The sequence below is a fragment of the Nicotiana tabacum genome, chromosome 4 (genome assembly GCF_000715075.1).
Source record: "Nicotiana tabacum cultivar K326 chromosome 4, ASM71507v2, whole genome shotgun sequence".
NCBI lineage: Eukaryota > Viridiplantae > Streptophyta > Magnoliopsida > Solanales > Solanaceae > Nicotiana > Nicotiana tabacum.
The window spans coordinates 2,846,001-2,918,089 of NC_134083.1; the positions used below are offsets into that span (position 1 = coordinate 2,846,001).

The 72,089-nt window shown below is 39.8% G+C and overlaps 2 protein-coding genes across 15 annotated transcripts in view; one reads left to right on the forward strand and one right to left on the reverse strand.

The window, feature by feature from the left end:
• LOC107788804 (uncharacterized) overlaps nucleotides 1–1,617 on the forward strand; it is a 13,326-nt gene extending 11,709 nt beyond the window's left edge. For 11 of the 14 annotated variants that reach the window (XM_075251230.1, XM_075251232.1, XM_016610521.2 and 8 more), the window contains 4 exons: nucleotides 1–16; nucleotides 315–389; nucleotides 649–756; nucleotides 1,168–1,617. The exon at nucleotides 1–16 is cut by the window's left edge and continues 155 nt beyond it. In XM_075251230.1, the coding sequence (XP_075107331.1) occupies nucleotides 1–16; nucleotides 315–389; nucleotides 649–756; nucleotides 1,168–1,485 (517 nt within the window). In that variant the 3' untranslated portion in view covers nucleotides 1,486–1,617. The remainder of the gene's footprint in view (nucleotides 17–314; nucleotides 390–648; nucleotides 757–1,167) is intronic. The other 3 variants (XM_075251231.1, XM_016610522.2, XM_075251236.1) reach the window with 1 other exon arrangement.
• A 34,116-nt stretch (nucleotides 1,618–35,733) lies between these two features.
• On the reverse strand, nucleotides 35,734–36,548 carry LOC142180395 (uncharacterized). Its single transcript, XM_075252612.1, has 2 exons — nucleotides 36,473–36,548; nucleotides 35,734–36,425 (listed from the first exon to the last, which is right to left on the reverse strand). The coding sequence occupies exons 1-2, from the start codon at nucleotides 36,546–36,548 to the stop codon at nucleotides 35,734–35,736; spliced, it is 768 nt and encodes a 255-aa protein (XP_075108713.1).
• Between the last annotated feature and the right edge of the window lie 35,541 nt (nucleotides 36,549–72,089).

A 72,089-nucleotide genomic window follows, 5' to 3' on the forward strand; every position in this document is an offset into this window, starting at 1 on the left:
TTTTCCTTTGGAAAGAGTAAGGTCTTCCATCTTGAATTCCTTACTGAAATGCTAATTTGATTTACCTTTGAAGAGGAGGAAGTCATAAGAAAAAGTACTTTGTGTATGTGGTAGTCTAGCTTTTCCTGGATTTCGTTTTTGCATGACTTTTCCCTATGTCAACAGGTTCATTCTATAAACCATCTACCTTTCTTATTCCCTGTATATAATCGAACAGATATCACATTTGTACTTTTTCTTGTGTCCGCATGCTTACATGAACCTTGCTGGAAGTGTAGAAAGATATTTAAACTTATGCTTGTTTCCTTACAAAGGTTTTCGCAAGGAGACAAATTGAAATGCTAACTGCCAATGCCTGGTTTTCCGGAAGCAAGCAACTGGAGGAGAAGGTCTGTCTAATGAATCTTGAGTTCTTATAGTGCTGCATAAATAAGTTCCGATAAATGATGACATGTTCATTGCAAGTCCTTGCAACATTTAAGAATTTAATAATCGTGCTTTGGACATATAGCCCAATCCTTAACAGCTCCTGTGTATTATTTTATGGTGCTTTTGATCCTAATGCTGCAACATCTTTGCGTGAAAATCATTATTACTTTTTCTTGATAGTATTATGCTCACTTAAACTATATATATTTCTGCTCCTAGGTTGTGAAATTGAGCTTGCAAACAGGGGTGCCTTCAGAATATTCCAACTTGATTTTGGTTGAAAATAAAAAGGAGAGGCAGACCTCTAAATTAGAGGTAACAGATGAGGTATGCTTTGGTTTGATTGGTTTGTCAGTGTCTAGTTTGACCAAAAGCTCTTTATGATTTAAAAATGATCTGATTAGTATATCATTTTGATCAGTATGAGGTAATTATAACTGGACATATACTTCTGTACATGCAAACTAGCTTTCTTGTGTTTTCTGTATGTCCATGATTATCAAAATCTTGTAAACTGCAATAATGCATTAAGCTTACGTAAGGAATCTGTTAATGAAAATTAAGCCTCTGGCTTTAATTGACGAGACCAGAATTTTGTGGTAGTGATTAGATTTAAGTAAACATCTATAATATAATACTCCTAGTTTGCTCGAGGAGAATACACACATCCGACCCCTCTTCCCCCAATTCTTTAGCCTTCAAATGCTGATTTGTTCCTGAACTTTTCATGATATGCAGAAGACCTCCGACTTGAATGTCAAGAAAGTCATATACCTTCGAGCACTAGGTTTTGGTTTCGGCAACTTGAAGGCCACAGTAGACAATCTTCCTGTGGAAGCAGCAGAACCCAAGTTGCATGAAACTTCAGAAATGGTATTTGCAGCTGCTTCAAACTTTTGCGGCAAACTATGTGACTGTTGCTGTTGCATGTGTTTCATACAGTTCTGTTCTCGGGTTAATGATCGATGTGCTGTTACTTTAGCACAGCTTTGTACAGCACTTGCTTGTTTTGAGTGTTTTAGTTTTTGTTGTGAAGTCTGTGGAGAATGCGGCTAATGGCAGCAACTACATAACCAGAGCTGTATCAGATATGTAGTTTGACCGTCATTTCTTATATTATGTATAGTTGTACTAAGACAATTGAAGAAATAAAATATAGAGGCTGACAATGTAAATTTACAGCTTCAAGTTGCGAGTCGGACTGCTGCAAGAGTGGTCACTTAACTAGTCGTTTTTTGTCTTATATTGACGTATAATCTTTGCCCTTTTTTTGGTATAATCTTTAAAATGAATGAGAGCGTTGGAGCAATGTAAAATCAGTTCTAAAACTACATTACTTTCCCTTTGAGGTGCTAAGAATGCTTCGTGCGTGGCCTTGTCTTTTTTTATAATCTTTTTCAATGGACGAGTAGATTATATGTTAGGATTAAATTATGAGGTTGGTGATGTTGTTGAATAGCGAAATAATGTTCTTCCAGCCCAAAATACATTTTAAATGTGTTGCACTCTTTTTATATACAATCACGTACGGTCCATTATACATTACAAAACGTTATATAAATTTTAGAACTATTGTTCGACTAAGTTTTTTCGTCCATCCATCATACCATTGAAGGCAGTACTGGAGGCAAATTTTTTACCAAAGAGAATAAAAAGTAAAACTAGCGGAGGCAAAATTGTTACCAAAGAGAATAAAAAATAAAAATAAAATAAACATGTAGAAAAGTCAATAAAATTTATCATCTAATGTATATATAAAGAATTAAAATTTAACTTTATAAAAATAATATATTTTTCGGGGAAGAGTGTTTGAATTTTCGAACCCCCTTTCCTCCGCCCATGTTGAGTGGTCCACTTCGATAGGTAGAGAGGATGGCATATCATGCTAGTTGTCTACTCGTCTCTAGAAGTTTCTGATAGAAATTGCTCTAACCAATTGATCGAATGGTGTAGATCCACTAAACGTCCTCACTAATGTGCAATTAACTCATTTTGTAAGGCTAAATCATAGGCTTTTTAATCACAACCCGCAAATGTTTATGTTTGACCAAAAAATATAACTTTCGGTTAAACTATTAAATTTACTTGGTACAGGGCTAAATCTAACTAAGGATAATAACTCTAGATATTAACACAAAAGCGTATAGCAGATGAGACAGATTTTGTGTATGGTTGGTGACAATAAATGTAAAAATACTCTTAAAGCAAGAACATTAAGGTGATATAACTAACAATAAGTGTCAATAAATGACATTTAAGTAAATAAAGAGAATGATTCACCAAATAATGGATGGGTGGGGCGAATATTTTGCATGACAATGATGAATGACAGATAGATCCAAGATTCCCATGAACAATCCTCGAATCTGACGGAAAGGTCGGGAATAATATGAACAAGAATATTTGTGAAAAGGTAATCTTGGTGTCTTTTTTAGAGAGAAAGTCTTCAACTCAAAAGTGTTCTTATCAGAATGAATATTACATGCCCCTATCATTGTCTATTCTTTTTATATATATGGGGCATTTTTCCTAGGAAACTCTAGTGGTACAAATGCAGGGAATATCCACTAGAATATTCCCTTGTAGTACCATATCTTGACTAATTAGCCGTTGCAAGTCTCTTCATCAATAGTCGATCTCGACTTCGACCCTTGTTGACATCTTGACTGCAATTTCCGTCGATATCTTGACCACGGCTCATGTCGGCACCTCGACCATTGACCTCGCTGCATCTTGGGCGAGCTCGATCGATAACTTTCTTTAATGCCATATCACACTAAATATTCTGAAGACGGATTTTGGCCTATACAGTTAGTCCCTCCGCTTATTAAGGTCGAGCCGGGACGACCTTGATGAGCGGACTCTGTACGTCATAGTTGACAAAATGGGGTGAGCAAGTTGGGTAGCGGCGCTTTAGGCGGGGTGGTAACATGACTTTTCGTGGGATGTAAACTTTGGGGATGCATTGTTTTAGAATGACGTCACGACATCATGCGTCAATATGACGCGTTTTCCCGACGCCTTGCGTTGTTTCTTGCGCCACTGATGTTTTGATACATGCGCTGGGTAATGATGGCCTGATTTATCGGTCTCGGTGCTTGAACACTTATAAATAGGGATCTGAGGCCATTCGTGCTTGTTTTGCATCCCCCTAATATCGAATCCCCTGTATTTCTTTCCTTCATACTCCATACTGAACCCTAGTCTCCTTTTTGCTTCGTCGTTGTGTGTCCAATCTCCTGATTCCAGCGATCTTCGTTGCTTCCAACTCCTGTGCTTAAAACATCCTCTTTCAAGAATATGGTTAACGCACCCTCTAGCTCTGGTACGACGGCTAACCCTACTCCCTTGGCGGTACGTATGCCTCCTCACGGCGACGATGTTTCTGTTGCCCTTGAGGATGATAGATTTTCTACGGTGGAGTAAATAATTCCTCATAGCGAAAATACTACATCTGACTTTTCAAAGTTACGTGAAGATGACCCTGAGGCCTCGGCATCGATGATGAACGAGGTCGATCTCGCTGAATTTAAGGCAAAGTTTGAAATTTCGACTCACATAGATTTGGTTCCGGCGGGACGCGACGTGGTACAAATACACCGCCCAGAATACTGCACGTTCTACGCGTATCCATTCTATGTATGCTATTCCTTTCCTCTTCTTCCATTGTCGGAGGAATTTTGCCGCTACTACGGCGTATGCCCGACCCAACTCTCCCCTTATATCTACAAACTTATCCGCATGTTGACGAAATATGCAGAATTGGCTGGCCATGTCACCTGATGCACCTCTTCGTCCCTAGTTTCTATAGAGTGATAATGATGCGTCTTCGTCACCGAGGAAGCAAAAGTTTTGTAGTGAAGATGGACGACAAAGCAAATCGTCAATTCTGGCTCAGCTACTTCTTCGTCAAAACCGAGGACGTGGTGGCCAACGTGCTCGTAAGTAACTCTTGCCAAGCGTTTGTTTTACCCATTTTTAGTTGTAGTCTAACGTTACGTCTTTTCCTCGCGCAACCGAGACTTTGCCCCTCCTTTGGTTGCGGACTTTCATGACTGGGTCAGCTAGGTCTTACCTCTCACAGTAGGGATGAATGGCCGGCTTTTATTAAGAAATTCGGGCCCGTGTCTTCAATAACATGTGAGCTCGTCTATCTGTATTCATCCATACGTAGTTTATCTTTTGTCCATACCGTTTTGACCTCATGGTTGCCTGCTCGTTATGATTTTGTGCAGGAAGTGACATTTTTCAAACTTTTCTATTGCAGCCCGAGGACCTTCGAGAAAGCGGAAGGCTCCTGCTCTAGCGTTCCGCAAAAGGAAGGCAACTTCTACTCCTTTTGCCATTGTGAGGTCTGCTCGGTCATCGACTGAGCCTGCCACGAGACTCTCAACTTCTCCTCTGCATCATCTAATAGATGAGGACGATGAAGATGAGTCATTAACAAATGGTGATAATTTGCTCCCTCGTAAGAGGCGATCTGTAGATGTCGGAGAAGGAGCTGTCAATGCAGGGAGCTCAGTGATGGAGGATTTTGTCATCTGAGAAATGATGACCATAGATCTTGGAAATGAGCCGAGTTACCTCCCATGATTCTGCCGTCATCGGGGACCGATAAGGGTACGTCTCTCCCTGAGGCCGTGGTTGATTTTGAGGGGCCGTCGGTGAGAGTCCCTGACGCCTTACGACAGGATGAGTGATAAGTGGGGATTTTGACTACTTATTTGCGCCTTTTGACTTTCGTTTTAGTTCAAAAATACTTAAAGGTATTCCCGAAAACTAATGAAATATACTTACTTGTAGGAGTATTGGAAAATGAGCCAAAGTGATGAAATTCAACTCAAGAAGGAGTGATTTGGAACAAGGACAAAAATCAAGCAAAAGGCTAAAGTGCGGACCGCAGAATTTTGTCTGCGGCCGCATAACAAGAAGAAAATTTGATAGTGCTGTAATGCAAAGTGCGGACCGCACAATAATTGTGCGGCCGCAGAAGCCAAGGTTCAGAGAGTTGGGAATTCAAGACAATCAAGATCTGCGGACCGCACTATAATTGTGCGGCCGTAGAAATCAAATGTGCGGCCACACCCAGAATTGTGCGGTCCGCAGAACTCAAGATGCGCGGCCGCACCCAGAATTGTAGAACTCAAGAAGTGCGGCCCAGTTCAGAATTGTGCGGCCGCAAAAACCACTCCTGTCAAGAGCTGCAGCAAAGTACGAACTGCACACAGAATTGTACGGCCGCAGAACCTCCTAAAGGGCAATTTTGTCCGAAAATTTCAGCTTTGTATAAATAGACTACTTTCACGAAATTAGGTTAAGTTGGGAATATGTGAAAGTTGGTAGCCGTTTTTCTTTACTGTTTTAGCAAACTTTATCATAGCTTGTCAATTTTACATTGGAATTTCATTTATTTATGAGTTTAATCATCTTTTCTTCTTTATTTTCTTCATCACCCACTATAAGTAGCTAAATTTCTAGATAGGGTTTTGATCCAACCCTAGTGTGGGTACCTAATGGGTGTTTGCTTTAGGGCTTGTTTATGGTTGGGTGTGTAATATTTAGCCTAGTTCTTATTATAATTGTAGAATTAATGGTTGCAAACATTGATTTAAGCCTATTTGACTTAGTCTCTACTTGAGAAAGAGAGACTTAGTCTAGGAAAACTTGGCCAACAAGAAATTGGGATGAACTCAAGAAATTGATAGACCCAATTAAAGGGTTGAATCTAGAAATAGTAAAACCTGACTTGAGCATCTATCAACTGTTTTGTGCATTACCCATTTGGACTTGAAAAAGCCAAATCGGGCAAAATCACTCTATTATCGAGAGGTATTGAGTGGGTAATTGTGTGTTGATTTCTATAATACATCCCGACCAACAAAACCTGCTCTAAATCCCACACCCCATTAGGCAAGAACCTAGGTAGAAGTCACAGCCTTAGATCTTTTACATACTTGAAAAAAGACAACACCAAAAATATTATTCTTTAGCTTTACATTTGCAATCTGTAGCATAACTTAGAAGTAGAATCAAAACACAGTTTGTGGAAGTGCATCTTAGACAATTTACGTGTTTAGTCCAAATATATACCTAATTCCATCTACGCTCCCTGTGGATTCGATCCCGACTCCTACTTGGGGTATTATTATTGCAATCGACCGCTTCATAACCCCAAATTGAGGTGTGATTTGGGAGAGATCAATGAGCCATAGGCCTCGCTACCAGCCGAGGATCCTTCTTCCCATGTTTACACAAAGGGGAAAAGCGTGGCCGAAGAAGGTTACGAGACGGGCTCCGATATGGATGCTGAGGAGGTGAGAACGATGAGGAAAGGGCTCACCCGACTTGAGGTGAGATTGGAGGGGACCACACGGACCATTGCGATCCCCTTGGATCGGTATTTGCTGGTGGATACCGAGGATGTAGTTCCTTCTCTTGGTCCCCTTTGTTCCGATGTGGAGGGTAAAACCCTTAAGAAGCTAAAGGATGCTACCTTGTCAAGAAGTATGATCGGCCTCGCTCTTAGTGTAAGCCCTTTTGATATTTTCTTCATTCTTTTTTCTTGTTGAGCTCAGTTTCGTTCTTATTCCTTATTTTCTATCTTTCTTTCAGACCGTGATTTTGGAGATCGAGAGCGCCCGACGGGAGAAGAGGCATAAGGCCATTTTTTAGAAGATGGGGCGGAAGTATCGCGAATATCGTGATAAACACCGCGAGCTTTGCAGGCGGTTTGGTGGGAGCAATAATTTTCGGGCTCTCCGATATGAACTAAAGGATAAGGATGACGAGTTGGTGAGGGTCATCAGAAAATGCAGTGAACTCGAGGGGGTGTTAAGGGACAGAGAAGAAGAACTCGAGGTGAGCAAGGGGTTGAGGCTCAATGCGCCGATCTTCAAGCCCAAGTGATTTCGTTGCGTGCCGAGCTCGAGGAGTGTCAACTCAAAGTGGACACTCTGAGTAGCAAGGTTGCTGATAAGGCGGCAGGCTTAGAGAAGGCGAAGTTAGCTCAGTTGTCGGCTTTGAGAAAGGCGAAGGCTTTCACAATCACGATCCGCATTCTTCGTTTTGAGCGGGAGATTGCTTTAGAGACGGCTAGGCTCAGGGATGAGCAGCTTGATGAGCGGATAGGGGAGCTGAAGAAAGAGGCCTAGAGCCTCGGTGATCGATTTGCAGCTCTCGAGGCCGAGAAGGCACAGTTGTTGGCTCAGCTGGTCTCGTCTCGCATTTCTGCCTTTCCTGATATTTTGCGGGATTTGTACGAGGAATGGATTCACGAAGAGTCTCAGCTGGATATATTCACGAATCTGATGGGGGCAGGAGCTGTTTTAAAAGCCAACTTCGAAGATGCACGTGCTAAGGCACGTAAAGCTCGGTTTGCTTGTGGCTATGACCCCGCTACACTGGAAGCTGACAACAACGAGGAGGGTACGATCGTGGATCGGATCAAATAAGATGCCTGGTATGAGGATGAATATCCCGCTAGCGATGGCGAGGAGATGGGTGGAGACGGTCTGGGCAATCAAGCGGGTGGCGCTGCTGGGCAAGACGGTGATTAGTTGTTCTTTTTTGTTTTAGCCGCAGACGTGTGTACTTTTTGTAGGTGTGCAACCTTTGTAAAAAAATATATTCCAAGTATGAAGTGTTAGTTTTGTTATTCGTACCTGATTCCTATTCTTTGTTCGGATTTGTGTGCTTTTATGATTTTGTTGCCTGATTACCTTTGTCGTAACAAATTTGTTTGAGTGGGCCGAACGACGTTGAAAGTGGCCTCTATTTAGTTAAGGCCGTGGGCCAAATAGGTGTTAATTTAAATGAGGTCGACTCTAACCTTTAATTAATTGAGACTGTGGGCCGAATATGTGTTAATTTGAATGAGGTCAAATGTAACCCTTAATTAATTGAGACTGTGGGCCGAATAGGTGTTAATTCAAACGAGATCGAATGTAACATTAATTAATTAAGGTCGTGGGCCGAGTAGGTGTTAATTCGAATAAGGTCAAAATGTGACCTTTAATTAATCGAGGCCATGGGCCGAATAGGTGTTAATTCAAACGAGGTCGAATATAATCTTTAATTAATTGAGGTCGTGGGCTGAGTAGGTGTTAATTCGAACGAGGTCGAAGGCCGTGGGCTGAATAGGTGTTAATTCGAACGAGGTCGAATGTAACCTTTAATTAATTGAGGCCATGGGCCGAGTAGGAGCTAATTCGAACGAGGTCGAATTTAACCTTTAATTAATTGAGGCCATGGGCCTAGTAGGTACTAATTCAAACGAGGTCGAATGTAAATTTTACTTGGGGAGAGCATAAATAAACTTCATGTACTTGTACTTTATTCATATTCTTGGAGAGACTTACATATTTTCCTAGCGCTGTCTGGTAGTTTAGTCCCAGTCCCAGTCTATCTAGTCCCTTCATTGGTCGAGCTGGAAAGAGAGTGAGGGGTCGAGCAATGAACTGGTCATCTAGTGTCTTAGTTAGTGCGCACTTCAATCCTGAAGTATCCTTGTCATCGCCTCATTAAAAACCTCATAAAGGAAACCCAATTGGGACAAAACTCGAGTGAGGGAAAAAGAGTTCAGCTCTAGGGACCTCATTCTTAAAAAAGTTAAAGTACTTGAGGTGTGTAATGTTCCAGTTGTTTGGTAGTCGCTTTCCTTCCATTGTATCTAGTGTGAATGACCCTTTGCATGCTGTTGCTGTGCTTTTGTAGGGGCCGTCCCAGTTTGTTCCTAGTTTGCCTTCCTGTGAGTCTTTACTTGCTGGTGTTTTAGCTTTAAGCACGTAGTCCCCGACTTTAAGTGGCATGATCTTTGCCCTCTTGTTATAGTAGCGTTCTGCTTGTTTCTTTTGGGCGACCATTCTTATGTAGGCCATATCTCTTCGTTCCCCAACTTCGTCGAGTTTCTACCTTCTATTGTCATCGTTCTGGGGTCCGCTTTCGAGGAAGTATCTTAGACTAGGCTCCTCGACCTCTACTGGTATTACTGCATCAATCTCATAGACTAACGAGTATGGCGTTTCACCTGTGCTCATTTTTGGCGTTGTTCGCTAGGCTTAGAGTACTTCTGGTAATATCTCTGACCACAGTCCCTTGGCGTCTTCGAGCTTCTTCTTCATGATGTTCAGTATTGACTTGTTCGAGGCCTCCGCTTGCCCGTTACCAGTGGGGTGGTAAGGCGTTGATAGTATTCTTTAGATGTGCCATTTTTCAAAAAAGTCGGCGACCTTCTTTCCTGCAAATTTAGGTCCGTTGTCGCAGCTGATTTCTTTGGGGAGAACGAAACGGCATATGATGTTCTTACATATGAAGGCGATTATTTCATGTTCGCGTATTTGGGCTAATTCTCCTGCTTCCACCCATTTAGAGAAATAATCAGTTAAAACCAAGAGAAATCGTACGTTACCTCGTCCAGCTGGGAGGGGGCCCACGATATCCATTTCCTATTTGATAAATGGCCAAGGAGAAGTTACTGAGTGTAGGTGTTCGCCTGCTTAGTGAATCATTGGGGCGTACTTCTGGCATTGCTCACATTGTTTCACGAAATTTGAAGCCTCTTTTTTCATAGTGAGCCAATAGTATCCTTCTCGTATGAGGCACCTGACCAAAGCTCGAGTGCTGGAGTGAGATTCACAGTGGACTTCGTACACTTCTTCAAGGACGCGCCACATCTGATTTGGGCCCAAGCATTTTGCCAGGGGGCCTCATATGTCCTTTTGTACAGATCGTTATGAATGATGTTGTACCTGGCCGCTTGCATTCGCAGCTTCTTGGCCTCTTTTTTTTTTATCATTGGTGAGTATGCCGTCCTGCAAATATGTAAAAATATGGTTGCGCCAGTCCAAATTTAGGTTTATTGTTCTTACCTCGATTTGGTCTATCGAAGAGTTGAGGAGGTGGACCACATTTTGGTCTCTGGTTGTGATGTTTTTGGTGGTTGCTGCTAATTTGGCGAGGCCATCAGCCTCGATATTCCGTGCTCGGAGAATCTGGTCGAGCTGACATTCATCGAACTCGGGTAGTAGTTTGTAGATTTTGGTCCGGTATTTTTGTAACCTTTCCTCTTTGATTTGGAAAGTCCATGTGACTTGGTTGACCATAAGCTGAGAATCGCAACGCAACTTTAGCCGCTTCACCCCGTATTTGAGTGCTAGTCTTAGTCCTGCAATTGCGGCCTCATACTCGGCCTCGTTTTAGTCATGTCCGGGCACCTTATGGACTGGAGAATCACTTTGCCTATTGGGACTTCGAGTATGAGTCCCAGCCCGGACCCCGACGCATTAGATGCATCATCGGTGTATAAGACCCAGATGTCGTGTATTTGGGAATAAGTGTGGACGACTTTATTTTTGACTTCGGGAAGTATGTGCGCACTGAAGTCGGCGAGGACCTGAGACTTTATCGCCATTTGCGGTCGATATATAATATCGTGCTTGCTTAGTTCGATGGCACATTTGGCCAATCTGCCTGAAAGTTCGGGTTTGTGTAAAATGCTTCTTAAGGGGAAAGTCTTGACGACCGATATGGGGTGGCATTAGAAATACGGTTTAAGCTTCCGTGAAGCTACGACTAAGGCCAGAGCCAACTTTTCAAGATGGGGGTACCTTGTCTTGGTGTCGACTGGTGTCCTACTAATGTAATAGATGGGAGATTGCGTACCTTTATTTTCTTGGACTAAGACTGCGCTCACAGCTACTTCGGACACGACAAGATAGACGAGGAGAGGATGTCCTGGTATCAGTTTTGAGAGCAACAATGGCGAGGATAGGTACACCTTTAACTCCTTCAGTGCTTGGACACACTCAGGGGTCCATTGGAGGCCATTCTCTTTTTTGAGTACGCCGAAGAACTTGTGGCACCTATCGGAGGATCGCGAGATGAACCTTGACAGAGCAACGATACGACCGGTTAGCTTCTGGACTTGCTTTTTAGTGGTCAAGTGCTCTGGTATACCCTCGATGGCCTTGATTTGGTCGGGATTGACCTCGATACCCCGTTGTGACACTGGAAAACCCAAGAATTTCCCTGAGGCCACGCCGAATGCACATTTCTCGGGGGTATAGTTTCATGCTGTTTTGCCTAAGTATGCCGAATGCTTCTCTTAAGTGGTCGATGTGATTTTCTTTCCTTTTGGACTTGACCAACATGTCGTCGATACATACCTCTATTGTTGTTCCGAGTTGTTCTTTGAATATCTTCATTACCAACCTTTGGTAACTTGCCCCCGCATTTTTCAGTCCGAAAGGCATGACCCTGTAGGAGTACGTCCCCTAGTGGGTTATGAAGGTGGTCTTTTCCCAGTCCTCTTCTGCCATAAGTATCTGGTTGCACCCGAGTAGGCGTCCTAGAAACTTAGCAACTCATGCCCGGCTGTCGCGTCGATGATCTGGTTGATGTGGGTTAATGGGAACGAATCTTTAGGGCAAGCTTTGTTCAGGTCAGTGAAGTCTACACACATCCACCACATATCGTTCTTCATTTTCACCATGACCACGCTGGCGATCAATTGGGGGGTACTTCGACTCCCTGATGGAACCATTTTCCAATAATTTTTCCACTTCTTCGTGCACTGCGTCATTGATGGCGGAGTTGAACTTACGTCAAACTTGCCTCACCATGGTAGAGTGGATCGACGTTTAATTTATGTGTGGCGATCTCCTTTGGGATACCTAGCATATCTGCATGGCTAAAATCAAACAAGTCCGAGTTAGCGATTAAAAATTCACGAAACTTACCCGATTTTTGAAGTTTACAGTCAATGTAAGCTTTCTTGATGTGGTCGTTCCCGTTTAATTGGATGGGGTCGAGGTCCTCTATGGTCGATCCTGTGGCCTTGACCAGGTCGAGGTCTTTGATGACGTCTCTGCTGTCATCACGTATCGACCTTGACCCTGTTGATTGTTATGCCTCTTTCTCTTTCTCTCTCATTTGTTGGGTGGCCCTGCAGTCCAGGGCGATGCAGTAGCACACTTGGGATGTGCATTGTTTCCCGCATATGCTGAATATGCCCCATGGAGTTGGGAATTTGATTACCTGGTACAAGCTGGAGGGTATGGCTTTCATGGTGTGTATCCACGATCTCCCTATTATGGCGTTGTATGTCATGTCCTAGTCCATGATGTGGAATGAGGTCTCCAGAGTGAATCCACCCGCCAGGACGGGGAGTGTGATCTCGATAGATATTCGTTGAACTGCATTGTTAAAGCTTGTTAGTGTGATACATCATGGTACTATCTTGTCCTCGAGTTTCATTTGTGTGAGTACTCGAGGATGGGTAATACATGCACCGCTCCCATCATCTTCCATAATTCGTCTCACGTCGGTATCTAAATTTTTTAAAGTAATAACAAGAACGTTATGGTGAGGGAATGCCAAACCGTTGGTATCTGACTTATCAAAGATGATACTTTCTTCGAGTTTATTATACCGTTCGTGGGTGAATGACCGTTTGAACTTGTGGGTTGCGGTGAACTTCACACTGTTGATGGAAGAGTCGTATCCACCGCCGATGATCATGTGGATGGTACGGGCTGGCGAGGGCAGCTTTGGCGGCCGTTGATGTTTGTGTCCCCTGGAAAAGTTGGTCTTTCCCCGATCGCTTAGCAATTCTTTGAGGTGTCCCTGTCGCAATATGTTTATGACCTCCTATCTTAGGGCGATGCAATCTTTGGTTTTGTGTCCTCGCTCTTGATGGAACTCGTAGAGGGCATCTGATTTTCTAGTATTCGGATCCAACCTCATCTTTTGTGGCCACTTAACCTTTGGTCCGACCTTCTCCAAGGCGTAGACGATCTCTGTAGGTGACATGCAAAAGTTGTGAGCGGATAGTAAATAGGGCATATCTCTTTCATTCCGGTGAGCCACTGTTCTTGATTGGGGTAGGCCTTCTTCATGGGGAGGTGAGGATACAACGACAATTCTGATATATGGGAGATGCTGTTCCCGGTTTGGCCGTGAGGCCACTGGATCTCTTTTGATATCATTTCTCCAATCTTTTCTGGATTTTTCTTGTACTGAGGTCAGTCGATGAGTTGGTCCATTGAGGTCGTCTTCGTTTGCTCGAACTTCAGCACATTATGCATTATGTATTTCATCCCAAGTTGTTGGGGGGTACTTTATAAGCCAACTTAATAATTTTCTTGTCACTCTTGAACCATTTCTGTTCAGCCCGTTTTGAAAAGCGGCCACCGCCATTTCTTCTGACACATTGGGCAAAGTCATTCTCACTCGGTTGAAACGGGCGAGGAAGTCCCTCAGTCCTTATCTCGGGGACTGTTTGATAGCAAAAATATCATTCACTTTTGCCTCGGCTTTCTTGGCCCCGGGATGGACCATCACGAACTTATCGGCCATTTTCTCGAAGGTTTCGATAGAATGAGCTGGCAGTTGTGAGTACTAGGGTAATTCCCCTCCGTGAGGGTTTCCCCGAATTTTTTCAGCATAATGGAGGATACTTGTTCTTTGGCGAGGTCATTGCCTTTCACAGCGGTGACGTAGTGGGTCACATAATCCTTGGGGTCGGTCGTGCCATCGTATATCTTCAGGTAAGGCGGCATTTTGAAAGTCTATGGTATGGCATGTGGGGCAGCACTACCATTGTACAGCTTTTCGATGAACCGACTGACATCTCTCTTCGGCAATAACTTTGGAGCGCCCGGTATTTTATCGACCCTTTCTTGGTGCTCTATCATTTGATCCCGAAGTGCCTTGTTCTCATTTTTCATTTCCTCTATCCTTTTAAAAATGGTTGTGAGAGCGTCATCGCCTGCATTGTTAACAATATTGTGAGTGATACCTGTCATTGCAGGTGGGGGGAGGATGATCATGTTGCTTGTTTATTGGTGGTGCAGCACATGTTCTCGCATTTGCTGCGGCCGCATCCTGAACGAGTTTATAGAGGGCGCTGGTCAGTGTATCAGTCAGCCAGGCCTCAAGGAGTTTCTTTATCGTTGGCGGCATCTCCCCTCCCACAGATGTGGAGGCTATCTAAGGGAATTTGTGATGCTGCAGTGGGGAGGGGGTGATCCACCTCACCTAGGGGAGGCATTGGGCGTTGTGTCCTCGTCCACTACTTCAGAGCTTTCGTGGATAATGTCCATGAGGTTGGTTGGGAGGTCACTCATTATTCTCATTCTTTATTCTTTGTTACCTTCCATGTTAGATATGTGCATGCAGAGAGAAAGAAGGTTCTTCTTTTCGTTTTCTCTTCTTTTTTTTTACGTCAACAACCAGTGCCGGTAGTAGATCTAGAAGAAACTAAGTGATTTAGTTAGAAAATTCCCACAGACGGCACCAAATTGTTTGATCAAAAAATATAATCTCCAATTAAACTATTAAATTTACTTGGTACAAGGCTAAATCTAACTAAGAATAATAACTCTAGATATTAGCACAAAAGTGTATAGCAGATGGGACAGATTCTGTGTATGGTTGGTGATGATAAATGTAAAAATACTCTTAAAGCAAGAACATTAAGGGATATAACTAACAATAAGTGTCAATAATCCTCGGATATGATGGAAAGGTCGGGAATAATATGAACAAGAATATTGGTGAAAAGGTAATCTTGGTGTCTTTTTCAGAGAGAAAGTCTTCTTCTCAAAAATGTTCTTATTAGAATGAATATTACTTGCCCCAATCATTGTCTCTTCTTTCTATATTTATGGGGCATTTTTCATAGGAAACTCTAGTAGTACAAATGCAAGGAATATCCACCAGAATATTTCCTTGTAGTACCCTATCTTGCCGTTGCAAGTCTCTTTATCAATAGTCAATCTCGCCCTCAACCCTTGTTAATATCTTGACTGCAATTTCCGTCGATATCTTGACCAGGGCTCATGTCGGCACCTCGGCCATTGACCTCGTTATATCTTGGGCAAGCTCGACCGATAACTTTCTTTAATGCCATATCACACTAAATATTCTGAAGACAGATTTTGGCCTATACAGTTTAGTCAACCTTAGTATGCATAATAGTGAATTACACCTACGGGAAAGAGGAAGACATAAGAAATCTGGCATTACGGGACAATAGCAAACATGATTTTTATCAAGTGAATTAAAAAAATAAAAAAATATAAAAAACTAAGCAGATGCAATTTAATATACATAAAAAATTTATTTATGTTATATCACGTTAAGGGATTAATATTTATGTAATTTTTAAGGTAAGGAGTTTCGGATAAACTCCTTCCTGTTTGGTACACGTGCTAGTCCGACATGATTTGATGTGCTTACCCTGTGCTGATGCGTGGACATGGCCAGTTTAATTTTCATAATGGAAAAGGGCTATTCTTGTCCCTATCTATTGTGTATTAGTTATTTATACCCCAGTTATACTATTCAACCTTTTGTGTCCCTTCCATTAGGGTTATTGATAAATCTACCCTCTTATTAACGGACCCAGTCGAAATGGACATGTGGCATAATCTTAAGACACCCGACCATTTTTCTTCTTCTTTTTTTAAATTATCGTTTGGTTACCTATCTTTGCACCCGATTTGAACCCAAGCGCGACCCGATCCATAACCCTTTAATTGGTTCATTTAAATATTACACCCAAATCAAAGAGACTCGTTTCTTTATCTTTAGTGCTATCAGATGCATGTTGTTATCTCTTTATAATTGTATATATACGTATAGAGCAGTATATCGGTATCCTGAATTTTTCCATCAAATCCATTTATCGTTCCATTGAATTAAATATATCTGATAGAAGACGAGGACATGATAAATAAAAGCCAGCTAAGTGAGTAGGCCATACTTTCCTATTATGCAAAAACTAGCGTACAATAAATTTCTAGTTGGTTGCTTCTTGTTTTGCTCCATCTCTTATTGCAAGATCCTTTAATTTTCTCACATTTATTCCCTAAATCTGTCATTTAATTTCAATAATGTCACAAGATAGTTGTTCGTCTCAAGAAGTTAGTTCGAGGAGGAGGTGTTTATGCGGTATGACTGCCCACTACTTTACGGCTTACACTCCTTGCAACACTGGTCGGAGATTCTATAAATGTCCTAAATCTGATGTGAGTTAATTTATATAATTATCGTGTTGTGATTGTTCGATTCTTTTCTAGCTTGAAATCATTTGAGTTATTTTTCTAGAAAACTTCATATGGTTATTTCGAATGGGTTGATGGAGTATTATCTGACAGAGCTGTGACTGTTATTTGCAAGTTGAAGTCGCAATTGGATGCAGTTAAGCTTGAAAGTATAAAATTAAAAGAAAAAGTAGAAGCAATGAAGGCCATAATTGAAGTTGGAGAGACCAAAACAAGCATGTTGAAGCCAATGTTGGATGCAACTTATCTCGAAAGGGACTTATTGAAAAATAAAGTTGAAGAAATGGAGGCTACAAATCAACTGGAAAGGACCAATTCCAATAAAATAAATTTAGTTATTTTGAAATCATGAGTCCTATTTGCTACCTTAATTGCAGCTTGTTTGATAAGTTAAATGATATCTAGTGTTGGGCTATTTTGTATTATGAAGTTAAGTTAGGTTGTATAATGAACATGACTTTTAGAGCAATGTATTGTATGTAATTTTGTTGGGTGAAAGGTGAAGTTAAATCTCCTTGCACCACCTATCTTCACTGTTAAAATAGTCTGTTTTGAATAGGAAATTTTCTGTTTTGAACCAGAAATTTGAGAACAAATCAAACGATTTTCTGGTGAACCTATTACAGTAGCTAAATCATGTATTGCTATTACATTTGTTTGAAGATTCTCATCTATTAAAATATTCAAATTTGAGTATCCAACTAGATCAAAACCATCCAAATCTGGGTTTGTTCAACAATAGCTAAGATTCACATAAACTGGTTAATACATATAACATGATATTAAAACGACATAATAAACGGATTAAATAACTATTACTATTAATTTAAAATATTAACTGTTAAGGTACAATTAAATTGACATATGAATGCCATATTATAACCCCAAAAGAAGTTACCACCTAAGTCATACTATGGCATCCAACTGTCATCACCAACCTAACAATAAAAGATTAGTAGTAAATGTATTGGCATAAGCCATAAATTACATCACCAACCAAATTATTTTGACAAAACACTAAGTCCCAAACCATTACTCCAACATAATACTCTTCTTTCCCTTTCTTGCCTGTAGTTTTTCAATTTTGTTTTGAGCTTGAATCTCTAGTTGGTTGCTAGTTACAACCTATTTTCCCTTCCACGTGAGTCCTCTTGGTGAGTAGGGAAGATTTGAAGGCTCACTCATACCAGTTGAACCACCTCTTAAGGTGATAACTCTTTGTCACAAATGGAAGACTTGATTCTTGTGTCACATGAAGCCTTGTCCTTGTCTTTGAAATAACTTTTGGCCTTATATCATGATCTTCTTCATCTGCAAATTCTGGAGGTCAAGGTCTCCTACTAGTAACATCTCGGAGATTTGAAATGCTATAAAAAAAATAGTCGGGGTAGGAATGAACACAAGAGGACTGCTGGAGGCTTGACTATTTTGAGATTGTTGGGGACTTGATAATGGTATTTCTTCATCAATGTCTTCATAATCTATAGTACTTTTCCTTTTCATTTTCTGCTTTCCTTTAGATTGAATATTAGATGACTGCCATAAATAAATAATAAATTGTTAGATAATAGAAAGTCTACTGTTAAAGACTAATAAGAGTAACAATCACCTTTGTAAATCCTCTTGCATTATGATTTGGTTCTCCACAGTTATTGCAGTTCATAGTTCTCCCTTTCCTTGAAGCAGACCATTCATCATGGCCTGTGATGGGTCTATTTTCTAGAATTGCTCACCCCTAACATGCTGCAACTTATGTGAATAAGTCTTTAGAGCAACCTCTTTGCTATACCACTAATGCATTTGCTCCAGAGGGTCATTCCTCTTGTATATCACTACTCTAATTCTGTGAGGACATGGTATTCCTGAGAGTTGCCATTGCCTGCAACTGCATTGCTTCACTTTCATTTTGACAGTATGTTTATATACTCTTTCTCTAATCTTATAACCAGCATCTCCATTAAAGTGAACCAGATATGTGTGAGCAATATTCAAATAATCATCATACAATTTCATGCTTTGTGGACTGAAGTCATGAGTCCATGACTTCACTTGATCTTCAGGTACTCTCAACAAGGTCATAACCTTAACTATAATGTCTTCCAGCATCTTGATTATTGGTTTATACATTGCATCCAAGATCCATGCATTGAATGACTCTGTGAAGTTATTGTCCACTGCCATGTTCTTGCACATAGTATCAAAATAAGCTCTAAACCATGACTGGGCAGTATAATGTAGCAAATCTCTCACAACATCTTCATCCATATCCCCCATATTCTTTAATTGGTCTTGAAAATCCTCCTCACAAGTAGGGATGTTCGTCGGTCGGTACGGTACGGTATTTAGATATTTCGGTTCGGTATTTTCGGTATTCGGTATCATAAAATACTATACCAATACCGTACCTAATTAAATTTGGTATGGTTTGGTTTTTTGCCGTTCGATTTCGGTTTATTCGGTACGGTAACTTCGGTTTATTTGGTTCTAAAGCAGCTTCTGAACGTTATATTTAGGGGAGAATAACACCTTAACAAGCCATTAAGATTATAATTAGCCAGCAAAATCAATCTTATGAATGCAACAACACTACACATCATATATGAGACTTCTATAAACAAGAGCACAAGATTAGAATAATGTTTACAAACTTCATCAACATGTAAGTATGTCTGGTCTAAAGCTCTAACTTATATCTCCATAATATGCCAGACACTAGTAAGCTTCTCAAATGTGGCCAAAATAAGTTTTTCACAAGTGTTGTTTACAGAAATCATCCGGGTAACATCCATTAACCACATAGATAAAAATAGGTGGTGCACATGCTTTAACTAAAGAACATGAAACTAGAAACATTCTCCTTAAGCTCTTTGGTAACTGCGGGCTGCAAGGATGACAGGATATTTAAAATTAATCCAATATATATTTCGGTACGGTATTGGTATTTCAGTATTTTTTTAAAAAATACCAAATACCATACCTAATACCAAATTTTTTTAAAATGTAAATTAAATACCATACCAAATACCAAAAATTTCGGTTTCGGTATGGTAATTCGGTATTTACCAAATTATGCACAGCCCTACGTACAAGTGCTCCATGCCCACCATCATAGAAGCTTCTTCAACTTTCCAGATCTCCATCTCTTACACCAGTTATCCTCAATGCGTCTAATACAATATCTATAGTTAGCTTCAGAAAGTGTTGTTCTCATAGCCTCAATCAGACCCTTCAAGCCATGAGCAAACAGAAAAGAAAAAAGTTTAAACTATAAAAAAAGAAAGTTTACTTGCTATAAAAAAACAGAAAAAAATTGAAATGAACTAACCTACTAAACTATAAAAAACAGAAAGTTTACTTGCTATAAAAAAACAGAAAACAACTGAAATGAACTAAACTACTAAACTATAAAAAAAATAGAAAGTTTACTGAAATAAACTAAAAAAACAGAAAACAACTGAAAAGTACCTTTTGCATGTCTGAGATGAAAGTGTATCCTTCTCTATTCTGTAGGTCCAAAGACCCTTTTAGCAATCCCAAAAACCAGTCCCAAATCCTCTTTGTTTCTTTGTCCACTATAGCCTATGTTATAGGATAAAAATGGTTCATTGAGTCTTGACCAACATCAACTAGAAGTTGTCCTTTAGCTTTTTCCTTAAGAAATATCCTATCCAATCCAATGAAAGGCCTCAAACCAGCCTTAAAACCCATCTTCAGTGCATTGAAACATATATACATTCTTAAAAATCTCCTCTTACCTTCAGCTAGTGTATCTTTTGACAAGTTAATATCACTTCCAGAATTACTGATCTTCAACTCATTGTCATATGCCTTTATCTTATTATACTCATCTTTAAATCTTCCTTGCAGCTTATTAAGAATCGATGCTTTTGCTCTCTTGCATTTTCCATGAATAACATTCAACCCAAATGCATCTTTCAGGTCAACCCTCATCTCTTTCATATTATATTTTGGATTATTTTGTAACTTCTTCTTAAAATAATATGTAATAGCACAATAGTCAATAATACTATTATTATAAACAATATAGAAGTCATGATGTGGGTTTAAGGACTTGATTTTTACCCCTGGACAGTTCCCATCTTTAGAGATTAAACAAACAAATAGGCAGCCAGTTTGACACTCATACCTAAGGATTGTTGTATCACTTTTTTAAGAACTATCTCTTTCTTATTTGCCATATCATAGAGTTTCAAACACTTCCTAGCTTCAGAGATGTCCTTGAAGGTCATACCCTTGTCTAGTTCCTTATAATCAAGGAGCTGAACAATAATGCTCATATTTCTTTGAGTTGCAATAGTATCTATTTTTTCAGAATCATATTCTGAAGATTTAGAATCATACTCATCACTATCCTCACTATCAATTGAGCTACACTCAGTAGCAACCTCATAATTAGGTACTACAACATCATCATATTGAGTAATATTAGTGTAACGATCCGATCGGTCATTTTGAGCTCTAGCATATCATTCAGTGGTTTGAGACCTTGAACAGCTTCACTTCAGGTATTATGACTTGTACGCATGGTCGGAATTTAATTTTGGAAAGTTCGGAGTTGATTTGGAAAGAAAATTCTAATTTCGGAAGCCTTAAGTTGGAGGAATTGACTAAAGTGTGATTTTTGAGTAAACGACCTCAGAATCAGGATTTGAAGGTTCCAACAGGTTCGTTTGATGATTTTGGACTTGGGCGTATGTCCGGATCGGGTTTTGGATAACACGGGAGCATTTCAGCGCCTATTGTGGAAGTTGGCATTTTGGAAGAATTTCATAAAAATTGGGTTGAGGCGTATTTCAATGTTATCGATATATATAACTCTGTGAGGGGAAACTTTTCCCTAGGTGTTGTATATTGATGTGTGCTACTTGTTGTGGGGGCTACGTATGCGTGAGGTGGTGAGAGTCCATACGTAGCTACATTCATGTTATTGTCTGGGTAGGCTTAGGTTCATATCATGATATAGCTGTACTAGTTGAGCAGTCTCTCGCCTATTAAATTTCTTTGTTTTACATTACTACTTGAGACTAGACTTTCTATTGTAGAGACTCCACGAGTTCATGATTAGTCTTCGAATAATTTTACTCCTCTTACGACATGTTTCCGTGATATATATGTTTCATTGAAATGTTTTTGTTAAAGAAATTACAACTCACATGTTTATTCATGAGTGAGGTCAAGGACCCGTCAAAGCTCTTTATTCTAATGGGATCGGGCCGTTCGCCTCGGCAGGATTATGTACTTCTTATTCTAATGGGATCGGGTCATTCGCCTCGGTAGGATTTATGTACCACACTCTCATGGGAGCGGGCCGTTCACCTCAGCAGATTGATAGTTGCATCTATGGTTCGTGCCGTTCAACCCTTGGCAGTGCACAGTTTCAATATTTATGTTGGATTGGGCCGTACGCCTCGGCATTTCCTATATCATATCCTCATGGAATCGTGTGTAATATTTGGCAAGAAGCCAGTGTATCTGTGAGTTTTCCCAATTTAAGTTATGAAAATCTATCTGATGAGATCCACTATATCTATATATATATGCTCTGGTTAAGGAGGGAATTTCTAATGGAGAGCTTGAGTTCCTCGTAAAGAGGGGGATTTGTGCCACATGATTTATTCTTGTTTATCTCATTTATTACTCTGCCTTATATTTACTTACCTTTTTATTGTACATGATGTTATTGGACCACTAGTGAGTGTCGATGTCGACCCCTCGTCACTATTCCTCCGGGGTTAGGCTAGATACTTACTGGGTACACATTGATTACATACTCATACTACACTTGATGCACATTTTTTTGCAGGTACATATGTGACTAGTGGCCTTGTGAGAGCAAAGGCGTGTATGCATGCGGGGACTTACGTGAGCTGCATTCCATATTATGACCCGCAGTCGGCAAAGTCTACTTCAGTGTATTTATATTTCTCCTGTCCAAATTTGTATTTCGGACATATGCTGTATTTTATTTTACATTCCTAGTTGATGCTCATGCACTTGTGATACTGGGTTTTGGGGTGATTATGGGTTGTTCTGTATTGAAATTGTTAAGAATATTATTATTTACACTGTGAATTCCATCTTTTACTATTTAATCGAAGGAAATATGATTTCAAAAATATTAAAATGAGAACCAAATCAAGTATTTATTTTTGGCTTGCCTGACGACGGTGTCCGGCACCATCACGACCTTTAATGGATTTTGAATCGTGACAACATGGTATCAGAGCACCAAGTTCACTTAGGTCTCGCGAGTCATGGGTGAGTCTAGTAGTGTGTTGCGGATTGGTACAGAGACGTCTGTACTTATCTTCGAGAGGCTACAGGACTGTTAGGAGCACTTCCCTTTCTTGATTCCTCATCGTGCGATTTGATTCCTTTGAGGCTTATGCAATATTCAACGCTTGTGTCAATTGGACATCGAAGAGTTGTAGTGGTACTATAGACGTGGGCAAGATGTTTCTCCGTGCGCATTCAAGCAAGTTATTATCGTCTCTTTGCGGAAGAATGGTCTATCATTTCGGCTCAGTAGCTGTGATTTCAATGATTTCAAGGTTGCGCACCGATTGATGTGATGTTCATACGTTATTATCGCACCGTGGTGATGTAATGGTAGGGTGCTTGTTTATGTGTCGAGGTAGTGAACGACTTAAAAGGAGTTTTTTTTTCTCAATGCATGATTCAGAGAATCAACATTCTATTTCTGGTGGAGGAAAGACAATCGGATTAACAATGTTCAAATTTGGGTTGATGGAGTAACGGGACTTGGTATTTTCAATCATGGTGGAATTTTCATCTGTTATGTGGTGCGTTGTCCTTGTTGAATGTGCTAAGTTTGCCTGCATTATGGTTTCAAGTTGGGTATTGTGAAATGGTGTCGGGGAAGCGGGTGTTAAAAATCACAGTGTGCAGTGGTTCAGAATCAAATCGGCATTTCTAATACTGATGGCTCGGGATAGATGTTCTTCTAGGAGGCTTGGAGTTGGTGGCAATTTGTTAGCTCAAGTGTTACAGAGATGGATTCGGATTTGAGGCAACAATTGGGCAACGAAGGATGAGGAAGGTTCATAACATCTTTTCGGTTGTTTAAATTAGTTACATGGGTTGAGTAGATCTTTCCAGAGTTCGTTTCCTTATGTATCACATTCGAGTTTGTAGCTTGTTGGCACATTGTGGCATCATATGAGACTTTTGGCAGTGTGTGAGGTGGCTTATTGCCTGAGCAGCTTGTACTGGGTGAGACAAGATTATTGGACCTGGGATCAGTGCGATTAGATTTATATAAAGCATATTAAAGAGTAAATATTGTTATTCAGTCCAGAATGAGGTAATGGTTCTTGTCGGGAGGAGAGACTCCACAAATTGTGATTCGGCAGGTAGTTATGAGTTCTACACATCTTCTCTATCATGGCAGTATTGCGGGATTTAAAGGAAGGCTTAATTGGTCGTGAGGTACACTACGGGCTTCGGGTTAGTGGAAATTTTAGCTGTTGTGCCTTGCAAAGATTGCCTTAGGCAAATGAGTTACGCGGTGCATGGTAAGAATTCAGTAAGGGTATATAATCGTGTTTGGTGCAGTGTGTAGTGATTGATGCAGTGTTCGTAACTTGGAAATATGCTTGGTGGAGAATTCCGAATGTTGAAATTCGGCACTAAGGCTTATTTGACTAAATAAAAGGGAGAATCTTCAGATTGACTCGAGCTAATGTGCCCAACTGAGTTGTGGTGGCACGGATAGGTGCACGACTTGTTGAACAGTGATTTCGGACAACTCCAGAGCAGTTTTTAGCACGTTCGAGGACGAACGTATGTTTAAGTGGGAGCGAATGTAACGACCTGACCGGTCGTTTTGAGCTCTAGCGCATCATTCAATGGTTTGAGACCCTGAGCAGCTTCACTTCAGGTATTATGACTTGTACGCATGGTCGAAATTTAATTTCGAAAAGTTCGAAATTGATTTGGAAAGAAAATTCTAATTTCGAAAGCCTTAAGTTGGAGGAATTGACTAAAGTATGATTTTTGAGTAAACGACCTCGGAATCAGGCTTTGAACGTTCCAACATGTTCGTATGATGATTTTGGACTTGGGCGTATGTCCGGATCAGGTTTTGGATGACCCGGGAGCGTTTCGGCACCTATTGTAGAAGTTGGCATTTTGGAAGAATTTCATAAAAATTGGGTTGAGGCGTATTTCAATGTTATCGATGTCCGTTTGGGATTCCGAGTCTGGGAATAGCTCTGTATGGTGATTCTGGTATTGGGAGCGCATCCGGAAGTGGATTTGGAGGTTCGTAGGTCATTTCGGGGTCATTTGGTTAAAGTTAGAAATTTGAAGGTTTTTGGAAAGTTTGACCGGGAGTGGAATTTGTGATATCGGGGTCAGATTCCGATTCCGGAAGTTGGAGTAGGTCCGTAATATCGAATGTGACTTGTGTGCAAAATTTGACGTCAATTGGACATGATTTGAAAGGTTTTGGCACCGAATGTAGAAGTTTGAAGTTCTAAAATTCATTAAGCTTGAATTGGGGTGCGATTCATGATTTCAATGTTGTTTGGCCAGATTTGAAGGTTCGAGCGAGTCTGTTATATGATTTCAAACTTGTTGGTATATTCGGGTGGATCCCCGAGTGGCAATCGGACGAGGCTCAGACAAAGTTGGAAATTGGGAGCAACAACTGAAACTCCCAATTGCTGTCATAATCGCACCTGCGCTTGGACAACCGCATAAGTGAAAGAGTGAGGGCAGCCCAGCCACCACAAGTGTGGAAGTTTTGGCGCACCTCCGTGACCGCAGGTGCGAGAGCAGTAGTCGCAGGAGCGGATGGGCTCGCAGAAGCGGTACCTTTTGTCCGCAGATGCGGAGCTTGGACAAGTAAGGGAAATGCGCACCTGCGAGGATTTTGTCGCAGGTGCGGGACCGCAGACACGGCCAAGGCACCGCAGGTGCGAAAAATCGCTGGACATAATCGTTTTAAAAGCGGGATTTGGCTCTTCTTCTCTCATGTTTTACTTGGTTGGGGCGATTTTACAGAGCTTCAAGGAAGGATTTTCATCATTTATGTCAAGGTAAGTGATTCCCGCGTATTGTGAGTTAAATACAAGATTTATACATGGATTCAAGCATGAAAATTTGTAGAAATTTGGGATTTTGAAGAAAAACCTAAAAATTGGTAATCTTGGATTTTGATCACGAATTTGGGCATGAAATTGAGAATAAATTATATATTTGAGTTCGTAGTGCTATGGGTGGTGTTTGTCTTCGAAAAGTATCAGAATCCGGGCATGTGGGCCCGAGGGTTTGCTTTGTCGATATTTTAGTGGAGTTGGAAATTGTTATAAATTGATTAATTATGAGTATTAGTGTATATTTTGATTGGGTTGCATCTTATTTTACTATTTTTGGATCAACGGTCACCGGTTTGAGGTGTTAGGGCGATGTTGGAGCCGGTTTTGGAACGTCGGAGTGAGGTAAGTCTCCTGTCTAACTATGTGAGGGGAAAATTACCCATAGGTGTTGTATATTGATGTGTGCTACTTTTTGTGGGGGCTACATACGCGCGAGGTGATGAGAGCCCGTACGTAGCTATATTCATGTTATTGTCTGGGTAGGCTTAGGTTCATATCATGCTATAGCTGTACTAGTTGAGCAGTCTCTCGCCTATTAAATTCCTTTGTTTTACATTACTACTTGAGACTAGACTTGCTATTGTAGAGACTCCACGAGTTCATGATTAGTCTCCGAATAATTTTACTCCTCTTACGACATGTTTCCGTGATATATATGTTTCATTGAAATATTTTTGTTAAAGAAATTACAACTCACACGTTTATTCATGAGTGAGGTCAAGGACCCATCAAAGCTCCTTATTCTAATAGGATCGGGCCGTTCGCCTCGGTAGGATTATGTACTTCTTATTCTAATGGGATCGTGCCGTTCATCTCGGCAGGATTTATATACCACACTCTCATGGGAGTGGGCCGTTCGCCTCGGCAGTTTGATAGTTGCATCTATGGTTCGTGCCGTTCAACCCTTGACAGTGCACAGTTTAAATATTTATGTTGGATCGGGCCATACGCCTCGGCATTTCATATATCATATCCTCATGGAATCGTGTGTAATATTTGGAAAGAAGCCAGTGTATCTGTGAGTTTTCCCGATTTGAGTTATGAAAATCTATCTGATGAGATCCACTATATCTATATATATGCTCCGGTTAAGGAGGGAATTTCTAATGGAGAGCTTGAGTTCCTCGTAAAGAGGGGGATTTGTACCACATGATTTATACTTGTTTATCTCAGTTATTACTCTGCCTCATATTTACTTACCTCTTTACTGTACCTGATGTTATTGGACCACTAGTGAGTATCGATGTCAACCTCTCATCACTACTCCTCCGGGATTAGGCTAGATACTTATTGGGTACACGTTGATTACATACTCATACTACACTTGCTGCACATTTGTTTGCAGGTACATATGTGACTAGTGGCCTTGTGAGAGCAGAGACGTGTATGCATGCGGGAATTTACGTGAGATGCATTCTATATTACGACCCGCAGCCGGCAGAATCTCCTTCAGTGTATTTATATTTCTCTTGTCCAAATTTGTATTTCGGACAGATGCTATATTTTATTTTACATTCCTAGTTGATGCTCATGCACTTGTGACACCGGGTTTTGGGGTGATTATGGGTTGTTCTGTATTGAAATTGTTAAGAATATTATTATTTACACTATGAATTCCATCTTTTACTATTTAATCGAAGGAAATATGATTTCAAAAATATTAAAATGAGAACCAAATCAAGTATTTATTTTTAGCTTGCCTAACGGCGGTGTCCAACGCCATCATAACATTTAATGAATTTTGGTCGTGACAATTAGGTACTTGGACCGACATCTCACATTCCTCAAAACCAATTAATAACATTATAATGAGTACCAACCATTTCTAACAGGCACCTAATACCACTATCCCCTTCAACTTCATAGTAGCTACCAGAAGGGGCAAAAACTATAAGTTGTTGAACACCAATAAACCCTAATTCATTGCAAAACTCATCTACAATGTCTTTATAGGAAAGATTTTCAGAGTCATAACATGTCCACGTGTGCAACATGTTCTTATCATACTTCACTTGTGGCTCTCTTTTCCATTCCCCACCATAGTTGAATATTACGTCCAGATTAACCATATTGTTGATATGAAATTAAATAACATAAAGAAAGATTAGATCATGGATGATAACAAATTGTGTAAGAAAGTTGAGCTAAAAAGACCGACCACAAACTAAACTAAATTAACTCATTACTGATCCATGCATATGAGTTTCAAGAATTGGCAAATGGATGAACACTACAAGAAAATGGACCACTTGCAGAGGTTTTATTGAGGAGGTTCTTACTATCTCCACAAATTGTATCAATTTGGGGGGGGGGGGAGAGGGGGTCATTAAGTGACGCAAATAAACCCCGGCTACCCTAAAAATAAAAATAAAAAGCGCCTATATTTCCCCCCACATTTTCCCCTTTCCCTCCTTTTCCTCAACCCTTCACGCCTTTAACCCCTTTTCTTTAGAAACTTCCGCCTTTAACACCCTTCTACTAGTCCCCTCCCCCTACTTTTAGTATTCATCCAGTTTTATAAATCGGAACTGGTAAATAGGTAAGCTTCAACTGATTTCATTTTCACGTTTTGATTTTTTATTTGGTGAGACTTTAAGTTCCCAGTTTGGGTTTGTAAATTTTTTAGGTGTTTATGCAGAGGGTTTTGGTGGCTTTGGAGTGAAGTGAATCAAATCCTAGCTGTTGAATCTTCTGTTGTGTCTGAATCAGACAATTAAAAAGTAATTTGAATCTTTCAGATGCCGGCGAGGTGTGTTTTATTTTTGTTCTAGTTGCCGGAAAAAGGGTGACACAGAGGTGCAATTTTCATATATGGCCTTCCGGTGAGTTTTCCCTCTATTTTATTCATTTTTTCGGAATTTATTTATTTATTTTTTTACATAATTACTTGTTTATTTTGTTCCTGATTGGCCCTTCAATGTTCGTTCTGGATCATCCGAGTTTTATTCAAATTTCTTTTAGGATTTTAATTTTTTTTCCTTTGAAGGATATAAATTTATAAAACTATTCACTTTCAGTTATTGAATGAAAATGAGAGTGTGAGATTAATCTCACAAAAGAGTCTTCTTAATGACTCAAATAACACTCTTTTTTTAGCAGTAAACAATGTTAATTTGATAAGAAAGAGTGTTATTTGAGTTTCAGTTTCAAATGTTTGTAGCTTTGCATTTGAGTTTTTGTTGTATATGAATATTTTTCTTGAAGGATTCAAGTTTACCAGTTTAAGATTCTATTTTCAAAGCTGTTTTTATGTTATTGAATGAAAATGAGAGTTTTAGAGATTACTGCTAAGTAATTTTCAAGATCTTTTTAATTACTCCAGTAACACTTTTCTTTATCAGTAGACAAGTGTTATTTTTTTTTTTTTTGCAAATCCACTAGGCAAAGAGCCTAGGGCTAGTTTTTATATATAATTAAAATAAAAGACACAAAGTCAAGAAGTCCTACAATGTGTATGAAATAAAATTTTCAAAAACACATAATCCATGTTATCACAGTTGAGATTAATATCCAACAGTGATAGTACAAAATATAGTCTAATGAAGCTAAAATAAGATATAAAATTGGACAGTAAACTTCATGTTGTTTGACACCCATCTTAAATGTCAGATCTTTGCACAATTGGTTGGCATATTTTCACGACCCAATTTTCCCACCACACGACGTCGTGACGACACCTAGTCTCTACGACTAGGTAAGCCTAACATTTGCAGAATATTAAAATGAAAACATAAATTTAACAACTAACTGTAGCAGTAACAACATAACTGGGTACCATGCCGCCTGACGTGTATAATAACCAACTAATTCAAAAATACACAGAAATCCCAAAACCCGGAACATCGTGAATCACAAACTACAGAAGGAAAATCTAGTGTCTCTATACATCAGAGTCTATCAAAAGAAAAATACATAATATAATGGACATGGAAAAGAGTAGAAGGGGACTCCGAAGTCTGCGGACGCGGCATATATACCTTGAAGTCTCCAAAGTTGTCCCGGCTCACTGATATTGCGGCTGATAAGGAGCACCTGGATCTGCACACAAAATTCATGTGCAGAGAGTATTTATTCCTGCACCCAAGGAGCACGAAGATGTACAAGACGATCCACCCACACTATTGGTGGAAATGTATGAAGAGGGATGTTACTGAGTATGTGGATAAATGCTTAGTGTGCCAGCTGGTTAAGGCTGAGCATGGGGAACCCGTTCCCCGATCGTCGCTCTGCTGCATCTGGCCCGTCCTCTAGGCACCTTTGGAAGGCAGGGAGTGTGTCAACGTACACGCTTCCCTTTACTCCATAGGGCCTTCTCATATTGATGCTATGACTCAGGCATTACTCAATAGTGGTGCAAGGCTGGCAGAAGTACCGAAACAACCACAATATGCACCACTGCCAATTGAAAAATTGCCTAGAATCCCAAGTTGCCTCCCCTCTCCTCTAAGGATGATCGCCCCTTATTCTTTATTTTATGTTAAAAGGTCTGGACTCTAAGAGGGAGTTGATTCACGTACTTCACCATTTCCTGGGTCGTTATCGCCTTTTCCCGGTTCAGGGTATATTGTTGCTTTTAATGCTTAGAAAAGTTTGTTTGTTTTGTAGCACGGGGGAGGGGGGGGAGGGGGAGGGGGGATAGAAAGTGCTTTTTCCCATAGTAGGGTAGGGAGAGATTCTTTCTCTTTACCAGAGCCAAGACTTAGCCTAGTCTATATCCACAGCTGACGCAACTCCGTACCGGCGCCTCACTACTACTTTCATTTTTCTTTTATTTTTAAATTAATTAATGGCTAAGCGATTTCATAACCTGAGCTTTTCTTAACCAGATGACCTTACTTAGTAACCTTAACCTCCCTTTCTTTATAGTTTTCTAGATCGACTGAGAGTTTTTGATTTATTTGCAGGATTTCACTATTGGGTAGGTAAAATCTTTGGTCGGACATACCCTGAAACTTTAGGTCAAATCCATTTTTGGATCATTTTTTTCGGGGTTAATATGACCTTCTTTCCTATGCATTTCTTAGGGCTTTCGGGTATGCCACGTCGCATTCCAGATTATCCAGATGCTTACGCTGGATGGAATGCCCTTAACAGTTTTGGCCCGAAGAAGCACGCAATAAAGCTCTCTTCCTTGTCATTATAGTATGCAGTGAGGAATCGAAGGGATGAGACCCGATTCAATTATGTGATTACAATGGAGCATCTTAGACAAAATGAAATTGAGGATTTGTCATTGTCCCCTCCAGTTGTTGGCTCCATGCAGATTGCTAGAAGCAATGGCTTTGGCCATAACATAGAGTTCACCCCTGAGTCTAATGCCTTAACGGCCTTTTAAGCGCCTCTCACATCAGACTCGATACCAATGGGGTGGGATTGGTCATCTTCTAGCTTACTCTGATATAACTATTGTGACTTCCATGCTACTAAGATAATAAGATTGAGAGAGCGTATGGAGTTGTAGATAGCAGGGGGAATCGCCTTTCGAGTTGTTAGAAAAAGCACAGTTGTTAAAGTGAAAAGAACTCTATTTTTTGACTTTATAATTATTCGATCAAGGGATAACCCATGCATAGAGAAGGAAGATTCTATGCCCCAGGAAAAAGCTAAAAGTAAAGTAGTCATCAAGCCAGAGCTAGTTTCACAGCTACCGATTCGCGCCCGCGGGTCAAAGAAGACCATGCATTTACGATTCATGCGATGGTATTGATACTCTTGAAAGGTGTTCTATTTGCTTGCAATTTCCATTTGATACTGGATAAAGCAAAGCTTGGCTTTTTGGCTTCGGACAAATACTTTTTCTCCCTGGTCGAGCTTTCTACAAAAAAGCGATGCAAGAACATATTCTTTTATCTAACCTTCTTCCATGTGCATTAGCTCCCCCATCGTAGGTAGTTCAGCCACACCCGGTGCCACGAAATAATTGAGAACTACGACGGGGTCAAAATGAATTTTGTCTTACTCTAAAGAAAAAGCTTATTCCTATTCTAGAAATCCTGCAAACTATTAATCGAAGTACTTAGCACTTACCGCGGAAATTGGCAGAAATTAATTGGCGCTGCATCTATCCCAATGAATTTTTAGCTTTTCCTTAGCCCTCTACGTAGAAATAGAAAGAGCTTCCGAAATGAAGGGGACTAAACAGGAACAAGAGGGAACCACTGAAGAAGATCCTTCTCCTTACCTTTTTTTGGAAGAAAGGTGGGATCCGGACAAAATCGATGAAACTGAAGAAATCTGAGTGAATGGAAAGGCCTATCGGCTGATTTTATTGCCTACCGGTTAGCGAAACTTTTTCGGTAGTACGAATCGCCGAAATCCACTCCTGAAGTCACGTCTTTCAGTACTGGGACTGAAGTAAAGTACTTTCGAGTTGCACTTTGCCCAAAGCCCTCATTCCGACTTAGTTAGAAATACCAACTCTAAATAGCTTTAGTATTTCTTGAGTTGAAAAGGTATTTATAGATTCTAGAGCTCATGGGAAGGTTTGGAACCCTGATTCAAAGGAGAATTCCGCTTTACAAAACTAAAAATCTTTCTTAAGAACCTAGGTGACTTGCTTTAAAGCGGCATCTTCCTTTTTTGAATATGAAAAGGAGTTAAAGTGTTTGAGGTGGCTGATATTCCAGTTGTTTAGTAGTAGCTTTCCTTCCATTGTTTCTAGTTGAAATGATCCTTTATTTGCTTTTGCTGTGATGTTTTACGGGCCGTCCCAATTTGTTCCCAGCTTGCCTTCCCTGGGATCTTTGCTTGCTTGAGTTTTAGCTTTAAGTACATAGTCCCTGATTTTGAGCGGCCTAACCTTTGCATTCTTGTTATGATAGTGTTCTGCTTGCTATTTTTGGGCGATCATTCTTATATAGGCCATATCTCTTCGTTCGTCGACTTCGTCGAGTTCTTGCCTTCTGCTCTCGTCGTTGCTTGCGCCACTCTCATGGGAGTACCTTAGACCAGGCTCTCCGACCTCGACTGGTATTACTGCCTCGGTCCCGTAGACCAAAGAGTAGGGCATCTCTCTTGTGCTCATTTTCAGAGTTGTTCGGTAGGCCCATAATACTTCTGGTAGTACTTCTGGCCACAGTCCCTTAGCATCCTCAAGCTTCTTCTTCATGATGTTTAGTATCGATTTGTTGGAGGACTCTGCTAGCCCATTTCCAAAGGGGTGGTACGGGGTTGAGATTATTCTTTTGATATGCCATTTCTCGAAAAATTCAGCGGTTTTCTTTCCCATGAATTGGGGTCCGTTGTCGCAGCTGATTTCTTTGGGAAGGTCGAACCATCATATAATATTTCTCCATATAAAGGTGATTACTTCCTGTTCCGGTATTTGGGTGAATGCTCCTGCTTCCACCCACTTAGAGAAATAGTCAGTTAAAACCAAAAGGAGTCGTACGTTACCTCGCCCCACTGGGAGGGGGCCCACGATGTCCATTCCCCATTTGATGAACGACCAAGGTTAGATAACCGAGTGGAGGTGTTCGCATGCTTGGTGAATCATTGGGGCGTACTTCTGGCATTGCTCACATCTCTTCACGAAATCTGCGGCCTCCTTTTTCATAGTGGGCAAGTAATATCCCGCCCGTACGAGGCATCTGACCAGTGCTCAATTGTTGGAATGAGCTCCGCAATGACCTTCGTGGATTTCTTCAAGGACGCGGCGAGTTTGGTTTGGGCCCAGGCACTTCACTAAAGGGCCGCCGTAAGTTCTCTTGTACAGGTCGTTGTGGAGGATACTATATCTAGCTGTTTGCATTCTCAATTTCTTGGCCTCTTTTTTATCGCATGGGAGTGTGCCGTCCTGCAAGTATGCGATAATACGATTGCGCCATTCCCAAGTTAAGTTAATGGTTCTTACTTCGACTTGGTCTAGCGATGAGTTGAGGAGATGGACCATGTTTTTGTCTCCTGTTGTGATGCTTTTGGTGGCTGTGTCTAGTTTAGCGAGGTCATCTGCCTCGGCGTTCTGTGCTCGTGGAATTTGGTCGAGCTGGCATTCGTCAAACTCGGGCAGCAGCTTGCAGATTTCGGTCTGGTATTTTTGCAATCTTTGTTCCTTGATTTGGAAGGTCGTTGTGACTTGGTTGACCATGAGCTGGGAATCACAACGTAATTTTAACCATTTTGCCCCATACTTGAGCACTAGTCTCAAACCTGCAATGACGACCTCATACTCGGCCTCGTTGTTAGTCATATCAGGGCACCTTATAGACTGGCGAATTACTTCGCTTGTTGGGACTTCGAATACGAGTCCTAGTCCAGAACCCAACGCGTTGGATGCGCCATCGGTGTATAGAAACCAGAGGTCTTGTGTTTGGGGGGGGGGGAGTTTGGACGGCTTCCTTTTCGACTTCATGCATTATTTTTGCGCTAAAGTCGGTGACGAAGTCAGCGAGCACTTGTGATTTTATCGCCGTTTGCGACTGGTATGTGATATCGTTCTCACTTAGCTCGATGACCCATTTGGCCAGCCTTCCCGATAGCTCGGGTTTATGTAAAATGCTTCTTAGGGAGGAAGTTGTGACAACCGAGATGGGTGACATCGGAAATATGGTGTAAGCTTTCATGAAGCTAGGACTATGTCCAAAGCCAGTTTTTCGAGGTACGGGTACCTTGTCTCTGCATCGACAAGTATTTTGCTAATGTAATATATGGGAGATTGCGTACCTTTGTTTTTTCGAATTAGGACTTCACTTACAGCTACCTCGGGCATAACTAGATAAATGAGGAGACGCTCCCTCGGCTTTGGTTTTGAAAGCAAGGGCGACGACGACATGTATGCTTTTAGTTCCCTCAGAGCCTGGACGCATTCCGAAGTCCATTGGAGGTTGCTATCTTTCTTAAGTATGCCAAAGAATTTATAGCACCTATCCGATGACTGCTAGATGAACCTTGATAGGGCGACGATGCGACCAATCAACCTTAGGACCTTTTTTTGTTGGTCAAGAGTTCAGGTATCCCCTCGATGGATTTGATTTGGTCAGGGTTGACCTCAATCCCTCACTGTAATACAAGGAAACCTAAGAACTTTCCTGAGGCTATGCCGAACGCACACTTCTTCGGGTTCAGTTTCATTTCGTACCGTCTAAGTATGTCGAAAGTTTCTTTCAGATGGTCGATGTGATCTTCTCCCCTTTTGGACTTGACCAGCATGCCGTCTATATATACTTCCATTGTTTTACCGAGCTGATCTTTGAACATCCTTGTCACCAACCTTTGATAAGTCGCCCCCGCGTTCTTTAGTCCGAAGGGCATGACCCTGTAGCAGTACGTTCCTTGGTTGGTGATGAACATGGTTTTTTTCCTGATCTTCCTCTTCCATGAAGATCTGATTATAGCCTGAGCAAGCATCCAAGAATCTTAGTAGCTTATGCCCGGCCATTGCGTCAATGAGTTGGTCGATGTGAGGTAGCGGGAACGAATCCTTTGGGCATGCTTTATTCAAGTCTGTGAAGTCCACGCACATCCTCCATTTCCCATTCTTCTCTTTAACCATTACTACATTGGCGACCCACTTTGGGTACTTCGACTCCCTGACGGAACCATTTTCTAATAGTTTTTCCACTTTCTCGCGCACTGCATCATTGATTACGGAGTTGAATTTACGCCTGACCTACCTCACCGGGGGGTGGAAGGGGTCGACGTTTAATTTGTGCATGGCGATTTCCTTTGGGATGCCGACATATCTGCATGGCTGAAAGCAAACAAATCTGTTTTAGCTTTTAAGAATTGACTGAATTTACCTGGTTCCTAAAGTTTGCAACCGATATAGGCCTTCTTGCTATGATTGTTGGGATCTAATTGAACGGGGTCGAGGTCTTCTGTGGTCGATCTTGCGGCTTCGACTATGTCGGGATCTTTGATGCCTTCTCCGATCTCTCATGCCCCGACCTCGACCCTGCTGATTACTATGCCTTTTTTTCTTTATCCTTCATTTGTTGGGTGGTCGTGCTGTCTAAAGCAATGCGGTAGCATTCCCGGGACATACGCTGCTCTCCTCGTATGCTGAATATTCCCCATGGAGTTGGGAATTTAAGGACTTGGTATAAGCTAGAGGGGACGACCTTCATGGGGTGTATCTACGGTCGCCCCGCTATGGCATTCTACGCGGTTTCTTGGTCCATGATGTGAAATGTTGTTTCCAGAGTCACGCAGCCGGCCAAAATGGGGAGTGTAATTTCCCCGGACGTCCGTTCAACAGCATTGTTAAAACCAGTTAGCGTGATGCAGCGCAGTACTATCTTATCCTCGAGTTTCATTTGGGTAAGTACTAGAGGATGGATAATGCATGCGCCGCTCCCGTCATCTACCATAATGCATTTAACATCAGTATCTAAGATTCGCAGAGTAATAACGAGGGCGTTATTATGAGGAAAAGCCAAATCGTCGGCGTCCGACTTGTCGAAGATGATACTTTCTTCGAGTTCGTCGTACCGTTCACGGGTGATAGATCGCTTGATTTTGTGGGTAGTGGTGAACTTCACACTGTTGATATAGGCGTCGTCGCCGAGGATCATGTTGATGGTACGAGCTGGTGAGGGTGGCTTAGGCGGCCCTTGATGTTCGCGTTCTCTGGCGAAATTGGTTATTCCCTTATCGCTTAGCAGCTTTTTAAGGTGTCCTTGTTGTAACATATTCACGACTTCCTGCCTCAGGGCGATGTAGTCTTCAGTCTTGTGCCCTCGTTCCTGGTGGAACTCACAGAGGACGTCAGATTTTCTGGTGTTAGGGTCCGATCTCATCTTGGGCGGCCACTTCACTTTTGGCCCGAGCTTCTCCAGGGTGTAGACTATCTCTGTAGGTGACACACAAAAATTGTGAGCAGATAATAAGGGGGCATACCTATGTCATTCTGATGGGTTCCTGTCCTTGGTCTGGATGGACCTTCTTCGTAGTGGAGGGAGGGGGCGTCGTCCATTATGATATATGGTTGATGTCGTTCCCTGTTAGGTCGAGGAATTGGATGATCTCTTCTGGCATTGTCTCTTCGATCTGTTCTTGATTCTGCTTGTACCGAGGTTATTCGGTAAGTTGGCCCGTTGAGATCGTCCTCATCTGCACGGACCTCGGCACATTAAGCATTATGGATTTTGTCCCAAGTGGTTGGGAGGTACTTCATCAACCGACTCAACAGTTCCTCGTTGCTCTTGAACCATCCCTACTCAGCCTGTTCTGAAAAGCTGCGACCGTCATCCCTTCGGACATGTTTGGAAAATTCATCCTTACTCAGTTACTCGGTTGAACTGGGCGAGGAAGTCCCCCAGTCCCTCTCCCAGAGATTGTTTAATAGCAAATATGTCGTTCACTCTCGCCTCGTCCTTCTTGGCTCTGGCATGGGCCGTTACGAACTTGTCGGCCATTTCTTGAAAGGTTTCTATGGAGCGTGCTGGTAGCTGCGAATACCAGGTTAATACCCCTCCTGTGAGGGTTTCGCCGAACTTCTTCAGCAGGATAGAAGATACATGTTCTTTGGCGAGGTCGTTGCCTTTTACGGCTGTGACATAACGAGTCACGTGATCTTCATGGTCGGTTTTGCCTTCATATATCCTGAGGTAGGGCAGCATTTTAAAGGTTATTGGTATAGCATGTGGGGATGCGTCATCACTGTATGGCTATTCGACAAACCGACCGGCATCCCTCTTCGGCAATAGCTTAGGGGCGCCCGATATTTTATCGACCCTTTCTTGGTGTTCTTTCATTTGATCTCGGAGCGCCTAGTTTTCATTCTCCATTTCTTCCATCCTTTTCAGAATGGCTGCAAGGACGGTGTCACCTGCAATATCAATGACATTGTGAGTAATACATGTCGTTGGAGGAAAAGGTTGGTTGCACTGCTCGTCCGCTTGTTGTATTGTGCAAGTCCTTGCGTTTTCTGTTGTCGTATCCCGAGCGGGCTTGTTGAGGACGCTGGTTAGTATGTCAGTTAGCCACTCTTCGAGGAGATGTTTTGCAGTTGGGGCGTCTCTTCACCCACAAACGTGTAGGCTCCCTTACCACGAGATTTTGTGATACTGCAGTGAGGGGGCGGTGACCCATCTCGCCTAGTGGAAGCATTGGGCGTCGTGTCTCCGTCTTCCGTTTCACAGCTTTTGTTGATGACGTTCATGAGGTTAATTAGGAGGTCACTTATTATTCTCGTCATTTCTTCTCAGTTACCTGCCATGTTGGGATTTGTGTACACAAAGAAATGAGATCTTGTTTTTGCTCTTTTTTTTTTTTTTTTTTTTACGTTAGTGACCCGTGCTAGTTGTAGATCTAGAAGAAACTAAAAGTTTTAACTAAGGAATCCCCACAGACGACGCCAAATTGTTTGATCAAAAATATGACTCTTAATTCAAATAATTAAATTTATGTAATTATGGGTTAAACTTAGTTAACAATAATATTTCTAGATATAGCTTCCAATGGTGCAATAAATATTAGATGAATTTGGTCGAATAGTGATAACAATAGGCAATAGTTGTTCCAAAAAGCATGAGCAATAATGTAGCATTTAATAGCAATGAATAACAATAAATGATATTTAAGTAAATGGGATGAATGGTTCACCTAATAAAGGATAAACTAGATGGTTGTTCCTCATGACAATGATGAGTGACAGACAATCCTTGAATATTCGAGTTATTCTCGGATCAGATGGAAAAGTATGAAATAATATAGACAAGAATCTCAGTGAAAATGTGGTATTTGTATCTTAGTAAGAGAGAGAAAATCCATTTGTCAAAGTGTATTTTTACAAATGAATATCACATGCCCCTATCATTGTCTCTTTTTTCTATATATATGGGACATGTTCCTAAGAAACCCTAATAGTACAAGTGCAGAGAATATTTACTATAATATTCCCTTTTAATATCCTATCCTGACAAACTAGCTGTTACAATTCTTATCATCGATATTCAACCTCGACCTCGACCCTTGTTGACATCTCGACTACGGCTCATGTCGACACTTCGGCCAAGGACTTTGCTGCTTCTTGGGTCGCTTCGACTAACATCGACTCGAGAATCCTTCCCATAATATTATCTTGGTTTAGGTATTCTAGAAACATATTTTGCCTCATACATGTATAACACGGTTTATGTCGACATTACACACAAATGAAGTGTTATTTTTCCTATGTTTTTTTAGAATGCACGTTATAAGGATGAGAATTCCTCCATGTTGATTTGGAGTTATTTCACTATGACTTAAATGTGAATACTTTGTCTGTGTGCTTTGTAGTGTGTTTAAAAAATTGGTTGGTTTGGATTATTCCTCCATTGTCTCATGTACTTTATGCTCGTATTGTAGGAAAAATGTCCACTAATTGGATGAAATTTGGATTTAATAGTCATGTTTCGAAAGTTTTGTATTTGGCCTATAAAATTATATATTGTTTCGTTTTTTTAAAATATATAAATTTTAAAAGAACAAAGAAAAAAATAAGATAAAAGAAGTAGAAGCTAAATCCGAGCAATCAAAGGATTATATAGGACGTGAATATCTCTGTCATTTGTTTAAAGTAGATAAGTCTTTATTCAGATTATTATTTTAGTGATGAGTAGTTCGTGAATTTCTTTATTTATTTCTGTTTCAAAATTTCTAAATATCGAGTGAATAGGGATTATATTGGGATATATTTTGTGTTTAAGGGCAAGTTTTTAGCTATTGACACATGATATTCCTCACAACCTTGTGAATGTGATTTCCATGTTGTGTTGTTTGCTTTCAAGTGGTCGAGTAAATATTTTTCAATAGGTGTTTTATCATTTGTAGATTACTACGACTCAAACTAAAATGTGTTCTGGAAAGAAAAAAAAAACCAAAGTAGGTTTTCACCAAAATTAACACAAAATGTTCCCTAACAAATAAATCTACCATAAGGTTGACGCATATGGGATTATCAGGAACGGTCCAGATGGCATTTTAATACGATAATTGTCACTGAATTTTATTATACATGATATATGTATTATTTATTTCTTTGTAATCTTATTTATGTGTCATGACATGTACCTTGCTATAGACTCATGCATTTTGACATATCTAATTGAGTGAAAGAGAAAAGTAAAATGAATTCGATATTGCTAACACGGCTAGAGTTAAGCTAAAAACAGCAAAAGCTTTCGTGTGTAAGAGAATATTCATCATCTCCAAATTGGTTTTCGTTGAGGGCATCACATAGTTGTGCCAAATAGGGAAGTCTGCCAACCCGCAAGAATAAAATCAGTAAGGCTAACCCACACTTCCATAGCTAATTTACTTCTCTTCTTCCGCAACTAATTTTCATAAACTCTTGGCCTCACAATAATCTAACTTAATTTAGGATAAACATCTTATGAACATGCGCTAGTTGCTTTACGCGTGATTAATAAATAAAGTATCGTGACTTTGGGTACGGTTTCCGTGGCATAGTCATGATACATAATTCCAAACTCAAATGTGCGTTTCACGTGACTTGACCACAATTTCAAATAAAAATAAATTAATCACGTTGTAAATCGCGGGTGCGTTTCACGTGACGCAGTTTGCAGTGTGTACTAAAATGGCAAGTGTACGACATCGTAGCTTGTTCAAATATATTCCATAAATATTAAAACCGATTAGAAAGTAAAAACTCACATAAGTCTTAAAACATGTAATAATTCAGATAATTAGACCAAATATTAATTGTTAAGCGACCGTGCTAAAACCACGGAACTCTGGAGTGCCTCACACCTTCTCCCGGGTTAACAGAATTTCTTACCCGGTTTTCTGTGTTCACGGACCATAAAAATAGAGTGAATTTTCTCGATTTGTGATTTTAAAATAAACCGGTGACTTGGGACACTATAATAATTATCTCAAGTGACGACTCTAAATCAAATAAATAATCACATTTCGAATAATATCACTTTAATTGAAAAAACTCCCGAAAAAAGGAGATGTGACATATAGTACAGAAAATTTTAAATACAATGCTATAAACAGTATTTGGTATATACACCAAACTAATAGAAGGATGACATTTATTTGCATAATGCTTTGTTAGAACCCTATAAGCAGTAGTCTAATCAAAACAAGTTTTGGCCGTTATGGTAGTTGCTCATGACTTAATGCTTTGTTAGAACCCAAAATTGAAAATAAAACAAGTAAAATGAAAATTATCTATACCATGTAAGAATGATGTTTATTAGTAAATTATACTCTCACACTCATTGAATTGTTATTGACTGCTAAATTGGTAATGCATTTTCACATGTAAAATCGTCAAAACAGGAATATCTTACATTCATGAAGATTTTTTTGGACTATAGATATTATTTTAAATATTTTAAATAATATTTGGAGATCATATACTTATGTTGTTTTTCGAACTTCAACAAAATCATATCCAAACTCCTGCTTAACCTTTTCATTTCACCACTTGTAAGCAATGTAAAATCATGAAGAAATTAGCAGAGATTGATTTTCTTTTATATGACACTAGTTATTTATTCATATTTAGTTTATTTTTTACGATTGCGCGGGGAAATTTACTAGTTAGAAATAAAATTTGTAGCTACTCTAAGCATCAGAGAGAGCATTGGATTCTTGTACTAAAACGGATAAAAGCTACATAGCCTCTAAGGTACAGATAAAGATTAGAAAAGAAGAAAAGATTCTGTCATTTTAAAACAGAAATTGTTTTCTTTCTGCAACACGCTATCAGATCAGATAATAAAAGTAAGAGTCCAGAAACCCATTTGTGATTTTTTTTAGACAAGTGTAACGAAAATGTATGATTAAAAAAAAGAGTGACATTTTTATATATAGCGTTCTTTTAAATAGTGCTATACTTTAACGGAGTTTTGGCCGTTAAAGTATAACGCTCTTTAAAAGAGCGCTATATATATATATATATAACGCTCTTTTAAACCGCGCTATAGAGGGCTGATAAGACAGCTATGCATAGCGTGGTATATAACCACGCTATATATGTATAGTGCAGTTATAACCACGCTATATATGCATAGTGCAGTTATATACCGCACTATACATAGATAAATAAACGGTCCCCCTCCTTCTTCCCCACACTCAAACCAGACGCCCCCCTCCCCAAATTCAAAATTCTTAACCGACCCCCTCCCCTCCCCCCCCCCCCAAATTTCCTTCTAAAAAAACTGTAGTGGACCCCACCCGTCACACAAAAAGATAAGATTGTAGGTCCCACATCCTAGCCAAGCCTTCTATTGTTGTGGTTTCCTCGTTTCGGACTCAAATTTTCAATTCATCGACTTTCTGAAAAATATAAATTGAGGTATTTCGATTTAGTTTATGTCGAAACTCGTATAATAATGCACATTAGTTGTTTTGAATGTGTTTCCATGTTGTTTTATATTTTTTTTGCGATTAAACTAGTATGTTATTTTTATCCAAACTAAGATATTAGTGTTTTGTGTTTGTTTTGTGATTAAAATGTATTTGTTATTTTTATCTAGTTTAGATTATTTATTTGCTTAAAGACTAGTGTCCTTTTAGCGTAGTAAAATGTAGAGCCTTTTTAGCGTAGAATCCCTGTAGTTTAAGTATCTTTTATACTGATAGATCAAACACAAACTCTGTCCAATTAAATACGATAAAAATTAATTATTTAATTTACAAAACAAACATACAAAATTATGAAAATATTAAAATTGACACACATAAGAATTCAGCATAGCTTGGTGCTACTGGGCCTCAAATATCGAGCCTGGAACTCATAGGTATATACTCTGTCCAATTAAATATGATAAAAATTAATTATTTAATTTACAAAATAAACATACAAAATTATAAAAATATTAAAATTGACACACACAAGAATTCAGGATAGCTTGGTGCTACTGGACATCAAATATCGAGCCTGGAACTCATAGGTATATACTCTGTCCAATTATATATGATAAAAATTAATTATTTAATTTACAAAATAAACATACAAAATTATAAAAATATTAAAATTGACACACACAAGAATTCAGGATAGCTTGGTGCTACTGGGCCTCAAATATCGAGCCTGGAACTCATAGGTATATACTCTGTCCAATTAAATATGATAAAAATTAATTATTTAATTTATAAAACAAACATACAAAATTATAAAAATATTAAAATTGACACACACAAGAATTCAGGATAGCTTGGTGCTACTGAGCCTCAAATATCGAGCCTGAAACCCATTGGTATATACTTTGTCCAATTAAATATGATAAAAATTAATTATTTAATTTACAAAATAAATATACAAAATTATGAAAATATTAAAATTGACACACACAAGAATTCAGGATAACTTGGTGCTACTGGGCCTCAAATATCGAGTTTGGAACCCATAGGTATATACTCTGTCCAATTAAATATGATAAAAATTAATTATTTAATTTACAAAACAAACATACAAAATTACGAAAATAATAAAATTGATACACACAAGAACTCAGGATAGCTTGGTCCTACTGGGCATGAAATATCGAGCCTGGAACCCATAGATATATACTCTGTCCAATTAAATATGATAAAAATTAATTATTTAATTTACAAAACAAACATACAAAATTACGAAAATAATAAAATTGACACACACAAAAACTCAGGATAGCTTGGTCCTACTGGGCATCAAATATCGAGCCTGAAACTCATACATATATACTCTGTCCAATTAAATATTATATAATTATAAAAAATAATTATTTAATTTACAGATCAAACATACAATTAGTGTTGTTTAATTTACAGTAGACGACATGGACCGCTTATGCATCCCGGACCTGTCTCCGATGAGCTATTAGTGTTACAAGGCGATCATAGGTCCGCCTACGTATGGGAGGGAGAGTTACTGGCTCAGACTCTCCGCGCCAGGAGAGTGGACGACATGTGGGATTATGAAGGACAGATGTCACGCCCCAAACTAGGGGAGGCACGACTGGCACTCGATACTGTATTCGATCGAGTTAGCCACTAAACATACTAGCTATCTAGACTGGGGGCCCAACAGATCAGGCAGCACAACATCTGAAATACTAAGCCTGGACCGTAAGGTTATGACATGAATAACAATAAGCCATATAAACATAAGTAGACAAGCCAAAATAATAAAATACTAGCTGGCTGACGAGGCCGCGACTGAAGACATACATGCCTACACACCTATATATACATGCCAAGCCTATGGGCTGGAGACTGAAAGCAGCAAAAAAAACCCAGAATATTGTGTCCACAATAGCCTCTAAGAGTGTCATAAGCACTGTCGGGATAAGGCCCCAACTATACCCAAACTGTACAACAAAAGTAACTATCCTATGAAAGCTCCAGGAAGAGGTGGAGCTTACCAACTAACAGCTGAATCCCGAAATCCTAGCGGAGGGGTCGATCAGAGTCCCTACCTGGACTTGCACGCACGAAACAAAAATGCAGTGTCCCCAGGCAACGGGACATCAGTACGAATAAAAATATACTGGTATCTAAGGCAGAAAGTAGAATCATACATAGCTGATGTAAAAAGGTAATAAAGATACCACCTGATACTGAAACTCTGATAGCCTCCATGGCCGACATCCGACCTCATAGTAATAAAATATGCATGGTATGCTCGTGTAATCGTATGTCGTGAATACATATATATTAATGTAAATGCATGACATACCCAACCAAATGCTAGCAATGGCGGTCTCTCCCAGTAGCTAACCGGTATCATATTGCCAACCTGTGGCCATCTGTACAATATATATAGTCTTTCGGGTAAATAGGCCCCTTACCTCCGATTATAGCTCGAAGTCCATGCATAATATGTCATGTATGATATGAACTTTGAATGCACATAATAGGCCATAACAAGAACTTAGACAACCTTGGCTCATTGGTACTCTTATTCTCATAATCTCATAATCACCTTCGTATCGCATACAAATGTCTCGTGGAACCCCATATCTTTTTTAATAAGTTTGAAAACTTAACTCGACTTTTAGAAAGATAACTTAACTCTGAATATGTTCATAAAAAGCTTAAGGTGCTTCACTTAGTCCTTATACTTGATTTCTTGATAATTAGTAAAAGAAAGTATTTCAAAAAAAATCAAATATTTTAGTAGTTTAAACATAAAAATTATATTTGAGAATTTTGAAATCGACGTGTCACTTTATAGATTTTAAAATACACTTTAACAAGGAAGAAGGACTGATCGCAAATACTAAATGCCTTTATTTTTAAGTCACACAACCCAAAGACGAATAAGAATTCATATATATGGACATATATTAAAGAAAGCCGACAAAATAATATATATAGATGTCGAATACCCTTTTTAACCGAACGAGTGGAATATCAACCTAATAACATCATGAAAATACTTCAGCTACGATACCAATGCCCTTCACAGAAGGTCTTTCTAGCAACAGAATAGTAAAATATCACATTTGGCGTCTTAGGAATTTCCCAAAATTCGTGCTAAAAGGAAGGACGAAGCTTAGCCTTAACATACCTCTCCAACGAACGTCCGAATGCCTGTAGTTCCTTCACGAAAGTTGTTTCTTACGTCCTAAGCTTCGAAACCACTATATATATGCAGCTTATACGCACCTATAAATAGTTCATAAATGAGTTTAAATCGGCAGATTTGCCATATGACCCTAACTTGACGAAACGCCCGTAGAACTTTATAAAAACGATCATAAAAGAGTCCCAAGATGATTACCTTGGCAAAAAAAGTATAAATACTGAAGAACTAGCAAGAACAACAATTTCCTATCTTCCAAAAATAGCTCCAAACACAGATAATAGAAGGGGAAAATGATTGCAAAGAGTAGAGATTGCGCTTCTAGGCACGGGGGCAAACTTTAACGATAGAAATCGTTAAAAATGCACCTTAATCACTCAAGAATACCATGAAACCCTCTCTTAAGCTTTCTCACTATTTTGGGACGAAGATGAAATGTTTTGGGGTCTTAAAAGTCGGATTTTCCGACTTATACCACTTGTTTGACCCGACCCGGTTCGCGACCCGATTTCAGCCCGGACAGTCCGCGGTAAAACAGTCATAACCTTTTACTCCAATGTTGGTTTGATGTGAGATTTCTTTGGTTGCAAATTAGACTCGTAGACCTTCGATTTGGTAGGTTGTGGGTCCCATAACTCTTTATATATTGGGAGAAATGATCTGATATATTTGACCCAAAGTTTAGAAAATTTATTAGAGAAATTTACGATAACTTTTGCCGACCTTTATTTCGCAACTTGCTTGACTCCAAAACTTAACATGTGACCAGTGTGATATTATAATACCTCATAACACATTATTCTTAGCATATTATACACTCTTAGTCTTATCCCACAGGTACAAGTTAACTTAAACCTTCCGAACGCGCGGGGTGCTACCCGAGCCATTTCTTTAACCATGAACCTTTGTTTAAGGGATTCCTTTGACTTAAAGCTTTAGTTTAGTTCCTTGATATTACCACACATTTTCAGTCTTATTCTCCCAATGTGCTATACCCAATCATATATACCTAATATAACCACGTCACGTTACGTATATTACGTAAGAGAAGAGAGAAACATCTGGGGTCTCACAACAGAGATCTCCATCCCCGTGTAGTCCAGCGCCTGCGGGATACGGGCTTCTACAGGATTTTGGAGATCGGGCGGCTGCAGCTCGATTGGTCTTTGATCACGGCCCTGATAGAACGGTGGCGACCGGAGACGCACACTTTCCACCTGCCCATTGGCGAGGCCACCATCATGCTGCAGGACGTGGAGGTTTTATATGGGATGCCTGTTGATGGACTACCCGTTGAACTGCCTCAGGCCATGAGAGAGATGACGCATGGGCAGTATTTGGACATGCTACAACAGCTCACTGGTTTCAGGCCACAGGATGAGACTGCACTCTCAGGGGCCAGTCGCATGAGTTTGACAGCTATTCGACAGCATTTGGAGATATTGCATCCCGACATCACCGGGGAGACAGATGATTTGCATATTTTCTACGAATAATCTTATACGGTCCTCCGAATAATCTTATACGGTCCAACATACCTGGGGATGAGCTTCCCCTTCTTTCCAAATCGCATGACGCCCTTCATAGGCGATACTTTCAGGAAAACCGAATCTTCTACATCAAACTCTAAGTCTCGTCATCGAATATCTGCATAAGACTTTTGCCGACTTTGTGCTGTACGTAGCCGGTCTCTAATAAGTTTTACCTTTTCCATTGCTTGCTGGACTAAGTTAGGACCTAGCAACTCTGCTTCCCCGACCTCGAACCGATCGGCAACCTACACTTCCGCCCGTATAGTGCTTCGTAAGGAGCCATCTGAATATTAGCTTGGAAGTTGTTATTATAAGCGAACTCAATAAGAGGTAGATGATCATCCCAACTTCCTTTAAAATCTAGCACGCAGGCACGTAACATATCCTCAACTGTCTGAATAGTACGCTCTGCCTGTCCATCAGTTTGCGGATGAAAAGCGGTGCTAAGATTTACCTGCGTGCCTAGACCCTTCTGAAAAGATTTCCAAAAATATGCTGTAAATTGAGCCCCTCGATCAGAGATAATAGATAATGGCACTCCGTGAAGGCGAACAATCTCTCGAATGTAAAGCTTGGCATAATCCTCGGCTGAATATGTCGTCCTGACTGGCAGGAAATGAGCAGATTTTGTAAGCCTATCAATAATTACCCAAATAGAATCATACCTCCGTGGAGTGCGAGGCAAACCAATGATGAAGTCCATATTTATCATGTCCCATTTCTATAATGGAAGCTCAATACACTGAGTTAGGCCTCCAGGCCTCTGATGTTCGGCTTTAACTTGCTGGCAGTTGGGACATTGGGCTACCATCTCCGCGATATCTTTTTTCATTCCATTCCACCAATAGATCTGTCGAAGGTCCCGATACATCTTTGTCGCTCCGGGATGAACTGCATATCTAGAATAGTGGGCCTCCGAAAGAATCTTGGCACGGAGCTCTCCTACTGACGGTACACATAAGCGGCCCTGGTATCTAAGAACTCCATCTCCAGTTAGCTCAAATAAAGGTTGTCGCTGCTGTGGAATACTTTCCTTCAGTTTTATAAGCTCAGGATCCTCGTGTTGTCGCTCTTTCACTTCAGTAACAAAAGAAGATTTTGCCGTATTCTGAACGAGAATGCGTCCACCCTCTGCATCTACCAAACGCACCTGCAAACTAGCTAGCTGGCATAGATATTTGGTCATCTTGACCTTATCAGCTTCAACATGGCTTAGACTGCCCATGGACTTCCGGCTAAGGGCATCAGCAACAATATTAGCTTTGCCGGGATGATATAAAATATCAACATCATAGTCCTTTAGTAATTCTAGCCATCTTCTTTGTCGTAGGTTCAGCTCCCTCTATTTAAATAAATACTGAAGGCTCTGGTGGTCGGTGAAAACATCAATATGAACCCCATATAGATAATGCCACCAAATCTTTAGGGCAAATACAACTGCGGCTAACTCAAGATCGTGCGTAGGATAGTTCTGTTCATGTTTTCGCAACTGTCTGGAGGCGTACGCGATAACCTTACCATGCTGCATAAGAACACAACCTAGGCCAATTCTCGAGGCATCACAATATACAACATAACCCTCGGTGCCATCCGGAAGAGTCAAGATAGGTGCCGTAGTAAGCCTTTTCTTTAGTTCCTGAAAACTTTGTTCACATGCCTCAGTCCACTGAAACTTAGCTCCCTTATGTGTTAGTTTCGTCAATGGTGCAGAGATAGAGGAAAATCCCTCCACATACCTTCGGTAATACCCTGCCAAGCCTAAAAAGCTACGAACCTCTGTCGGATTCAAGGGCCTCGGCCAAGTCATCACAGCTTCAATCTTTTGGCCATCAACCTTGATACCATCACCGGTAATAACATGACCAAGAAAAGCTATAGAAGTTAGCCAAAATTTACATTTAGAGAATTTAGCATATAACCTGTAGTCCTGGAGAGTCTGCAATACAGCTCGCAAGTGGTCCGCATGCTCGGCTTTCGATCGTGAATATATCAGGATGTCGTCAATAAACACAATCACAAATTCATCCAAGAATGGTTTGAATACCCGGTTCATAAGATCCATAAAGGATCCTGGGGTATTTGTAAGCCCGAAAGACATGACAAGGAATTCAAAATGGCCATACCTCGTCCTAAATGCTGTTTTTGGGATATCAATATCCCTGACTCGTAGCTGATGATAACCGGATCGCAAGTCGATCTTCGAAAAGCATTTGACACCTTGTAACTGGTCGAACAAGTCATCAATCCGTGGAAGAGGATACTTATTCTTGATAGTGACTTTATTTAGTTGCCTTTAGTCAATGCACATCCGCAAGGACCCATCTTTCTTTCGAACAAAGAGCACCGGAGCACCCTATGGGGATGTACTTGGCCTAATAAAGCCTTTATCGAGCAAGTCCTTCAGTTGTTCCTTTAATTCCCTTAGCTCTGCAGGAGCCATTCTATAGGGAGGAATGGATATAGGCTGCGCATCAGGAAGCAAATCTATAGCGAAATCGGTTTCCCTTTCGGGGGGGAATTCCTGGAAGCTTGTCAGGGAATACCATCGGGAATTCATTCACAATAGGAACCGACTGAAGAGTCGCTGGCTCCTTATCTATATCCCTAACATGAACTAGATGGTATATACAACCTTTAGCAATAAACTTTCGAGCCCTAAGGTATGAAATAAACTTACCCTTGGGCGTGGCTGCATTACCTTTCCATTCAAGGACAGGCTCACCAGGAAAATGAAATCGGACCAACTTTGCACGACAATCAATATTAGCATAACAAGATACCAACCAATCCATACCCATAATGACATCGAAGTCTAGCATAACCAATTCAACTAAATCAACAGAGGTTGGACGGTCATTAATTAACATTGTACAATCTCGATAGACATGATTAGCTATAATAGAGTCGCCAACTGGCGTAGACACCTCAACTGGCTGTGGCAACAACTCAGATCTCATGTCAAGCTTACCAGCAATAAATGGAGTAATATATGAAAATGTAGAGCCGGGATCCATCAATGCATAAATGGCATGAGAATGTATTGTCAATATACCTGTGATAACATCTGGGGATGCCTCTGAATCCTGTCGGCCTGTGAGTGCATAAAAGCGGTTCTGGCCACCACTAGAACCTGAGGTGTCTCCTCCACCTCTCCCCCTACCACGGCCCTGAGTAGACTGTGGACCTGGTCGGGGAGCACGGACTGAGGGCGAAGAGGCTGCTATGAATCCTGAAGGCTGAGCTGGTGTACCTCTGCCTAACCCCGGGCACCGGCTAATATAATGTCCTGTCTGCCCACAATGAAAACATGCACTCGAACCCTGTCTACATTGCCCGGTGTGCAGCTTACCGCACTGAGTACATGGAGTAGTAAGCTGTCTAATCTTATGAGCAAGAAGCTTACCAGTTAAGGCGCAACAAGTTCTTTCCAACAAAGTATACTTGGCTTCATAACTGGTAAGCTTCTTGCTCAAGTAGTATATGGCTTGCTCTCTCTTCCCGGTCACATCATGTTGCCCCAGGACACAACCAAAGGAATTTTCCAAGACTGTCAAATACAAGAATAAAGGTTTTCCTGGCTCGGGTGGAACCAACACTGGCAGATTTGACAGATATTCTTTGATCTTATCAAAAGCCTCTTGACATTCGTCTATCTATTTAATCGCCGCATCTTTCTTCAACAACTTAAATATGGGCTCACACGTGGTAGTAAGCTGAGCAATGAATTTGTTGATGTAATTCAATCTCCCTAGCAGACTCATGACCTCTTTCTTGGTTCTCGAAGTTGGCAAATCCCGAATAGACTTTATCTTTGTTGGATCTAACTCAATACCCCTCCAGCTAACTATAAACCCCAGAAGTTTCCCAGATGGAACTCCAAATGCACATTTAGCTGGATTTAATTTCAAGTCATACCTGCGCAGACGCTCAAAGAACTTCCTCAAATCCTACACATGGTCTTCCTATGTTCTGGACTTAATGATCACATCATTTATGTACACCTCAATTTCCTGGTGCATCATGTCGTGGAAAATGGCAGTCATGGCTCTTATGTAGGTTGCCACGACATTTTTCAGACCAAATGGCATGACCCTGTAACAGTAAGTTCCCCGAGGTGTGGTGAAAGCCGTCTTTTCTGCGTCTTCTTCATCCATCAGAACCTGGTGGTACCCAGCATAACAATCCACGAAAGACTGTATCTCATGTTTGGCACAGTTGTCAACGAGAATGTGGATGTTTGGCAATGAAAAGTTGTCCTTGGGGCTTGCCTTGTTCAAATCCCGATAATCAACGCACATTTGGGTTTTCCCGTCCTTCTTTGGCACCGGGACCACATTAGCCAACCATGTGGTGTATCGGACCACCCGAATCACACCAGATTTTAATTGTTTGGTGACTTCTTCTTTGATCTTATCACTGATATCCGTTTTAAACTTTCTTTGCTTTTGTTGGACGGGTGGGTAACCGGGATAAGTTGGCAATTTATGTACCACCAAATCGACACTCAGCCCTGGCATATCATCATAGGACCATGCAAACACGTCTTTGAATTCAAACAAAAGTTGTATCAATGCATCTCTAGTTCTTTCATTGGCATGAATGCTTATCATGGTTTCCCGGACCTCTTCTGAACTGCTCAAATTAACTGGCTCGGTTTCATTTAAGTTTGGCTTAGGCTTATTCTCAAATTTTTCCAGTTCTTGATTTATTTCCCTAAAAGCCCCATCTTCATCATATTCTGATTCTTGATTCATTATTTAACAGTTAGATAGCATTTTAGGATCTGGGCATGAAGTCCGCAGGCATGTCATGTTATTTAAGTCCATATTATTAGAACTGAAAAGAAAAAGATAAGAAAAATCAGAATAAGGAAAAGGAGACATCCATTGACGATGAAATATTGATTCCATTTTATTGAATTGAAGATAGGAGGGTTTACATCAAAATTAAAGACAATAAAATAAAAACATTCGAGTTACACCATGGAATAACAAGTAATGTAGAAGAGATGTCAAGACTAGACTACCGGGACTCCCGTCTGATGGGGAATGGGGTAGCTTTCCAATTTTGAAGCTTGGCATTGGGCCCCATGTACAGCACCTAGGCCTTGCTCGTGCCTTCCCTGGGATGAACCATGTGAGATTCATACAACATTTTTTTCATGGCTTCACAAATATCCTCAATCGCTTCGGCCGTGAAGGCCTCTTCTTCTTGTTCTTCTGCATATTTGGGTTTAACGAATGACTAGGCGAGATACAGAACGGGCTGGGGCAGGACCCACCCATTTTTCTTGCGCTCATCAACCCATTTTCTGTCGGCCTCTGTAGCTTGGAAACCTACGCCGAAGAACTTCTCATTGACGGTCGAAGTGATGGGCTCTGTGATGCCTTGTAGAGATACCCCGAGCCATTTTCCTGGCTTGTACCCATGTCTAATCATTTCAGTGGCGACCATGACTAAGGCATTAGATAAGCAAGGTTGAGGAAATGGGGGGCCTTCTTCTCATTGGTCAGCGACCACAATTTCGAAGGCTTGGTAGACAATGTGCTCACTTCCTTCTCTAGCTTTAAGACACGGGACTGAAGGGTCCCTGTAAATGGACTGTTCATCCTCCCCATGGAGAACAATATCTTGGTTTTCATACTCAAATTTGACCATTTAATGGAGAGTGGAGGGCACAAATCCTGCAGCGTGAATCCATGGTCTTCCTAGGAGAAAATTATATGAAGTATCTATGTCCAGAACCTGGAAAGTCACTTCGAATTCCACGGGGCCAATGGTCAAAATCAAATCGATCTCCCCTATCGTGTCTTGCTTAACACCATCAAAAGCGTGCACACAGACATTGTTTGGTCGAATTCTTTCTGTTCCAATTTCCATCCTCTAGAGCGTAGAAAGAGAGGGAAAATTTTGACCCCGGACCAACCATCTAACATGACTCTCTTCACATAATAACCTTCGCATTTGACAGTCAAGTGAATGGCTTTGTTGTGGGTGGCTCCTTCTGGGGGCAAATCATCATGGCTGAAAGAAATCCTGTTGACTTCGAAGAATCATTCAACCATTTTCTCCAATTGTTCGACTGAAGTTTCAACCAGGACATATGCCTCATTCAATATTTTCAAGAGTACTTTCTGATGTTCATTTGAGCTCAACAGCAGGGATAAAAGCGAAACCTGGGAAGGAGTCTTCCAGAGTTGATCAACTATAGTATATTCCGAAGTTTTCATTTTTCGGAAAAATTCTTCTGCTTCTTCAACGCTCACAGGCTTCTTGGGCGGAAACCATTTATCATTGTTCAGTTTTAACTTCTTTAGCTCTTCTGGGTTGTGGTACTTCCCAGATTGGTTCATTTCGTTCATTTCTCCCATAATCTCTTTCCCCTTATAAGTAACCACTGTTTTGTTTTAATTTCAGGGGAATGCAGTGGGGTTTCTCATAGGGCTCTGTGGTGTGCGGCTGATAACCACGAGCTCAGTCAGCCTTGGAGAAATTACCGGCCCCGCGCCACATAAGTCCCTTTTGGCACATATAACTTTGGCACATTCAACATGACTTTCCTTTGCTCAAATCTTTTGGGAGTATTCAACATGAGTTGTTCCTTCCTTGGAGGCCTAGGAACATATAGAATTGTGTCCTTAGCAGGTGCTACCCCGGTTTTTGTTTCTACAGCTTTTTCTGCAACTTGAGGGATTGGAGTGATTTTCTTCTCATTTCTGGCTTGTTTCGCCACCACTTTAGGTCTTGCCTCTGAATCAGCAATGGCGATGATGGCTGTCAAGGCTGTATCAAACTCTTTATCATCACAAATCATTCTAATGACCGTCCCGTTATTGTGAGCTGATAATGGATTGTTAGTCACATTGGGGACTTCCTCGTCCCTCAACACCACTCGTTTTTGTTCTATCAAATTCTCAACTGCCCTCTTGAGAGTCCAACAATCCTCCATATCATGACCCTCGCCCCGAATGATAGGCACACCTGGTACCGGGCCGGTATGATGGAGATTCCGAATTTTGCCGGTTTGGAGGCACAGGTTGCAATAGACCCATCTGGATTAATTTTGGAAATAGGCTAGAGTAGGACTTACCAATAGGGGTGAAGTCTTTTCTCCTGGGAGGCTCACGAGGGCATGTATTATGTTGGTAGTTGTTTTGTGGTGGACGGGGGTTATATGGAGCTTGGTGAGGATGGTTATTTCTGGGAGGTGGAGCTCAGTTTTGGTTGTAGTGTTGTTGTGGCCGTGTATAGGGTTGGGCATTCATCACCGCATAAGGAGGCGGTGCCACGGCATATACTGCATCTTGATGGGGGTAGTAGTGTTGTGGGGTTTTGGGAGGCAGGTAAGAATGATCGCGGGATTGACGGGGGCCTCTCGAACCTGAAGCCATCATGGTTCCTTCTTCCTTATTCTTTCGATTTGCTAAACCTCCCGAGCCATTCTAGATGGCTTGGGAGGTGGCTCTCAAAGCAGATTGACTTATGATTCGACCAGTTTTCAAGCCATTTTCTACCATTTCTCCGATTTTTATAGCCTCTGCAAAAAGTTTGCCCATTGCACGCATCGTGTTCTGAAAGTAATCGGCCTCTTGGTCCTGCAAGAAAACGTTGACCATTTCTGTGTCATCCATAGGCGGTTTCACTCTGGCTGCTTCCTCACGCCACTTGATAGCGTATTCACGAAAGCTTTTCGTGGTTTTCTTCTTAAATTGGTCAGGGAATTCCTATCTGGAGCTATATCAACATTGTATTGAAATTGCCGGATGAAATCTAGGGCCAAGTCGTCCCATATATGCCAATGGGAGATGTCCTAGTCCATGTACCATTTTGACACAATTCTCGTCAAGCTCTCCCCGAAATAAACCATCAATAATTCTTCTTTTCCACTAGCACCCCTCAGCTTGTTACAATATCATTTCAGGTGAGCGATCGGGTCTCCGTGCCCGTCGTACTTTTCAAATTTTGGCATTTTAAAGCCAGCGGGCAGGTGAACATGGGGAAACATGCATAGATCGGAGTACGAGACACTATTTTGGCCACTCAGGCCTTGCATGTTCTTCAGACTTTGTTTGAGGCTTTTCATCTTCTGAGCCATCTCTTCTTACTCGGGGTTTCTCACGGCTCTTTCTTGTTCCATGAGAGACTCAAACTGCGAGTGCTGAGGGTAAGAGTTTGGGGTAACATGAGCAGTTTCTAGCTGAAATTGCGGGACTTGAAAAGTGAAAGCTGAAGGCTCGAAGCATGTCTTGTGCACTGTTGGTTGTGCCGTAGTAGAGACTGGTGGTGCGGTGAATAATGTAGAAGGTACCCCTGAAAACGATGCCTGGGGGTGAACCTCAGAAGGCATACCGGTGAAATTGGCTGATATAATAGGGTACCCAAACATGATGAATGGGTTGGTTACGGGGATGGGGACATTGGAGGTTCCATTCGTCCTGGGAAGCTGTTCAGGAAATCCGGGGATTGTATTGGGCGATTCTTTGCCATTTGACCAAGCATCCCATATTTCTAACATGCGGACGCGTAGCCTCCTATTTTCTTCAGCGGCTGCGGACTCTAACTGTGGAATAGCAGATACTGGACTATCCTCAGGATCAATAATTGGTAGATGACTTTCGGAGGCCATATGAACACTGCCTTTAGATCTCGTGAAGTAAGGATGGGAAGCCAGATTACCACAAAACCAACCACCTAAAACAGGACCTAAACTCATTTGCACACAGAACAAACTGGTTAGTTTGATACATTTAACAGATAGGGAATCACATATTGGGGATGCAATGCACCTAAACAGTTAAACATTTCTAAATGTTTTTGCAACGGCTGTGTGTTTCATCCCGGCTTTGCTATCTCTTTTTTCAAATTTCAAACCCTGGTTTCTTTTCCTTTCTTTTTGCTGTTTTTCGCTCTTTTATTTCTTCTCTCTTATCTTTCCTTTTCACTCAATTTTCCCTTTTTCTTTCTCTCTATTTTTTCACTCTATTTCGGTTTATTTTTCACTCAAATTGTCTATAGCTATGATCGAATCTGATGAGGATTGCCTACGTATCATGACGCCACATGAATCAGATCATTACGTAGTTCATGAAATAAATATAGAATAAAAGAAAAGAAAATTTTGGGTTTTTCAATATTTCATTAAATAAAATCTTTTTGGATTTTCTATTACAAAGACTTTGGAAATACTGATGATTAAACATACAAACTCAAAATAGAAAAATAAATAGACTTGGAAAAGATAAACAAACTCGAAAAGGTAAAATACAGACTCAAAGCCAAAAATAAAATAAAATAAAATAAAATCAAAAATACATAAGAGCCTCCAATACTACTCCGGGGGCCCGCGGGACATCAGTCGGTCTCGACGCAGGCCTGCGTGTAATCTCTTCTTGAAGGTACTCTAAATCAACCATCACCTGACGGACAAAGGTCATCACAGAAGCAAAGAATATAGACCTGGTCATATCTTCGCATTCATGGCACTTCATTGCGACGTAATCAGCGATTTTTTTAATCCTCATTTTAATGACACCATTTTCTTAGTCCAATTTGCTGAGATCGGGCCTCCAACACTGGCGTGGCCATATGGTTTTGGTCTTTCAATTGCTGCATATCTTCTTCCAATCAGGAAATCAATATATAGCAATGCTCTATTTCCGCTTTGAAATCCTTTGTTTGCTGGAGCATTTCATTTTCAAGAGTGGTCAGCTTTTTCTTTAAGATCGTGACTCCTCTGTCATACTTTTGCTTTCATTGCTGAACAAACCTTGTCCGTTCTTCTGTTTTTTTTTTTTTGCCAATTTTGCCCGAGCTTTTGCCAATTCTTCCTCAGCCTTTGTCAGATCATCCCCGTAATCACACATTTTTCACCTAAGACTGCTTATGAGTCTTTCATCTTTTTCGCTTCTTCCCAGGTTTTCAGCGGCTATTTTCATCTTCTGAATCTAAGCTCGGGGGGCTTCATTTTCCCGAACCAATATCTTCTTTTCTCCTTCACCTACAACATCCTGCAAACTACTATCAAATTTGATGTTTCTGATTTGATCTTCTAGTTTGCTTATGGTGGTCCGGTAATCATTCTCTTTGGCTAACCAAGCCCATTGTTCCTGCGATGTTTCGACAAATTCTTGGATATGAGGCCTTTTAGTCGGCCTTTCAGATTCATCATTCATCGCGACTCTCTTTCCATACCAAGCAACATAACCAGGTAATGTCTCGCCCCTGGATAAATCACGTACTCGGGTGTTTGCCCCCAAATACTGGCATTCACTCCAAATTTGGCGAACCACTTCTTCGAGAAATTGGCCATTGGAGCGGATCTCGACTACATAAGTACTAAGATCTTCATCTCTAGGAACTTTCTGGCATCTCGCAAGTTGTCTCAAAACCCGGTATGGGGCATAGGGCTGGATGCTTTAGAGACCCATTAGAAGGAAGTAGGGACCGGTGGCGGGAATGTAAATAATATCATCAATGGGAAGCCAACCCAATGTCCATTCTATCTGTTCTGCGGTTATAAAACGAAGGCGGGACATCCAATCTATGACCCCTTCTGGCATTTCAAATCCTGTCAATCGTGTACCAAACTCTTCGATGCAGTTCTTCCCCGTAGACCCGTAGTTCATGTATCGGGGACGGTGACAAATATGCTCGATCATCCACATCTGCAACAGTAGATTGCATCCCTCAAAGAACTTGACTCCGGCCTTGCAGGATGTAAGGGCTCGGTATATATCTGATACGATCATGGGTACAAGGGTGCTCTTGGCCTGGGTAGTCAAAACATGGACAACTCCAGCTACACGCAAATCAATGTGCCCGTCCTCCCTCGGAAATACTAAAAGTCCTCAAACTGCCACCATGAAGGCAAAACATCTGTGCGTTTCCCACTTTGATCAGTTTTCCTTACTGCAAAGTCCATTTTCTGGGTCCTCGAATCCCCTTAAATGCCCATACCGTTGGTATAAAAAGTGAAAAGTGGAAGCTCCACCTACTAGACTTTCAGTCTTGATCTGCTTGTTTATTTTCAGTAGGTCTAGAAACTTGTGGGGAGTAACGGTCCTTGGAGATATCAGATACTTGTGTCTTAAGCCCTCCATACTCCCGGCATAGCCCGCCATTTCTTCCAAGGTAGGTGTAAGCTCAAAATCTGAGAAGTGCAGAACATTGTGAGCGGGGATCGAGAATGACACTAATGCCTCTATCAAATCACTTCTAGGTTGAATTTTCAATAGTCCAGTAAGTGCCCCTAGGTATCGGTTGACCTTGTCTTGCCCTTGTTTTCCCAAGTCCTCCCACCACATGTGCAGTGCTAGTGGAATCTGATCCATAACCTTTACCAGTAAATTCTGAACAGTGCTCATTCTGCATATTTTTAAATTAGGGTGACTGGGTTAAAACATGTGAGTTTTGTTTGAAAACTGATCAGAAAAGATTATTTTTGCTTTCAATTTAAAATAAATCACGAAGGACCCGATTAGGGTTGCCTACGTATCCCACGTCCGGTGGGAATCAAACCTGCGTAGTTCGGTAAGTTTTGACGCAACGGAAAAATATGATGACCTTTTTTTTTCTTCAAAATTTTGGCAGAGTTTCGGGATTTTTTAAACACCAGGATTTTCAGAATTGGGTGATTTTCTCTCTCCTACCTCAATCTTGGTTTTTCTTTATTTTTCTTCCCTATTCTAGAAGCCGGTCAACATGCAAGTCGAAGCAAATAAATGTACAAGTAGCACATAAAATGTATCAGGATGGTCTTTTTATTTTGGGTACACGCGTCCTAGACGGACCCAACCCCTATGTTGAGTCCCCAAAGTCAAATGCACATGATGCAAACAAGCGTAACTACTAGGGATCCGACATGAGGTTATGTTATTCTAGGTTTAAAATCTGGGTGTATTGTTCTAGACCTGGCTTACTCGAGCGGACAACTCGAGCCGGGGGAAGGCAGGGGGCAACGTACCGGTTACCAAAAGGCCATCCGATTTTGTAACTGATCCGATCCTCGTTCTAAATTTGGGTATGACACTAACAAAAAAGAAGTCACGCCAGCGTGTACTTCCCAGAAGATTTAGAAGACTTAGAGAGAAGAAGGGTTTCGTAATAGTTTTATATATAATTCAGACAATATCAAAGCGGTAAAGAGTGAAAATTAGCACATTAGGTCCAAACATGTAATATCATACAATCACAAGAAATCCAAGTATAACAGTTATTCTAAGCTCGAATTCTAAACCCTGAACCCTGAACCAGAGATTCTGGGTTCGATCCCCAGCATAGTCGCCAGAACTGTCACACCTTCTTTTTTCCGAGGGGATAGGGGAGTTTTTCCAATTTGAGTGATATTATTCGAAATGAGATTATTTATTGATTCAGAGTCGCCACTTGGAATATTTTTGTGGTATCCCAAGTCACCGGTTTATTTTAAAATCCCAAATCAAGAAAATTGACTCTTATTTATGGTCTGCGAACACAGAAGACCGGGTAAGAAATTTTGTTAATCCGGGAGAAGGTGTAAGGCACTTTCGAATTCCGTGATTCTAGAAAGGTCGCTCAACTATTAATAATCGGTCTAATTATCTCATTTTAAACATATTTGAGACATATTGTGCATTTTTACCTTTTAAACCACTTTTAATTATTTATGGAATCTGTTTGAACAAGTTGCGATATCGTGCACTCATTTATTTTTGGTACACATTGCGAATCGTGCCATGTGAAATACACCCATGATTTACAACATATTAATTTTATTATTATTTAAAGTTATGGCCGGGTCACATGAAATGCGCACCCGAATTAGGTATTATGTATCACGACTATGCCACGGGAACCGTTCCTATAACCGTGATGATTAATTACGCGCCTAAAGCAAACTATGATGTTTATGTGTTTAAATTTTTCCTAAGGTTTAATATTACATAAGGATGTCTAGAATTATGGAGCTATTTGTTGACAAAGTTTGCAATTAGCTAAATTGAATTCGAACTATTGATGAGCCAAGACTTCCTAGTCATTTAAATTCCTTTATAGTTTGAATACATTTGGGACTACTCGAGTTCAAAAGAGGGTAATCAATTAATGATAAAAGGGATATCTAACTTGAGGGACAATAGTATTAAACCTCATGTTCTTTAAACTTGGGCCCAGAAACAGGCCCTATGTATTATTGTAAATAGAAGAATTCCTTCAATCCACACATCAAACCCCTTACTAGCATCATTATGCTATAAATAAAAGGTATGAGCGGTTGGTTTCTTTACAAATAAGAGAAAGAAAAAGACAGACACTCTAACAGAACTTTTACGAGATAATCAAATACACCCTTAATATCAAACCCATTGATCATGGCTTAGAACAAAAATCAGTGGCCATTTTTATATTTACAACAATCAAATGTTCTCAAATAGCAACTTAATAGGACCTTCAAATTACAATGAATCTAATTACTAAACTATTAGTATTGATAATAAAACTAAATCAACGGCCCTGCATGCTTCACTACCAGACATAGCTTAGCCATCATTCAGGAAGAAAAACTGTTCAATTTTGAAGCTCATACTTAAATAAATTATGAGAATGTCAATGATTAGAGCTAAGAAATAACATGTGAGTAAAGCCATTAAACTGCAACTCAAACCAACTTGTGGCCAGATCCACAGTTATTGACCTTCAAATCCATCATTAGAACTTAATTTATCATAAAAAGCAAGCTCAGATTTCCAGCAGTTAGCATTTCGAATAGAGGCAGCATGTATTTGACCATAAGATATGTAGTTTGAGATCTAACTAAACATGTGAAATCAGCTACAATTTCATCCACAAAATTGCTAAGGAGACCATTTCCTCAATCATGCAAATCCATAACAAGTTTAAGGTCTAAAGCATATTAAAACTAACATTCATTCATGTTTACAAACAGAAATAGTCAATTAACGCAACCATAACAAATAACTTTAAGGAATAACTAACATTTCATTGTAAATCAAACAGAGGTACATGTGCAGCGAGATGTGTACCTAAACTTGCAAATGAAGCTAAATTTTGCCAAGTAAAGATCAAGGAGTATAGCTAACAAAGAGCTCAAAACAGAGCAGCAGCAGAGATCAGGAGGACAATTTGAATCCCAGATGAACAACAGAAAACAACAGCAGCAATAAAACCAGCAATTTCTTTCTATCAAACCAAACTTTGAACTCAGAAATGATGCCAAAATCCCAAAGTGACTAGAAGCAGCTTTCAATCTTTATATCTCTCTGATTTTTGGAGTGTTTTTAACAGCTTTTTAAACTCAAATTTTAAAAAAAACCTAAATTTCTAGTAGCTGTGATCCTTTTTTGTCTAAGATTGTGTGTGCTTTTTTTTTAGTGAATATGCTGAATATTAACCTCCGTGTATGAGGAGTATAGGGTCCCTTTTATAGAATGTGAGAGTGCAAGATGATAGGAATGAGAGAGAGTGAGGGAATCTGCCAGCCTTCCTTAAAATCAGGGAATTGACATCTTTTCAAATCAGAAAATGGACAGATGTCCAATTTCTGGATATTTCCTCTCACTCTCATCTCTTTTCTTAACAGATTGGGACATATGTCCCTATTTTTAGAAACTTCTTTTATTCCCAGAACCTATGAACTTCTGAAAAGTTCACGCTATTCTCTATTAACCCAAATATTCAAAGAATTAAGCCAAATGACCAACAAGCTTAGGCCCAAACTAATTGGGCTTTTTATTTGTCAAGCATGGCAACTCATCAAGTTCCAAAACCAAAACAGCCCAAAAGATAAAAAATAAACAAAATGACTGATTTTGAACAATTAAAGCTAACACTATAAAAATGATAAATACAAAGAGTTTAACATGACTAAACTAACTGAAACATTAATGATGAAGTTAAACTTGTTAATTAGCAAAGGAATCTAAAAATCAGTGATTAAGCTAAAATTAGAGAACAAACAAAACATAGACAATCTACTAATTAATTCTAACTAAATTACTGAATTAATTAAAAACGATTCAATTAACCTAAACACATGCGATTAACTAATTGAGGTCATGCAATTGAATTGTTAATCTACTCATGCAAATACAGAATCGGATAATATGCAAAGTGTCTAACTAAATTGAATAAAAATGTAAAACACAGGTTCAAGGAAATTATTAATTCTGAACAAAAGAAAAGGATCACGGAGTTACCAATTGAAGTCTAAGAGCTGATAATAAAGAGACTGGGAATCGATATTAACTCCGGTAAACCGAACAAACTTCGGTGGCCGTGGGATGAACTGAGACTAACATCAATCGATTGCTCTCATCAAGAACAATTAATTTATGTAGGTTTTGAGTCCAAACGGGCCCGGGTCGAGGAGTAATTAGAAGAGGAAGGATTTAGGTCCCCCCCCCCCCCCCCAGGATTTTCAGATCCGAAATTGGAAGGATTTGGTAGGGGTTTCGTAAAAATTGATGGTGGATTTGGATTGAGGGCGAAGAGAGGATTATAGGGTATGATTTTGATGGGGTTTGGAGTAGCGTCGCCGTCGTAGGCAATTTCCGGTGGCGGCAGACGGCGGAGGTGAGAGAGAGAGGTGAGGGAATTCTGAGGTTAATCTCTAGGGTTTTGGGGAGGGGGGTCCAACATTTTAAAGGGGAAATAAGATCAGTTCCAGTCGTTGGATGGTGGAAGATCAACGGCTGGGATTGGCTTAGGGAAAAACGGGGTCGTTTAATAGGGGGAATTGGATCGGATTTTAAAAGGGAGTTGGGCTGGGGGAAGAACGAATGGGCCTCTGAAATGGCTAGCCCAGTTGTGAATGAAGAGTAAATAACCCCTTTTCCTTTCTTTAATCTTTTCTCTTTTTGACTTTAAATCATAATTAATTAAAAACCTAAATTGAGTCCTAAATTAATATAATTTATAAAATTAAAATTAATTATCTATTTCTAACATTAAAACAACTAATTAACTTAAAAACTAAAGAAAAGAAAAATACTAATTTTAAAGACTAAAAGCTATATATATAAAAATGACCATTTTTGTAATATTTTGCTTAATAATGCAATTACTCTTGTAATTAATTCCTAAATGCAAATAAACCTAAAATGTTATACAACAAATATTTTAGACAATATTTGGGTATTTTCTTATAATTTTAGAATATTAAACATGCAACTAAATGTAAACAACAATTAACAAGAAATTCCTAAAAATTCTATAAAAATTTAAATAATTAAAAACAAATCTATATTCTTTTTTGTGAATTTGTAGGAGTATGTTTTCTTCGGGCAAAAATCTCGTGCTCACAATGCCCTTTCCATATGAGTTCTTCCGTTTAATATTTTAGGGCTATTTTGGTATATTAATATTGTATTTATTCTTTAATTATAATATAGGCTCTTATTTTTTCTAAATGGATTTGGAAAATATAATACATTCTTAAATTAAATTAGTATTAGGACATTATAATATGTTTTCAAATTAAATTAGTAATAGGAATTTTTAAGAAGTATATCTTAAAAGCAACAGGATTACATGACTTAAGATATTTACTTGTGCAATTTTATATGAATTAGACATCGAAAAAGTAACTATACTAATAGGATTCCTAAAGGTAATCATGTAGGATTCATAACGTGTAGTATTATGTCCTAAAACTAATAGGATTATAAGGCTAATATCTAGAATTCCGGTTATGTCATTTTATTATGAGTTATTATACTTAATATTATAAGGTTATTTTTGTAAACTGACATTGTATTCATACCTTTATAATAATACTAGTTATGAAGATATTATAATTGAAGGATAGTTTATGTGGTGGCAAATAATAAAGAGATTGTTCATATAGTAATTATAAAAACAATTCGTTATACAATGATTAATAATGATGGTGGGTGAAATTCAAAAATAGCCAGATTTACAAGTGGTAATTGAAAAATAGTCACATTTTCAAAAGTAATCCAAATTTAGCCACTTTTCATGTAAAGATAAATTTGAACGAAAACACGGTTCAAAATTCGAAAAATATTCCAGCATAATATACTGGAGTTCAAACTTTTTACATGTGAACTTACAGCATAATATACTAGTCCAGCATAATATGCTGGAAGTTCATACACATGTGTTCCAATCTCCAGTATATTATGCTGGAACTTTCCCTGTGCTGGAGTTCCAGTATAATATGTTCGAAGTTCATACACATGTGCATCAATCTCTAGTATATTATGTTGGAACTTTCCGTGTTGCAGCAAAATAATGGCTACTTTTTAATGACTTTGTAAACACTGACTATTTTTCAATTACCGATCCAAAAACTGGCTAGTCCGTGCTATTTTTACGATTGCTATATATGAATTACTTACTTTAATATCTATGAACGTGCGTTGCACGTTAATAATTGCTAGGTTTTAGTTCTAATGATGAAAAAATATAATTGCTTTTGGTGTAGGGACTCAAGAAAATCAACCAAGATCGAAGTGCACAAAGCGAAACAATCAAAGCTGAAGGAAGAAATCAATCAAAGATTGATTGAAGCATTCAAAAAGAAAAGAAGCACTGACGATCCGGCGAGATAATCGATCCGAGATTGATTGAATAGTTAAAAAGGAAAAGAAGCATTGAAGATCCGGCAAAAAAATCAATCAGTAGCTATTACTGGAAGGACCCAGAATTAAGGAGCAAATCCGACGCTATCAAGACTTAAAAATGGAAAGCTGTCAAAGTCCACACATCAAGGAAGAGTAACGAGAATTAACCTTATTCTTGGAAAGAATCAATTTCTTTCCAAGGATCAAATCTCTTGGGTTGGCAAATCTCTTCAGTAACGGTCTCCTACAAAGTATTTACGCGCAACCTTAAGTCTTAGAGAGACATACTTTGATCAAACCAATTACGCTCTTTTTGTTCTACTTCAAACAAACATTGTAGCTCTACTAGATCTGTTGTGTAACAAGTTAGAGAAGAAAGAGAGAAAAATACCGGTGAAGCATTGTATCAAGAAAAGACGAGTGACATAGAAACTGAGTTATTGGTATAAACTACACCATTCACTTTGTACTCAAGAAATCCAATCACTGAAAGAGAACTCCCTTGCAACCCAAGGAGACTCGACTAGGATTCACATTAAATGCGAACTAGTATAAAAACTCTGGTGTCTTTAGTTCCTGCACTTTACTTCTGCATTTTAATTCTGCACTTCTTATTATCTCGCTATTATATATAGTCGACTAATTGGAAAACCAGTCAACTTATAATTATAAATCTTAAAATAAGCAATTCACCCCCACTCTTGTACTTTCAATTGGTATCAAAGCAAGGCTCACATTTTTCTTTTGCTTAACAGCTTGTGAGAAAAGATCATGGCTAATCAAGTTATTGTCGGAGCACTCTTCCAAGAAGAAACATCAAGGCTACCATATTTCAATGGACAACATTTCTCTCACTGGAAAGTGTGTATGGAAATATACGCAAAGTCTTATGATGTCAAGGTCTGACGAGTTATCAAAAAGGGGAACTATACTCTGCCGGCTGCTGCTCAACTACCTGTTGATCCTGAAGATATAGATGAATATATTGATGAACAAATGGAAGTTATGCAAGTTAATTCTAAAGCAAGGAATATACTTTATAATGCTATAAGTGGTAAGGAATATGAGAAAATCTCCAGTTGCGATACAACCAAAGAGATGTGGGATAAACTTGAAGTTACTTATGAAGGAACCACTAAAGTGAAAGAAACCCATATCAACATGTTGGTTCATGACTACGAACTCTTCCAGATGAAAGAAGGAGAATCCATTGAAGAGATGTTTTCCAGATTTAGCAAAATCATTAGCGATCTAAAAGCTTTTGGCAAACCATACTCAAGCGGTGATCAAGTTAGGAAAATTTTGAGAAGTCTACCCACTACTTGGCAGACAAAAGTAGTTACGCTTGAATCACAGGATTTGAACAAATTATCATACGATGAACTTCGAGGAGAACTTATAGCCTTCGAGAAAACTCATCTCAAGAAAACAAACCAAGAAGAAAAGTAGAAAAAAGTTGCTTTCAAGGCTACAATTGAAAGAGCAGACAATGATATTGATGACGACCCTGAAACTCTTCAAGAAGAAATTGTCATGGTATCAAGGAACATGGATGGTTTAATGAGGAGATACAGGAATTCAAGAAGAGAGGATACCACCCAGGCGAACTAGGCAATATAATGAACAAGACAAAAATGATGGCAAATGCTATAAGTATGGAAGATTTGGGCATGTTCAAGCTGAGTGTCCTGATCTTAAAAGAAAGGTTTCCAAAGGTTTTAACAAGAACAAATCATTTGGAAGCTGGAGTGATGAAGACAGTTGAGAACATGAAGAGATAGCAAATCTATGTTTCATGACAATTCCGGAAAATGACATGAACAAACTCTCAGGGTGCTGGACAGATGATGACATTTCAGATAACAAATGCAAAGATGACAATGAGAATTGTTTCATGGCGCGAGGTGAAACAAGCGAGGTAAGATCTTATAATTGTGAAAGATGTAATGAATTGCAGGATATTCTTGACCTAACCTTGAAAGAGTCTCAAAAAATGATGAATGAACTAAAGAGACTCAACAAAGAAGTAAACGACTGGAAACTCAAGCCAGAAGTATGCGAAATTGAAAAAGAAGTACTTCAAGATGAGTTTCAAGAATTGCAAATGCAACTCAATGGCATGCGCAAATCCACCAGTCATAGTTCTGTCAAGTCAAACCAGGCGACTTACAAGTCAACTGGAGAAGGACCAGCCAGAACAAAGTCACTAGTACTAACACAAATAAAAGATCCAAAAATGGATCACGACTTACGTGTCACTACTGTAACAAAAATGGACATAAATATTCTTTTTGTCGATTTCGTAAATCAAATGTCTCAAGATGGATTTGAAATCCCAAAAACAATCCTGAGTCCAGTAATACTAACCAACAAGGACCCAATCAAGCTTGGGTACCTAAAAGGAAGTGATAATTATGTTTTGCAGGAACACCACAGAAAGAGTCGCAAAGAAAAATGGTATTTAGATAGTGCGTGTTCCAGTCACATGACAGGTGACAAAAACCTGTTTAAAGAAGTTACAAAAATAGACGGAGGAAATGTCAAATTTGGTGATGACTCAAAAGGAAAAATAGTCGGTACCTGAACAGTTCATTTCAATAATAACTGTGATATCACTGAGGTTTATCTTGTTGACGGAATTAACTACAATCTTCTGAGTATAAGTCAGCTATGCGACTTAGCGTATGAAGTAAAGTTCAAGAAAACAGGATGTGCTATTGAAGATGAGACAAGTAAAATAATCCTCCCAGGTAAAAGGTATGGAAATATCTATATTCTTGATGGTTTTAAAAATATAGATGGTCATATTTGTTAAACATCCATATCTGATGATCCATGGTTATGGCATAAGAAACTTGGTCATGCAAGCATGCATCTGATAGAGAAACTTTCCAAGCATGATTTAGTTATTGGTTTACCTAAACTCAATTTCTCTAGAAATAATGTATGTGATACATGTCAGATTGGTAAACAAACTAGAAACTCTTTCAAAAACAAAGATATTGTATCTACTTCAAAGCCCTTGCAATTGATTCATATGGATTTATTTGGACCCACTAGAACTGCTAGCATAGGAGGAAAATGATATGCCTTTATTATTGTTGATGATTACTCACGCTTTACTTGGGTGATTTTTCTATCTCACAAAGATGAAGCTTTGAAAAATTTTGAGATCTTCTGTAAAAAGGTCGAAAGAGAAAAGGGGTATCTTATTACAACAATTCAAAGTGATCATGGAGGAGAATTTGAAAGCAGACCATTTGAAGATTTCTACAATGATCAAGGATACACCCACAATTTCTCTGCTCCAATGTCACCCCAACAAAATGGAGTTGTTGAGCGAAAAAATAGGACTTTACAAGATATGGCAAGAGCTATGATACTAGAATATTCGTTGCCAAATCACTTCTGGGTAGAAGGAGTAAGTACATCATGTCACATTCTCAATCGATGCCTCATAAGACCCATACTGAAGAAGAGTCCTTATGAATTGTGGAAAGGTAAATGACCCAATATAAGTTACTTTCATCCGTTTGGAAGCAAGTGCTTCATTCACAATAATGGTAAGGACAATCTTGTAAAATTCGATCCAAAAGTGACGAAGGTATTTTTCTGGGTTATTCATTAAATAGTAGATCCATTAGAGTCTATAATAAACACACACTGTGTGTAGAAGAAACAATACATGTTATCTTTGATGAAAATAACACTTCAGCCGAGAAAGAAATTATTGCAGGTGATGATGATCAAATTCAAAAAATTCAGGAGACAAGCAAATTCCAAGAGTCGACTAATAAACCTGATGGTGTAATGGAGTCAACTAATGAGATTAGCAACAGTCAATCAGAATCTCTGAAGGATTCAACTACCCATACAAGTACAATTCGTCCAAATGAATGGAGAAGTGAACCAAAATATCCTCAAAAGTTTATCATAGGAGACCCAAGCGAAGGAATGAAAACCAGGGGAGCTCTCAAGAAGAAAGCAAACATAGCACTGATTTCCCAGATTGAACCAAAGAAAATAGAGGAAGCCCTGAAAGACTCAAGCTGGTTACAAGCTGTCACAACCCAAAATCCATTAAAGGTCGTGATGGCGCCGGACACCACTGTCAGGCAAGCCAACACTAAATAGTTAATTAAATTCTCGTTTTAGTGTTTCTGAAAACATAAATTTGCTTCAATTTAACTAGTAACAAACGAACTTTAAGAATAATAATAATATTTTCCAATTTCAATACTAAATATCCCTTAATCATCCCAGAACCTGGTGTCACAAGTGCATGAGCATCAACTAGGAAGATAAAATAAAATACAACACCTGTCCAGAATACAAATTAGATAGGAAAATACATAAGTAACTCTGAAGGGGACTCTGCTGGTTGCGGATCGTAGATGGAAATGCAGCTCACCTAAGTATCCGCATTTACCACACCTCTGCGCCCGCAAGACTGCTAGACATATATGCACCTGAATGTGCACTAAGTGTAGTATGAGTACGTAAATCAACGCGTACCTAGTAAGTATCCCGCCTAACCTCGAAGAAGTAGTGATGAGGGGTTGACTCGGACGCTTACTATGGACAATGATAATATACCGATAATATGATGAATTATGGATTTTATAAGGCAACTGTAAACTCGGTAACATAAAGCAGGTAAATAATTCTATTGTTAATAGGGGATTTCCAAATTTATTTTCATCTTTTAACAATTTATATCTCCGGCCAATGAGGCCATATCAATTATCAATAATTCCAAAATAATCAATTATGTCATGCACAATCATGCCGAGGTCGTACGGCCCGATCCAACATAATATTAAACTGTGCACTACCGGAAGGTCGAATGGCGTGAACCATAGATGCATCTATTTAATCTGCCGAGGCGTTCGGCCCGTTCCTCGCAAGATAAACACATTCAAACAGTCAGTCAATAATTCATCAAGGAGCAATTTTCCAAGAAAATGGGATATCCTCTTTTAACGGTCAAGACAATGATGTTTAACCTTTTTGAAATTCATTTACCAAGTTCGATATGATTTAAGCAATTTAAATTGACCATAAGGTTACAAATATCGCAAGTATAGCATGCTTTTGGGTCCTACACTACCCGGACTTAAGCATAATAGTTGCTACGCACGGACTCTCGTCACCTCGTGCGTACGTAGCCCCCACAAATAGAAGCACGTATTGATTTAATTCACCTATGGGATTAGTTCTCTCTTACAAGGTTAGAAAGGAGACTTACCTTGCTCCGAAGTTCCATAGCCGTCTCCCAAGCCTTTCCAACAATTCAAACCGATGCCTAATGCTCCAAACTAGTCAATAAATGTACAAACCCATAAAAATATACTCTAATACTCACAACAATTCCCAACTCCGCTCGGAAAGTTGATAAAATTACCATCAGGCCCACGTGCCCGGATTCCGAAATTTGTTTTTGAAGATAAACATTACCCATAGCATTACGAACTAAAATATATAATTTGTTCTCAACTCCTTACCCAAATTCGTGGTCAAATTCCAAAAATACCGATTTCTAGGTTTTTCTTCAAAATTCTAAATTTCTACAATTTTTCATGTCTAAACCCATATAAACTCATGTATTTAACTCAAAATTGTGAAGAAAGCACTTACTCCATTATGATTGATGAAGATGGCACTCCAATGTGCTCCAAAATTGGCTCCCATGGGCGAAATGAAATGCGATAGAGCCAAACCCTCGTTTTAAAGAAGACACTGCCCAACCCCGACTTCCGCACCTGCGGTCACTTGACCGCTCCTGCGGTTCCGCAGGTGCTCCCCAACTACCGCTTCTGCGGTCTTCCGCCAGACCCCTCAGCTCCGCATCTGCGGCCCCCATCTGCTTCTGCGCCTTCGCTTCTACGTCTCCACGTGCGCAAGTGCGGTCCCGCTTCTGCGGAACTCGGCCGCATCTGTGGTCCCAGCCATCTCTAGCCTAAGCCGCTTCTGCGGCTCCGCACCTGCGGCCCTCACCTCGCAGGTGCCACAGGTGCGGTTATACCAGAAGACAGCAGCCTCAACACCTCCAAAAGGCTAAATTCAATCCGTTAACCATTCGGAATCCACCTGAGGCCCCCGGGACCCCGTCCAATTATACAAACCAGTTCCAAAACATATTATGAACTTAGTCGAACCTTTAAATCACATCAAACAACATCTAAATCACAAATCGCAACCCAATTCAAGCTTAATGAACTTTAGAACTTCAAACTTCAACATTCGATGCCGAAACCTATCAAATCACGTATGATTGACCTCAGATTTTGCACACAAGTCATATTTGACATTATGGACCTACTCCAACTTCCGGAATTGGAATCCGACCCCGATATAAAAAAGTCCATCTCCGGTCAAACTTCTCAAAAACTTTCAAATTTCTAACTTTCGCCAAAAGACCCCAAAATGACCTACGGACCTCCAAATCCACTTTCGGACACGCTCCCAATACCAGAATCACCATACATAGCTATTCCTAGATTCAGAATCCCAAACGGACATCGATAACATTAAAATGCACTTCAATCCAAATTGATGAAATTCTTCCAAAATGCTAACTTCCACAATAGGCGTCGAAACGCTCCCGGGTCATCCAAAACCCGATCCGGACATACGCCCAAGTCCATAATCATCATGCGTACCTGTTGGAACCTCCAAATCCCGTTTCCAAGTTTGCCTACTTAAAAATCACACTTTAGTCAATTCTTCTAACTTAAAGCTTCCGAAATGAGAATTTTCTTTCTCAACCAACTCCGGATTTCCCGAAATTCTATTCCGAACACACGTACAAGTCATAATACCTGAAGTGAAGATGCTCAGGGCCTCAAACCGCTGAACGACATGCTAAAACTCAAAATGACCGATCAGGTCGTTACACAAGCAATACAGGAAGAGCTAGATCAATTTGACAAAAAACAAGTGTGGAAACTGATGCCTAAGCCTGAAAATGCTCCTATAATTAGAACAAAATGGGTTTTCAAAAATAAGCTAAATGAGGATGGAAAGGTTTTGAGAAACAAAGCCATATTAGTAGCTCAAGGATACTCACAACAGGAAGGAGTCGACTACGACAAAACCTTTGCTCCAGTAGCTCGACTAGAATCAATACGAATTCTTCTTGCATAAGCATCCTTTAAAAGATTTAGGCTCTTCCAGATGGATGTCAAAAGTGCCTTTTTAAATGGTTTCATTGAGGAGGAGGTATATGTAAAACAACCCCCTGGATTTGAAGATTCAAGGTTTCCTTACCATGTGTACAAATTGACCAAAGCATTGTATGGACTTAAACAAGCTCCACGAGCATGGTACAAAAGACTCAGCTCATTTCTTATTGATTTACAAGAGGTAAAGTAGACACTACCCTTTTTATTAAAAGATCATTGGGAGGTAATCTCATTATTCAAGTTTACGTTGATGATATTATTTTTGGTAGTGCTAATCCTCTTCTGTGCAAGGAATTTTCAAATCTTATGCAAAGTGAGTTTGAAATGAGTATGATGGGAAAGCTAACGTTCTTTCTTGGACTTCAAATTCAACAATATGAAGAAGGAACGTTTATATGTCAGATAAAATACACAAAGGAGTTGATTCAGAAGTTCAGTATGAGTAATGCTAAAGCTATTAGCACACCAATGAGTCCTTCAACAAGTCTTGACAAAGATGAATAGGGAAATCCTGTTGATGAAACTAAATATCTTGGAATGATTGGATCCCTTCTTTATCTAACTGCTAGTCGACCAGATATTATGTTTAGTGTTTGTAAATGTGCCAGGTTTCAGTCAGCTCCTAAAGAATCACATCTGACTGCAGTAAAGAGAATTATTCGATATCTCATTGGAACTATTTCTCACGGA

What these genes read in the sequence shown, in the direction of transcription:
- LOC142180395 (XM_075252612.1), bottom strand. Translation starts at nt 36,548, where the DNA reads ATGGACGACGCCCCCTCCCTCCACTACGAAGAAGGTCCATCCAGACCA. An exon ending in AACCCATCAGAATGACATAG is followed by an intron (nt 36,426 to 36,472) that starts GTATGCCCCCTT and finishes TGTCACCTACAG; the next exon opens with AGATAGTCTACACCCTGGAG.